Raw genomic sequence first — 71,909 nt, 5'->3', positions numbered from 1 at the left:
AGAGAAATAAAATGCCAAAGATTTCAAGTGTAAAGAGAGTTTAGTGGGAAATCATCCACTATTTATAGTCGTTTTGGATTAATTTGATAGGTCGGAATGGCGGTTTCACCTTGAGTTGATCAATCGACCGTGCGCATGTGTTTTCTATTTATTACGCTTACGTCATCCTATGTGGCTACTTAAATGCGCGTGCTAGCTTTAATTATGCAATTGGATTCACTCAGTATCTAGAATACTAAACGTTTTGAAGTTCTGAGTGCTCAATTTTACGTAAAAGGGATTTTATCATGCTTAGTAACTTAGCTCATAGTAATCACTCAGTATGTGTGTCTACTCAGCATAGCGTGATTTTATCTTATTCATATTAGCTCAGTATATCATGCACTAATCACTCAGTATGCAGTAATCACTCAACATTCATTTAAGCACAGAAATTTATTGAAGAGGATTAGACATACCGATAGCTTCCCTTAGTATGTTAAATTGCTCACGAGCCAAGGGCTTCGTAAAGATATCCGCAAGCTGTTCATCTGTTGGGACATAGGTCAGCTTGATCTCACCCTTGAGTACATGGTCTCTGATGAAGTGATGCCTAATGCTGACATGCTTCATCCTGCTGTGTTGGATTGGATTTTTGGATAAGTCAATGGCACTCTTGTTGTCGCATTTGACTTCGATTGTTCCTGTTTGTACTCCATAATCCTCCAGCTGTTGCTTAATCCATAGGACTTGGGCCATACAGCTTCCAGCAGCAATGTACTCAGCTTCAGTTGTTGACAGGGCCACTGACGATTGCTTCTTGCTGAACCAAGACACTAGAAAGCTTCCAAGGAAGTGACATCCTTCTGAAGTACTCTTACGCTCTAGTTTATCTCGTCCATAGTCAGCGTCAGTGTATCCAATGAGTGTGAAGTCATTTGTATTTGGATACCATAAACCTGTATTAACTGAGCTCTGCAAATATCTAAAAATTCTTTTCACAGCTATATAGTGAGATTCTCTGGGGTCAGCTTGATATCTTGCGCAATAACATACTGAGTACTGAATATCAGGCCTACTAGCAGTTAGATAAAGTAGAGAGTCAATCATACCTTGATATAACTTGCTGTCTACTGACTTACCTTTCTCGTCAGCGCAAAACACAGTGTTAGTACCCATTGGGGTAGATATGCGCTTACATTCTTCCATATCGAATTTCTTCAATATTTCTTTGGCATACTTAGACTGACTAATGAAGATGTCGTTCTTCCCTTGCTTAATTTAAAGTCCAAGGAAGAAGTTGAGTTCGCCCATCATTGACATCTCGAACTCAATTTGCATCTGTTTACTAAATTCCTTGCACATATTTTCATTAGTAGCACCAAAGATAATATCATCTACGTAAATTTGTGCCAGCATGGTATCTTTACCCTTTTTCTTAATGAATAAGGTTGTGTCAGCTTTACCTCTGACATAGTTCCTGGTCAGCAGGAAACTGGTCAACCTTTCGTACCAAACACGTGGTGCTTGCTTCAGGCCGTACAGGGCCTTCTTGAGTTTATAAACGTGGTTTGGAAATTTTGGATCTTCAAACCCTGGAGGCTGACTAACATATACCTCTTCGTTTATAACTCCATTAAGAAATGCACTTTTAACATCCATTTGGAACAGTTTGAAGTTCATGAAGCTAGCATATGCACACAATATTCTTATAGCCTCTAACCTAGCTACGGGTGCAAAGGTCTCACCATAGTCAATGCCTTCTTGCTGACTGTAGCCCTGAGCTACGAGTCTGGCTTTGTTTCTGACTACGTTGCCTTGTTCATCTAGCTTATTTCTAAAGACCCACTTAGTTCCTATGGTCTTTTGATTCCTAGGTTTTGGCACTAAATCCCATACCTCATTTCTCTTGAATTGATCAAGCTCTTCTTGCATCGCATTGATCCAAAATTCATCGTGCTCAGCTTCGGTGAAGTTTTTTGGTTCATGAACTGAGACGAACGCAACATTGTTGAGATATCTCCTAAGCTGATTTCTTGTCATCAAGTTGTTCTCAGCAGCATCAAGAATGGACTTCTCCGAGTGTCCTCTTGGGATTTTGATCTCTTTGGGTAGTGTTGAGTTATCAGGAGCAGGTGTTTCAACATACTCTGTAGTTTTAGATTGGTCATCAAAGGTAATTTCAGGTTCGTTTTTACCTTTGGTCAGCCCGTGTTGTAATACTCAGCGGCTCCATTTTGGTCAGCGGAAGCTGAGCATGGGTCATCTTCGGCAGACTGACTTGACTTTCCTGCAGGGTCAGTTTCATCAAACTCAACATGTACAGACTTTTCTACAACCTGAGTTCGTTTATTGAACACCTTATATGCTTTACTGTTAGTTAAGTACCCTAGAAAGATCGCTTCGTCAGCTTTAGAGTCAAACTTGGCAAGGTTTTCTTTCGTATTGAGTATAAAACATTTACAACCAAAGGCACGAAAATATCCAATGTTGGGTTTTCGTCCTTTCCAAAGTCTGTAGGGGTTTTTCTTAAGTATAGGTCTAACTAAAGCCCTATTGAGTATATAGCATGCTGTGTTGACAGCTTCACCCCAGAACTACTTTGGAAGCCTATTCTCACTCAGCATTGTCCTAGCTATTTCAACTAATGTTCTGTTCTTCCTCTCAACTACGCCATTTTGTTGAGGAGTTCTAGGAGCAGAAAAATTATGGTCAATGCCGCTGACTTCACAGAATTCATCAAACTGTTTGTTTTTTAATTCTCCGCCATTATCACTATGGATGTGAGCTAATTTTAAGTCCTTGTCTGTTTCAAGCTTTCTTATCAATGTTGAAAACATCTCAAAGGCTTCATCCTTGCTACTCAGTAAGATGACCCAAGTATACCGAGAGAAATCTGTTGGTCCTTGGTAATTAGTTCCAAGGGGGGGGGGGTTAGGAACTATTATAACTTTTTCGTGTTTTAATTAAGCTGACTGGAAGTTATTTTGAGAGTTTATTAACTCAGCTTATGGTCAGCTTGGTGAGATATGTTTGAAGACAGCTTTAGTCAGATGTTGACTAAAGTTGTTTTCTTGTGAGTTGAGAATTGACACTCTTGGAGGTCAGCTTCTAACTCAACACCACTTACTTACTCAAGATCAGCTTAGACAATTTATATGCTGAGTAAATAAAGTAAACAACACATGCAATTATAAGAGAGAGTTTAGAGATTACTCAGTATCACTTATCCTGGTTCGGCCTCTCTGCCTACGTCCAGTCCCCAGAGTCCTCCGGGATTTTTGAATCCAATACTGAACTCTTTAAAGGTAGAGCACAAACCGATTACAAGGCAGTTGAATATGCAAGAGTACCTTCCTCTATTCGTCTACTCAACTCCTACTAAGTGCTACAACCCAACACCTAGATTTCTCTACCACTGAAATGCTTACAACCAAGCACTCAGCTTTACACTCTCAATATTTCTATTGATCACAGACTTGTTCTTTTTGAACTAAAGAACACTTTAGATGATTACAAATCAATCTAGCATTTACACATAGAATAGAAAAGTCGGTGTAAGATTCTTTTTGTATTTGAGTGCTTTTGAAACTTTCTCTCTTGTATTTTTCTTTCGATACTTCAGTATTTATCCAAGTTTTTCGATTGTCCTTTTATAGAAGGAAATCTGTAGATTTGATCGTTTTGAAATGTCCTAACCGTTAACATCAAAACGGCTCTTTTGGGGAACAATTTCTGGAAAGCTTCAGACTGCACCTCCATTCCCTTTCTCTGTTTTCTTCAGGCGTCAGGTTTGTCTTCTAGCGTCTGGTTTGTCTGTTTGTACCAGTTGTCTGTTTCCAATAATCCAACATCCCATGACTCTTGGAATTAGTCTTTTAGGTGTATTCGAGGTTCCAATTATTGGTGCAGAAGATTGGCAGACTTTGTCTTTTAGTGAACGGATCCTTCATGCTGTCCTGACTGTTACTCAGCTTCGTTTGTTCTTTTCAAATGTTCAACGTTCATACTGAGTTCCTTCAAGGTCAGCTCCGTTCTGTTTAACCGCTCCTGAAGAAGTCTTCAACTTTAGTCAGCTTCGTTTTGTTTCTGAATTTTAACTCCACTCAGCTTCTATTCTGTCATGCTGAGTTCCGTTCTACTCAGCTTCGTTTATGTTGACTTTTGTCCTGTCTTTACTTTATATATTTTTGCACTCAATATTTAACAAACATAATAGTACAATTAAATCAAAACATCTAAATTTAATTGCCTCTTAATCATGGATGATTTTGTCAAATCAAAATCTTATGGAAAGGTGTTTCAACAAACTCCCCCATTTTGATGTTGGCAAAATACATAATTACGGAACTCAGTTATAAGTTGCCCCATAATTGATATTTTTGATATGACTCCCCCGTAAGGGTTGCATACATTTTGTCTTAGTTTTATTCTAAACCTTCCAAGATCTAATTTGATTAGACTTAAGACATTTGTGTGTACTGACTCAGTTTTGGAAGGATGTTGTCTCTCAGTTTTTAGTGTTAATGTGTTTAACCTTTTTGATTCGTTTGTTCAAACTTGATTAGTCAGATCAGGAAGAAAACTGATACTTGTGATATTAGATTAAACCATAACAACAACAAAAACATATTAACCTAAACAGTAGACAACAAAAACAGGAAACAGGATATGATGTTAAGTCTCTAGACACAGACTAGCTAGTTTTACTTTTTCTTTGTTTGAGCTGAGGGATCAACATAAGCAATGCCTTTTCCTTTGCTTCCAGACGCAGTACCTGCAGGCTGAGGCTGAGTTCCTCCTTTACTTGTCTCCCTCATTTTGCCATCATCGGGTTTGTAGAGGAAAGTTTCATTCCGTGCTGCGGAGGAGAGATACTGAGAGTAGCGCTGGAGCCTTTTGGTGCTTTCACCCAAGCCATCAATGACTGGCACGCTGTCATCCTGGATATGCCGAGGAACCCTTAGAGAGCTGCTGATCATACTGAGGAGGCATTCATGAGATTTGCTCAGGCAAGTGAGGGAGCTTGTGATCTGACCAAAAGCTTGATGGAATAGTTTGAGCAGAGCAGAATCATAAAACATGCGCTGGCCATTGTTGATACGCATTGCCTTCATGATAGCTTGTGAAAAGCTCATGAGTTTAGTGTTGGAAATGGGATCAATATCCATTTGGGCTCGGTCAATGTTGAGTAGTCTGACAGCCTCACTCAATTGGTCAATAGTACACTGAGAAGAGGAGGATACTAAATCACGTGTACTAGTCAGCTCAGTATGAAGTTGGGTGAAACATTTTTGAAGTTCGGCAGAGGTAGCAAACTCAGCATTGCCGGGAGGACTTAATTTGGTCAGCTCAGCATTTAACTTTGTAAAACAGTCTTGCAATTCAGCAGATGTAACAGACTCAGGATTGGCAGGTGCTCTAGAGGTGGTCAGTTCCGCTGCTAGCTTTGAAGCTCAGTGGAAGTGACATACCCTGGATTGACTTCTGACAGTTGGTGAATTTTTCCTTCAAGCGAATTCATATGGGTGGCCATTGTAAGCACTAGTTCAGTCAGTTTTGCGATTTGCTCTTGATTAGGTTGCTGAGTTTGAACCGCAGTGATAACACTAACCAGATCCTTAGTCCTCGAAGTTCATTCAGGAGCTGAGTAATACCTGTCAGGTGAGAGGACTCAGCTTGAGTAGATTGGTGACCATCAGCTTGAGTAGTATGGAAATCTTAAAGTAAGGACTGAGCAGAAGCAATGACCCATCGGCCAGACTCAGTAGCATTCAAATATGCAAACTTAGCAGTATTGGACTCAGAGGCTGGTACAGAGTTTGATGGTGGTGGAGGAGTTGGTTCTCTGCCAGATTGAGTACCTTGATTGGTACCTGGACTTTGATGGGTTTCTTGAACTGAATCATCAACATGTTGTGTTGGGGGTGGAACTTGATTAGATAAGTCAATCTGCTCAGCTTGAAGTGGGGAAGTGGAGACAGGAAGTGTGCTACCTTGAGCATCTTGGATTGGATCTGCAGGGTTTTTGGCTTGTTCCTCATCCTGAGTAACAGAGGCTTGTTTTTCCACTGGATCTTCTAGTGGTGACTCAGTTTCATTTGAGAAGTACTGGAACTAGATTGTAGAGAGGTCAGTTTCAGGCTCATCAATGGGAAAGTCGTCCATGAGATCAATCTGCTTTTGTGCTTTCTTTTTGAGTCTTCGCCGTGTCTCAGCTCTTGGCGGTGAATGGTCAGTTCGAATACCTTCACTGGACTCAGTAGCAACTGTCTCCTCTTCTTCAGGTTGCTCAAAAGGACCCTCAACGGCATTACTTACTTTCTTTCTCTGCTCAGTATCATCCTGAGGTTCTTCAACATTGGGACATTCTTCCTGCTCAGTATTAACTTCTTGGTGTTCAGCATGTTGCTCAGTCTCTTCCATAGCTTCCTTTTCTTGGTCAGTTCCATGACCTTCAGGTTGAGTGGAGGCTAGTGGGACAGCTTCTACTATCTTTAAGGAGTTACCCGTTTTCTTTTTCTTTAAAGGGGTTTCTGGAGTTTCTTCGTTCTCATCCTCAGGTTCTTCTTGCCTCTTTCTTTTCTCAGCATGCTCCTTAGCCTTATCAGCTTTAGCTTTCTCTCTTGATGAAAGCCTTACTTTCTTTGGGACAATATGAATGTCCTTGGAGCAGGTTTCTACAGCTTTCCTCTTCTTCCTTCTCTCAGGCAGAGCTGTCTCAGGTGACTCAGCATGAGCCTCAACATCTTCTGCAGGCTCAGCTTCAGGCTCAATTTCTTGTTGCTCATCTTCTTCCTCTTCCTCAGCATCTTCAGCTCCTTCATAACCCTTCAAGGGTTGATTATACAATAGTCCATCCAGCAGGACTGCAGTAATTTCACTTCCCAATGTGCTTGTCTCATTCACCGTCTCTATTTGCTTGTCCTGTATAATTTTTGTAATGATTGAGCCCAAGCGGAGTTTCTTACCACTTCGTTGAAACGCTCCAACTAGAAAGATGGGAAGATTGAACGGAGTGCAGGTCAACATGTGCCAGATGAAGCACTATTCGAAGTTTGATGCGGATGAAGCTGAGCTGAGTTTGGGGAAGATAAAGTTGGTCAACATGAAGTGGACCATCTTTTGTGCTTTACCCATACAGGTGCTGGGTATTTCCCCCTTATGATCTTTGGGTTTACAGAACCCCTTTAGCTTATCAGATGTGGCTTTTGGTATTTTCTCCTTTGTCGTTCTAAACTGAATTCCTTCGTCTGGTAAGTCTAGCAATGTGGCTAGATAGGCAGGGGTTAAGATGATTTTCTGACCTTTAACAGTGGTCTCTAGATAGTCACAGTCATCTGCATCAACATGTAGATTCGAGTAGAATTCCCGTACTAACCTAGGATAGGTTGTTCCTGAAAGAGAGAAGAGACCTTTCCATTTGTTCTTCTCGATCCATTCGCAGAATGGTTTCTCAGACGAGACGAAACTTGGAGAAAACCATCGGCACTTTAAAACCTCCAGATTGTTGACCTTGGAGTGTACCTTGATCATTTTCCTTTCTATTTCCGTGGAAGGACCCGCGAGGTCAGTGGGTTTATCTGTGGTTTGAGTTTTAGGGTTTTTGTTTTTGCCGGGAGCCATTTTTGAAGATTTTGAAGTTCTTAGAGAGAAAGAAATTCGATTTTAGGAGATTACAGTCGTAGTGAATGAAGAGTGGGGATTCTTCCACTTTTTATATAAATCTACGACGGCCCTTAATCATTAACTAGCCGTTTTTACCTAGGGACGTTCAACTGACAAAAATTCTGTCAATTATGACATCTTCGGCGCATGGGATTTGCCATTAATATGCGTCTTCCCAAGGTGCCAGAGGTTACACGTGTAGGTTCTCTTTACGCGAGTGGGTTTTTACTAAGTTTCACTAGAATTCGAAGCATCCACGATATTTATTGCCTAACTTTTGAGAAGATAATTCCTCTATCACTAAGTAACTCAACATATATTACTTACTTAGCATGTGTATTTACTCAGCATAAAGTGATTACTCAATGTGTTTATCTACTCAGCATAGGATGTTTACTCAGCTTTTATGCCTACTCAGTATCATCACTTAATATATATGTCAATTCAGCATAGGGTGGCTTTTTCATTTTCAAGCTTAGTAAGGAGTAGATATTTTACTCAACATGGCATTTGCACAATTATTCAAAGTTCAACTCATGTGACAATTTATTCAATACAGATTTAGTTAGAGTGGATTTGACATACCAATTGCTTCCCTTAGTGTGTTGAATTGTTCTCGTGCCAAGGGCTTTGTGAAGATATCTGCAAGCTGATCGTTTGTAGGCACGTAGGTCAGCTTGATCTCATCTTTTAGTACATGGTCTTTGATGAAGTGATGCCTTATGCTAACATGCTTCATCCTGCTGTGTTGGACTGGATTTTTAGATAGATCAATGGCACTTTTGTTGTCGCATTTGATCTCTATTATCTTTGTTTTGACTCTGTAATCCTCAAGCTGTTGCTTTATCCATAGGACTTGTGCAACACAGCTTCCAGCAGCCACGTACTCAGCTTCAGTTGTAGACAGAGCTACGGATGATTGCTTCTTGCTGAACCAAGATACTAGACAGCTTCCGAGGAAATGACATCCTCCCGAAGTACTTTTTCGTTCTAGCTTATCTCGTCCGTAGTCAGCATCAGTATATCCAATGAGTGTGAAATCATTTGAGGTTGGATACCATAGACCTGCATCAACTGAGCTTTGCAAGTATCTAAAAATTCTTTTTACAGCAGTTAGATGAGATTCCCTGGGGTCAGCTTGATATCTAGCACAATAGCATACTGAGTATTGAATATCTGGTCTACTAGCAGTGAGATAGAGTAATGAACCTATCATACCACGATAGAGTTTACTATCAACTGACTTACTCTTCTCATCCTTGCATAGGACAGCATCAGTACCCATGGGGGTTGATATTGGTTTGCAATCTACCATGCTGAATTTCTTTAACATTTCCTTGGTGTACTTAGACTGACTTATAAAGATGCCATTCTTGCCTTGCTTGATTTGAAGTCCAAAGAAGAAGTTGAGTTCACCCATCATGGACATTTCGAACTCAGTTTGCATCTGTTGGCTAAATTCTTTGCACAAAGATTCGTCAGTAGCACCAAAAATTATATCATCAACATATATCTGTGCAAGTAGGGTATGTTTACCCTTTTTCTTGATAAACAAGGTTGTGTCAGCTTTTCCCCTGACATAGTTCCTGGTCAGCAGGAAGTTGGTTAACCTCTCATACCAAGCTCTTGGAGCTTGCTTTAGGCCATACAGAGCCTTTTTAAGTTTATAAACGTGGTTTGGAAATTTTGGATCTTCAAACCCAGGAGGTTGACTAACATATACCTCTTCGTTTATAAAGCCATTAAGAAATGCACTTTTCACATCCATTTGATATAGTTTAAAATTCATGTAACTAGCATAGGCATACAATATACGTATAGCTTCTAGTCTAGAAACAGGAGCAAATGTTTCTCCATAGTCTATACCCTCTTGCTGACTATAGCCTTGGGCTACAAGTCGAGCTTTGTTTCTAATCACATTTCCATGCTCATCTAGCTTATTTCTAAAGACCCATTTGGTTCCTATGGGCTTTTGATTCCTAGGTTTAGGTACTAAATCCCATACCTCATTTCTGGTGAATTGATCAAGCTCTTCTTGCATAGCATTGATCCAATATTCATCTTGCTCAGCATCAGCAAAGTTCTTTAGCTCATGTATTGAGACGAATGCAACATTGCTGAGGTATTTTCTAAGCTGATCTCTGGTCATTAATTTGTTGTTGGCGGAATCAAGAATGGCTTGTTCTGTATGTCCTCTTGGGATCTTTATTTCCTTGGGCAATGTTGAGTTGTTTGGAAGAGGTGTTTCTACAATCTCTACAGGAATAGATTGGTCAACAGATGATATTTCAATTTCTTGCTTACCTTGGGTCGGCTCCTGTATAGTTGACACAGAGGCTTCTGGTTGATCAGCGGAAGCTGAGCCTGGTTCATCTTCATCAGGTTGAGCTGACTTACCTGTAGGGTCAGTTTCATCGAACTCAACATGTACAGACTCTTCTACAACCTGAGTTCTTTTGTTAAATACTCTATATGCTTTACTGTTTGTTGAGTACCCTAAAAAGATCGCCTCGTCAGCTTTAGCATCAAATTTAGCAAGGTTGTCTTTTGTATTGAGTATAAAGCATTTACACCCAAAGGCACGAAAGTATCCAATGTTGGACTTTCGACCTTTCCAAAGTTCATATGGGGTTTTCTTAAGTATAGGTCTAACTAGAGCCCTGTTCAGTACGTAACATGCCGTGTGAACAGCTTCACCCCAGAAGTACTTTGGAAGCCTATTTTCACTCAGCATTGTCCTAGCTATTTCGACAATGGTTCTATTTTTCCTTTCAACGACCCCATTTTGTTGAGGTTTTCTAGGAGCAGAGAAGTTGTGGTCAATACCACTGGTTTCACAGAATTCATCAAACTGTTGATTTTTGAATTCTCCACCATTGTCGCTTCTAATGTGAGCTACTCTTAGGTCTTTGTCATTTTCAAGCTTTTTGATCAATGTGGTAAACATCTCAAAGGTTTCATCCTTGCTACTCAGCAAGATGATCTAAGTGTACCGAGAGAAATCATCTATAATAACCAAGGAAAATTTCTTACCTCCCAAGCTGAGTGGCTGGATAGGTCCGAAAAGATCCAAGTGTAGTAATTCCAATGGTCTTTTGGTTGAGACAATATTTTTGCTATGAAATGACTTTTTAGTTTGTTTGCCTTGCTGGCACGCTTTACACATTTGATCTTTTTCAAACTTTAATTTGGGTAATCCCTCAACTAATTGCTTTCTAGCTAATTTGGCAAGAAGGTCCATGCTGACATGCCCAAGTCTTCTATGCCATAGCCAGGAGTTGTCCTCTTTAGTCACTAAGCATATGTTTTTAGAAAACAGTTTTTCTAAGTTTAACATGTATACATTTTCTACATGAGGGGCAGTTAAAATTAACTCATTTGTATTTCCCTCGAGTATTTGACACTTAGTATCATCAAATACAACCTTTCTGCCACTCTTGCAAAGCTGAGCTACACTCAACAGATTGTATTTGAGACCTTTAACTAAGGAGACAGACTCAATAGTTGGGTTACCTCCGATAGTACCTGAGCCGACTATCTTACCCTTCTTGTTGTCTCCAAAGCTTACACTTCCACCTCATTTAAGCTCTAGTGTGATGAAATGAGTTTCATCACTTGTCATATGCCTTGAGCATGCGCTGTCTATATACCATAGTTTTGACTTCTCCACGCATGTCAAGCTGACCTGCAGTTTAAACTATTCATTTTTAGGTACCCAATTTCTTTTGGGTCCTTTCTTGTTAGTATAAACAGGAGCAAAATCATATTTTAACTTGTGACGACATACTTTTATGGTATGACCTGGCTTACCACAGAAATCACAAAAAGGTACCCTTTGTGGGTTGAACTGAGTATGGTCAGCATTATTGTGTTGGGCATGCCAACATACTTTTGTGGTGTGCCCTTTTCTTCCGCAGAAGTCACATTGGACAGACCGCTTGTTATGCCAACACATACCCTTCGTGTGTCCCCTTTTTCCACAACACTCACATTGAGTGAATTGCTTATGCTGACTAGTATTTGCGTACTCAGCATGGGGTTTATTTCTAGTTGAGCCCTTCCCTTGACTCTGTAACATTGTGATATCCTTTCTAAGTTTCTTTGACTCAGATTGAACCTCCGTGACAAACTTATGTAAGATTTGCATGTTGGTATGCAAGTCAGAGTTGTCCTGGAGAAGATATCGGAGGTCACTCAGCTTGACCTCTTCAATTTCATCACAGCGCCTGCTGAGTGCCTTAATCTTTTTGTTACACTTTTTGGTTAGTGTATATAAGTCACTCAGGGCATTTACCATTTCTTTTCTAACTAAGAGTAAGGATGTTACCTCATTGCTGTGATCTTCCTGGTCAGTTTCATCAGAAAGGTCAGCTTGCTCAGATTGGGATTGGTCAGCTCCATCATCCGCCATAAAGCATATGTTGGCTATTTCATTTTGCTCAGCTTCAGATGATGTTGATTCGTCACTGTCACTCCATGTGGCTACCATAGCCTTTTTGCTTCCCTTCTTCTCTTTCTTGAGATTGGGACAGCTTGACTTGATGTGCCCAATTTGATGACACTCAAAACATGTGACAGACTTTGAGCTGTCCTTCTTGTACTTGTCACTTGACTCAGCTTTATACTTATCATTTCTTCTAAATGACCTTTTGCTGTTTCTATCATTTCTCCTGAACAGCTTTTTCATCTTTCTGGTGAACATGGCCAATTCCTCATCATCAGTTGACTCTGCTTCAGTTGAGTCAGCTTTCATGACAAGTGACTTTTGTTTCTTGTCTTCTGATTTTTCTTTCTCTTTGGCTTCAAAGTTTTTCATAGAGATTTCATGGGTCAGCAGGGATCCGATCAACTCATCATATTTGTAGGTAGTCAAGTCTTGGGCTTCTTCTACAACTGTTTTCTTTGCTTGCCAGCTCTTGGGCAGACTTCTCAGAATTTTCTTCACCTGTTCTTCTTCAGTGAAGTTCTTTCCAAGCCTTTTTAGCTCATTTATAATGTTTGTGAACCTTGCGTTCATTTCTGATATGTCTTCATTCTCCTTCATTTCAAACAGCTCGTAGAGTCTCATATGTTGATTGACTTTAGACTCATTAACTTTGCTTGTGCCTTCATAGGTTACTTCAAGCTTTTTCCAAATCTCCTGTGCTGACTCGCAACCTGAAATCTTATTGTATTCTGCAGCATCTAACGCACAGTGAAGCATATTTATAGCCGAAGCATTATTTTGTAATTTTCTGAGGTCATCCTCTGTCCATTCAGCTTCACTTTTAACAATTTTCTCATCGTTAACAGTTTTGTATGGCACATGTGGACCTTGAACAATTGCAAGCCATGCACTCATGTTTGTGGCTTGAATAAAGTTTTTCATCCTATTCTTCCAGAATGTATAATTTGACCCAAAGAATAGGGGAGGTCTAGTGATTGATAGTCCCTCAGGGAGTATCTGTGTTGTTTGGTTTTCTGGAAGGAACCGAGTGCTATTCTCACCCATTTTTCGGGATCAGCTCAAGATTGTTAAATCTTTGAGTAGTGAGCTTAAGCTCTGATACCACTTGTTGGTCCCTGGTAATTAGTTCCAAGGGGGGGGGGGGTTAGGAACTATTATAACTTTTTCGTGTTTTAATTAAGCTGACTGGAAGTTATTTTGAGAGTTTATTAACTCAGCTTATGGTCAGCTTGGTGAGATATGTTTGAAGACAGCTTTAGTCAGATGTTGACTAAAGTTGTTTTCTTGTGAGTTGAGAATTGACACTCTTGGAGGTCAGCTTCTAACTCAGCACCACTTACTTACTCAAGATCAGCTTAGACAATTTATATGCTGAGTAAATAAAGTAAACAACACATGCAATTATAAGAGAGAGTTTAGAGATTACTCAGTATCACTTATCCTGGTTCGGCCTCTCTGCCTACGTCCAGTCCCCAGAGTCCTCCGGGATTTTTGAATCCAATACTGAGCTCTTTAAAGGTAGAGCACAAACCGATTACAAGGCAGTTGAATATGCAAGAGTACCTTCCTCTATTTGTCTACTCAACTCCTACTAAGTGCTACAACCCAACACCTAGATTTCTCTACCACTGAAATGCTTACAACCAAGCACCCAGCTTTACACTCTCAATATTTCTATTGATCACAGACTTCTTCTTTTTGAACTAATGAACACTTTAGATGATTACAAATCAATCTAGCATTTACACATAGAATAGAAAATTCGGTGTAAGATTCTTTTTGTATTTGAGTGCTTTTGAAACTTTCTCTCTTGTATTTTTCTTTCGATACTTCAGTATTTATCCAAGTTTTTTGATTGTCCTTTTATAGAAGGAAATCTGTAGATTTGATCGTTTTGAAATGTCCTAACCGTTAACATCAAAACGGCTCTTTTGGGGAACAATTTCTAGAAAGCTTCAGACTGCACCTCCATTCCCTTTCTCTGTTTTCTTCAGGCGTTAGGTTTGTCTTCTAGCGTCTGGTTTGTCTGTTTGTGCCAGTTGTCTATTTCCAATAATCCAACGTCCCATGACTATTGTAATTAGTCTTTTAGGTGTCTTCGAGGTTCCAATTATTGGTGCAGAAGATTGGCAGACTTTATCTTTTAGTGAACGGATCCTTCATGCTGTCCTGACTGTTACTCAGCTTCGTTTGTTCTTTTCGAATGTTCAACGTTCATACTGAGTTCCTTCAAGGTCAGCTCCGTTCTGTTTAACCGCTCTTGAAGAAGTCTTCAACTTTAGTCAGCTTCGTTTTGCTTCTGAATTTTAACTCCACTCAGCTTCTATTCTGTCATGCTGAGTTCCGTTCTACTCATCTTCGTTTATGCTCACTTTTGTCTTGTCTTTACTTTATATATTTTTTCACTCAATATTTAACAAACATATTAGTACAATTAAATCAAAGCATCTAAATTTAATTGCCTCTTAATCATGGATGATTTTGTCAAATCAAAATCTTGTGGAAAGGTGTTTCAACAAAATCATCTATAATGACCAAGGAAAATCTCTTACCGCCCAAGTTGATTGGCTGGACAGGTCCGAAAAGATCCAAGTGTAGTAATTCCAATGGACAATTGGTTGAGACAATATTTTTACTTTGAAAAGACTTTTTGGCTTGTTTACCTTGGTGACAAGCATTGCATAATTGATCTTTCTCAAATATAAGTTTGGGCAAACCCTCAACTAATTGCTTTCTTGCTAATTTGGCAAGGAGGTCCATGCTTACATGACCAAGTCTCCTATGCCATAGTCAGGAATTGTCTTCCTTTGACACTAAGCATATGTTTTTCGAAAACTTCTTTTCTAAACTCAACATGAACACATTGTCAACACGAGGGGCAGTTAAAATCAAATCATTTATTTTTCCCTTGAGTATCTGACACTCAGTGGCATGAAATACAACCTTTCTACCACTGTCACACACCTGAGCCATGCTCAATAGGTTATATTTGAGACCCCTGACTAAGGAGACTGACTCAATAGTAGGGTTTCCTCCGATAGTACCTGATCCTACTATCTTACCCTTTTTCTTGTCTCCGAAGCTTACACTTCCACATCGTTTACGCACAAGTGTGATGAACTGAGTTTCATCACCAGTCATATGTCTCGAGCATGCGCTGTCAATATACCAAAGCTTTGACTTCTCCGTGCACCTCAGGCTCACCTGCAATTTAAACTATTCATCTTTAGGTACCCAATTCTTTTTGGTTCCTCGTTGGTTAGCATGAACAGGTGACGCATCATATTTTATTTTGTGACGACATACATTTATGGTGTGGCCATCTTTACCACAATAGTCACAAAAAACTACCCTTTGAGGGTATTTCCTCTTTTGGCCAGCACAATGGTGCTGAGCATACCAACACATGTTTACAGTGTGTCCTCTCTTTCCATAACAGTCACACTGACTGTTCTGCTGAGTGTACTGTCTAGGCTGACCAGTACCATGATACTCAGCATGTGGGTAGAACCTTTTCTTAGCCGATTTACTCAGCTGGTTCTGTATAGATGTAATGTCCTTTCTCAGTTTCTTGGAATCTGATTGGACTTCCGAGACGAACCGATGCATGATTTTTAGATTTTCATCTTGCCTGGTGTTGTCCTGGAGCAGATGTTGGAGGTCACTCGATTTGACATCTTCAATCTCATCACATTGCCTGCTGAGTGCCTTTATTTTCTTGTTACACTTTTTGGTCAGTGTATATAGATCACTCAGGGCGTTAACCATTTCATTTCTAAGCAAGAGAAGAGATGTTAGCTCATTGGAATGTTCCTCTTGGTCAGATTCATCTGAGAGGTCATCTTGCTCAGATCGGCATTGGTCAGCAGATTCGTCAGCCATGAAACATATGTTTGCTGACTCAGTGACATCAGCTTCTGATGAGGTTGACTTATCACTATTGCTCCATGTTGCCACCATTGCTTTTCTGCTACCTTTCTTTTCTTTCTTCAGAGTGGGACAACTTGATTTAATGTGCCCAGTTTGATGGCATTCAAAGCAAGTGACAGGCTTTGAGCTGTCCTTCTTGTGTCTGCTGTCGCTGGACTCAGCTTTGTATTTATCGCTTCGTCTGAATGACCTTTTGTTGTTCTTGTCATTCTTTCTGAACAGCTTCTTCATTTTTCTTGTAAACATGGCCATCTCCTCATCATCTAATGAGTCAGCTTCTGTTGAGTCAGCTTTCATGACAAGAGATTTTTGCTTCTTGTCCTCTGACTTTTCCTTAGCTTCAAAGTTCTTCATTGAGATCTCGTGGGTCAGGAGAGATCCTATGAGCTCATCATATTTATATGTGGTCAGGGCCTAAGCTTCTTCTACAGTTGTCTTCTTAGCTTGCCAGCTCTTGGGGAGACTCCTCAAGATTTTCTTCACCTGTTCTTCTTCTGTGAAGTTCTTGCCGAGTCTCTTAAGCTCATTTATGATTGTTAAGCCCAAAATATACCTAAAATATCATCATTAATTACATCAATATTGCTACGAATTTATGCTATTTATAACTGTTTAGAAAGCTTTTACTCTCGAATATGTTTCTTTCTTGTAAGGTACATAAATATTTGATAAAATCCAAATAGGAACGAAAAGAGCTCAAAAACAGAAGAAAAACCCTACAAAAGGAGTCGAAGACGACAGAAATTAATAACGCCAAATCAAGGACGCGAACGAAAGCAGAAGAAATGAAAAACGTTCCGTGCTGCGACCGCGGCCCCCACATTCTCGGTCGCGATATGCGTTCCTCAGTTTTCCCTTCCCTTCGTTTGAAGACCAATTGATGCTCCCCCATTCTCGGTAGAGAATTTAATATTCTCGGTACGAGCAGGAGTTTGTAGAAGCCTAGTTACACACTTTCGTTTTCGATGAAACACGATCGTTCGGGTGGATAAAGACGTCCTTTCGCAACAGATACGATCCTTCACAACGGACACGACACTTCAATCAAGACTCTTCAACATCTATAAATAAAGAGTTGATGGAGAGTTGAAGATATGTAGAAAAAGAGATTAGTATAGAATTTATGCAGAAATTCCGAGTCAAGTGATTCAGAAGTTAGATTTCGATTCTGTAAAAAGCAATATGCTGTACACACATTGTTTATTCAATAATAACAAGTTTAGTAGCGTTTAGACATTGTTCCAGTTTAGTTTTCATTTTGATAGTAGACCGACCCAGTCTCTATTACGAAGATTCAACGAGAAGATTGAGTAGAGGATCCGCCCCGGAGCCTGACAAACTCTAACGAAACCCAAGGAAAGGATTGACAACCCGTTCACTTGCAAGCCGTCGAATGTTTCCATGCTCCATGTTCTCTGTAAACTTGTATCAATTTATATTTCATCTAATAAAGTCCGTTCTATTCGATAGATTTTTATGCAGTACTTATGGTATCCAATCCACTAAAGTGACTGCTGGTGTTTTCATTAAAACGTATTTAATTCAAAATCTTTACAAGGAAACTTTGTTGAACACTTAGGCAAATTATTATCTCGAAAGAGTTTTAATTTGATTAAGGGCAATTATCCCGGATAGGGTTTTGTCATGTTCAAAGCCAATTAATTAGAGGTTCCGTCATTTATTTCATCTTTATAATTCGTACAAAGTTTAAAATTGTTTTCTTTACTTAATGCAAACAAATACATCTGTTTACTTTTCTAAAAAGTACTAAACGTTCCTATCTTACAAATTCATTCTTAAATCAGAATATTTTCTAACGTTTTCATACTCTATCTAATTCTCATTCTAGCAATTTCAAAACCAAAACCGATTAAACGATTTTTCCATATTATAAACCTAAAAGTAAATTTAACCGATTATAAATAAGTTTTGTTCGAAAAACGTTCCCTGTGGGATCGATATCTTTTATTACTACAAGCGTATACCGTGCACTTGCGGAAATCGCTCAACAAGTTTTTGGCGCCGTTGCCGAGGAACGCCAAAATTTTTGACAAAATTTTAAATTTTTCGTGTTTTATTACGAATCTAGGTTTATTCATACTTATTCAAACTTTTATATTTTTATTTATTTTCAATTACTAACATATTTATTTTTCAAATTCTGTTTTGTAGGTAGTTTCGGTTCGTGCGAAATTTCAAGTTCATGCGCAGTTCTCGAAGTTCAGGCACGTCACCAGATCCTATTGACCCAGAAATTGAAAGAACTCTTAAAAAGAACAAGAAAGAAAAGAAAAAGAAAAACAAAACCCCAATAAAAACTAGAAATACCGAGCCAGAAGTTATGGCCACACTTATGGATTACGTTAGGCCAGGAGTGGCCGGTGTAACAAACAGTATAGTTAGACCCCAAATTAATGCAAACCAATTTGAAATTAAGCCTGCGTTGCTTAATATGTTGCAAAATAACGTAACATTTTACGGGTTACCTAACGAAAATCCTAATACCCATTTGACAAATTTCTTAGAAATTTGTGACACTTTTAAAATTACTGATGTAACTGCAGAAGCAATCAAACTTCACCTTTTTCCTTTTACTTTGAAGGATCGAGCCAAAGAATGGTTAACTTCTATGCCAGCCGCATCATTTGCCACTTGGGAACAATTAGCCCAAGCGTTTTTATCAAAAATTTTTCCTTTAGCAAAAACCACAAGAGTCATTAAAGAGTTAACATCTTTTTCTCAAAATGAAAATGAAACTCTTTATGAGGCTTGGGAACGTTTTAAATAACTTCAACGTTTATGCCCACACCACCAATTGCCCGCTGAACTTTTAATGCAAACATTTTATAATGGACTAAATCCTACAACTAGAGGTTCATTGGATGCTATGTCTGGAGGGTTATTTATGAAGAAAACATCTGCCCAAGCAAGGGAACTTTTGGAGGAAATGGCAATCAACAGCAGTATGTGGCCCACGGAACGTGGACACGTACCATTAGCGAAACCATCATCCTCAACAACATCATCAGTTAAAGGTATAGTGAATCTTGATCCAGTAGCGATGTTGCAAGCCCAATTTTTTGCCTTATCACACAAAATTGATAGGTTTATGGCACCGTATGATCCTAATGGTAAGCCAATCCAAACAGATGTGGATTACGAAGGTATGAGTGAAATTGAACAGGTAAATTTTGTCCAAGGGCAAAACCAAAATAATAACCCTTACTCCAATACATATAATCCTGGGTGGAGAAATCATCCTAACTTTAACTGGAGAGATAATAATAATGAAAATGCTAATCAAAATCGTACTACTAATTATCAAAATCAATCAAGAGATACGATTAGCACTTTATCTTCTAAAATCGACAAATTTATTGATGCTATGAGCGGAAAAATAAGTAATCACGACGATGGTTTTAAACGGATCGAGAATAAATTCGATCAGCTTATTAAAAACCAATCATCTAGCATCCATAATTTGGAGATTCAAATTGGACAACTCGCTAAATCAATTCCATCCCGCAAAGAGGGAAGTCTTCCAAGCCATACGGAAGAAAATCCGAAAGAGCATGTTAAGGCTATCACTCTTCGTTCAGGGAAAAATTACTTAGGCCCGGAAATGCCCGAAAATTTGACCTTACCTGGAACTGATTTACCAAAGCCCAAAGAAGATACATTAAAATAAAAAGATGCACCAATTGACTCTAGTACAAAAACTTTTGTACCCAAACCACCTTTTCCACACAAAGTCCGCAATAAGGACTATGATAAACAACTTTTAACATTTTTAGACAAACTTAAAAATTTGCATATTAATCTGACGTTTATGGATGCGATTACGCAAATTCCCAATTATGGTAAATTCCTCAAAGATTTAATTTCAAAGAAAATCAGTTGGGAAGGAATTTCATCAATTTCACTAACTGAAGATTGTAGTTCGATTGTGTCAAGTAATTTGCCCACAAAACTCAAGGATCCCGGATGTTTTACCATTCCGTGTAAATTGGGGGATATTGAATTTCCCAGTTGTCTCTGTGATTTAGGAGCAAGCATTAACTTGATGCCATTATCTATTTTTAATAAGTTAGGCTTAGAAGAAGACATCAAACGTACCAATATGGTTTTGCAATTAGCGGATCAAACCACTAAAAGACCATACAGTATAATTGAGGATGTTTTAGTTAAAGTTGACAAATTTATTTTTCCTACCGATTTCGTTATTTTAGATTTTGCTTATGACGTAAATTGTCCGCTAATCTTTGGTAGACCGTTCATGAACACGGGACGTGCTCTAGTTGATGTGTCGGAAGGGAAAGTAGTTTTAAGAATAGGCGATGATAAGATTGAGTTTGATATGAATCAAGCGATGAAATATCCTATGGAGGATTTCGCTTGTATGAAACTTGATTTAATTGAAGAATGTGTAAATGACATTGTTCAAAAAGAAGAAATAATAGAACCTATAATGAGTGAGGAACTAGAAGATAAGGACCCAAAACCTTTGATTCGAGAAGATGGACCAGTTCCGCCTTCAATTATAGTTCCACCTAAATTAGAACTTAAAGAATTACCAAGTCATTTGAGGTACACTTTCTTAGGCGAAGGCGATTCTCTACCTATAATTATCTCTAACAAATTAACACGAGTCCAAGAAGAGAAATTGAAAGAAGTTGTTAGAAATAGGATAGGAAGTATGGGTTGGCAAATTTCAGACTTAAAAGGTATTAATCCGAGCATTGTAATGCACAGAATTCACTTAGAAGAAGATAAGCCACCTAAAGCGGATAGGCAAAGACGCCTAAATCCGAATATGAAGGAAGTAGTAAAAAATGAGATTACTAAACTTCTGGACAATGGAATCATCTACCCTATCTCGGATAGTGAATGGGTTAGTCCAATCCATTGTGTACCTAAAACGGGAGGCATAATAGTTGTAAGGAATGAAGAAGGTGAATTAATACCTACGCGAACCACCACTGGTTGGAGGGTTTGTATAGATTATAGAAATCTAAATAAAGCAACTAGGAAAGATCATTTTCCTCTTCCTTTCATTGATCAAATGATCGAAAGGATAACTGGTCACGCTTTCTACTGTTTTCTAGATGGTTACTCCGGATTCTTTCAAATATACATTTACCCGGATGACCAAGATAAAACAACCTTCACATTTCCTTACGGAACATTTGCATATAGGAGAATGCCCTTTGGTCTATGTAACGCACCTGCAACATTTCAACGTTGTATGACTGCGATTTTTAATGATTTCATTGAAGATATCATGGAAGTTTTTATGGACGATTTTTCAGTTTATGGAGATTCTTTTGATTCATGCCTAGAAAACTTGGATAAAGTTTTGTCTAGGTGTGAAGAAACAAATTTGGTATTAAACTGGGAAAAATGTCATTTCATGGTTGACGAATGAATTGTTTTAGGTCACAAATTATCTGAAAAAGGGTTAGAAGTGGACAGAGCAAAAACTTCAGTAATAGAAAAATTACCACCTCCAACTACTGTTAAGGGAGTAAGATCATTTTTAGGACATGCCGGTTTTTACAGAAGATTTATTAAGAATTTTTCTGTAATTGCCAAACCACTCACTAATCTACTCATGAAAGATTCCACCTTTGATTTCAATGAAGATTGCGTTAAAGCTTTCGAAACATAAAAAATAGCTTTAGTCAGTGCACCTATTATTGCTAAACCCGATTGGGATTTACCATTTGAAATTATGTGTGATGCAAGTGATTTAGCTGTCGGATGTGTTTTAGGTCAAAGGAAGGATAAGAAACTTCATGTCATTTATTATGCAAGTCACACACTTTCCGGTGCACAATTAAACTACACCACAACTGAGAAAGAAATGTTAGCTGTAGTTTTTGCATGTGATAAGTTTAAGTCATACTTGCTAGGTTCGAAAGTTATTATTTACACTGATCATGCAACATTAAGATATTTATTTGCTAAAAAGGATGCAAAACCGCGTCTAATTAGATGGGTTTTATCGTTACAAGAATTTGATATAGAAATAAAAGACAAAAAGGGAGTAGAAAACCTTATCGCCGATCACCTATCAAGACTTGAAGATGAGAACGGTCCTATAGGTGAAACTAACGGTATATGAGATGATTTCCCTGATGAACATCTCTATCAAATGAAAACCGTAATGTCACCATGGTATGCAGATATTGCTAATTATCTTGCAGCCAATATTGTTCTGGAAGGATTAAATTTCCACCAAAAGAAGAAATTTTTCTTCGACAGTAAACAGTACTTTTAGGAAGATCCTTTTTTGTTCAAAACCTGTGGTGACGGGATAATTAGGAGATGCGTTGGTGAAAATGAATTTGAATCCATAATGTCAGAATGCCATTCTAGCTCTTATGGAGGACATAATGGAGCTACCAAAACAGCAGCTAGAATATTTGAATGTGGTTTCTTTTGGCCTACGATGTTTAAAGACGTCCGTTCATTTATTACTCATTGTGATAAGTGCCAAAGAACATGAAATCTAGGAAGGAAAGATGAGATGCCCCTCACAACCATATTAGAAGTTGAAGTCTTCGATATGTGGGGAATAGATTTCATGGGACCTTTTCCTCCTTCTAATGGTAAAACTTACATATTAGTTGCCGTTGATTATGTTTCAAAGTGGGTTGAAGCAATTGCAACCCCGACGAACGATTCTAAAGTTGTCGTTAATTTTCTTGACAATATATTTTGTAGATTTGGTTGTCCAAGAGTCATCGTTAGTGATGGCGGTACTCATTTTATAAACAGAAGTTTTGAAACGCTTATGAAAAAATATGGAGTACGCCACCGCGTGTCTACGCCATACCATCCTCAGTCAAATGGTCAGGCGGAGATATCAAATAGAGAACTCAAATGGATTCTAGAGAAAACAGTTTCATCATCAAGAAAAGATTGGTCTTGTAAACTAAATAATGCATTATGGGCATACCGTACTGCATTTAAAACACCAATAGAAATGACTCCATACCGATTAGTGTATGGGAAGGCATGTCATTTGCCAGTCGAATTAGAACATAAAGCCTTTTGGGCTATTAGAGAACTTAACTTTGATTTACGACAAGCAGGTAAGAAACATTTGCTCGACTTAAATGAGTTAGATGAGTTACGCCATCTATCTTACGAAAATGCAAAGATTTATAAGGAAAAAGTGAAAAAATGGCACGATGCCAAAATTAAAGTCAAACACTTTAATGTTGGGGATAAAGTGCTGTTATTTAATTCACGACTTCGTTTATTTCCAGGAAAACTTAAGTCCAGATGGATAGGACCATATTTAGTCGTCAAAACATTCGATTATGGTTCTTTAGAACTGGAAGGTCCAAACGGAATTCGTTTCAAAGTTAATGGTAATCGATGTAAAATCTATTACGAAAATATTTCACAAATAGAAATTCCGTTCGTAACAAGATTATCTGACGTATAAATCACTCAGTTTTCAATCAAAGTCTATTTTGTTTTATTTCTTTTTTATATTTTTGTTCATTTTATTTTTTTTTATTTTTATTTTTCCACATGCCATTTTTGTGATTAGATGACTTTATGTTATGATTTAAGTACATAAAATATGTTTATTTCATGATATTAGAATTAATTTTAGGAAATTAGAATGAAATTGAAGTTTCAGGCAATTCTCTGCCGAGAATTCTATTTTTCAGATTTGTCCAAATAGGTTAGATTTTCTCTGAACTTACCGAGAATAATAAATTCTCTACCGTGAATCAGGACATAGCTTACGACGCCTGATTTCTGCAAGGAAATCAGCGTGTCGCGACCGCGAATTCGGAATTCTTGGTCGCGACACGCGTAATTCCTGCACATTTAAGTTTGAATCATCCTAAACCTTTTGACGAACCTTTTGACAAACGAAACCTTAAGTTTCTTCGTTCCCGAAAGGTGTAATTTTATACCTTTTCATGATTAAAACAACACCTCTTTTCATCTAAAACTCTTATTAATTAGTCCTAGAGGATTCAAGTTCTGTTACAATTCTTTTCATCTTTGTCAGATTTCTGATTTCTTCAAAACATCATTTTTCATTTAGTAACAGAAACTTTGTTTCCCTTAAACCAACACCATGCCTACCAAATACAAACCTTCAAGGCACAATGCTGCCTCAAGCAACAAACGCCCATACTTATCCAAGCGATATGGGGCGCCCTTTCCTATCTTCAATCACGATGAAGGGAGGCGTTATTGGAATCTCCGTTACAAATTCTTCACCGGAATGTTGTATATGGATGAATTTCTTAACAACCAACTTGGCATTAGTGATGACATGAGCCGCTATATGGAACGCCTAGGGTGGACAAAATTCGCCCAAATGCGGTTCCCAATAATTGGCGACTGGATACTCGAATTCTTTTGTACCGTTTGTTTCACTAACAAACGACGAGTACGTCTCAGTTTTCATCGAGATGGCGAAATCTTCACTTTCGGCTATCCCGACCGACCACACGGTGAGGCGTGATAGTCACACGCCCGCGTGTCGGGAGAGCAAAAAAAATAGCTTTTTCCTCCCCAAAACCCATGAAAGGGTATTTTCGTCCTTTCACGGGGCTAGGGGTGGGAATTTGGGGCTGGGTTTAACAACACCCAAAAATAAACATAATAATAAATTATATATAAATAATAATAATTATAACAAATAATAATAAATTACTGAATATTAAACTGAATGCTGAACTGATTGTTATTGAAATTAAGTAATAAAGAACGAAATCTAAGTAAATCAAATGGATCCATACAATTAAGTCTTTTTTGAAATAACTCTGAGGACCCGCATCAATATTTACTAGTTTTGACCCGTGCGATGCACAAATTCATCTTAATATATAAATATTGACAAAAATATAATTTAATAATTACAATTAATGATATAAAGATGCTATATAAATTAAATATTATTATTTTATTTTCACATTTAATTTAAATAATCTTTTTATAAATAAATATAATAATATAATTAAAATTAATATATTATATTTTTTATCAGTAAAAAAAACAATGAAGTGACACATCAGCTCCATCGTTACTGTTTTATATTGGCCCTGTTTGGTAAAAAGCATTTTGGGATAAAAATAGCAGTTTTGACCAACTTTAGAGGTTTGACCACTGAAACCGCTAATTGGAGTGTTTGGTGGAGAGAGGTTTGGGAGAGAGTTTTGGGATGAAAACGCTAATTTAGAAAAAGCTCTTAAAAGGAGTTTTTTCAATTAGCGTTTTGCAATTTTAAAATTAATGGATTTTTTTAACCCTAATAGATAGACTCTCTCTTCTCCTACGCTAAAATTAATGCCCTTATTCGTCTTTTTGCACAAACCGCTATTATCAATCAGCTAATTTTTACCAAACATGTCTACACAAACAGCTAATCAAATCAGCTAACAGCTAATGTAATCAAATCAGCTAACAGCTAATGTAATCAGCTAACAGCTATCATGATTTATCATAAAAAAAAAAAAAGATTTATTTATCAAATAATCAAATTTATTTTTTATTCTATCAAATAATCCATAAAATATTCGAGACCTATAAGTGAATTATTTATCACGTTACGTGGATAGGAAGACGGTAATCCGACTATTATTTTCCAATCCCTGATTGCATATTAACTTATCGAGTTGTCCAAACAACTTTCCTCTTCTCCAGCTGCAGCTTCTTTAGGGCATTTCGTTCCCTGTACTCATTTTTGCTTGCCGCGAAAAAGTAGACATTCTCCTCCTGTCTTTGGGAGGAAAATCTGTTTATGAAATAACTATCAAGAATCGTTTCGAAATAACCCAATTCTTTCGAGAAATTTTTGTTCTAACTAATGGCAAGTAGGAAGTTGGTTAGGGATGTGTTGCTTTCTAGGCAGAGCTTCTTTCTTCACCCAACGTTTCCTCAGGTTATCTCCCTAAGACTCTGATATAAGCGGAAATTTGTTGTTTTGTGTTGTATGATTTATATTTATTTGGTTGAGGTTTTTGCAAGTAGGGTGCGAGCAGGAGATTACGATTGCCGTCAACAACTGGGTACTCTGCTTGTCGTGGATATGGTGTATTTAGTGAGTTCTCCAAGAAAGTAAAAGGAGAGGTCACCAGGTATTTAATTAAATTCCTTTCTTTTAGTCTCTGTTGCTGGTTAATTTGTGTCCATTCTTCCTCTGCAATTCTGCTATTTTTTTTTTGTTTCAAAATAGCATTTACCTACTATAGTTTGCCATGTTAAATGTAGCAATCAAGAATTTCAACAGTCGTTCAAGGAGCTGAAGGAGAAAGCTGAGGGACTGAAGGAGAAAGCTGAGGGACTGAAGGAGAAAGCTGAGGGACTGAAGGGTGTAAAAGATGATCTGAAAGAAAGGTAATTTTTTTTTACCATTTTGTTATTAATGTGCAATGTAACTCTTAGCCTTCGTAGTAGATAGGCTGAGACATACTGTTGTATGTCAAGGGAGGGCCTGAGATGGTGAAATGGCGAATGCAGAACGAAGCAGACAACTGAGCAGCTGTACAAACATGTGGATGGTGTTTGGACAGAGGCCGAAGCTACTGCAAAAAAGGTGCGCTATTGAGATTGGTCCCAAGCTGTTATATATGTTGCATTCTTTGCGGATCTTATGCTTCTGTTCTGTTTAGATTGCTGTAGTTTACAACTGAATATTATGTACTTCATGTTGATGCCAAGAATCGTGATTTTATTATGTATTTTGGAGGATGATATACTGCTGGAATGACTGTTCTATGTTGTTACTATCAATTTTTTTAGGACTGACTTAGTGATTTGGCGCATAAGTAACAGGGTGTAATATCTAATAATTCTTCTCTGTTTTGGCAGTGTTTTCTACTTTCTATATCTAGGGTGCCTTCATATCCTTCCAACTTCTAAACAGAGTAAATGATCATATTGAATTTGGTGAATTCCTATACATTCTAACTTCAGAATGAGAAGGTTGAATGCTCATTAAGGCTTTCGTAAGATCCAATAGATTTCTACATCGTCCAGTTCACGATTTGTATTGTCTTAGAAGTATATTTATGACCAATTGGGTATAGCGGCTCAATTGGTACGTGTCCACAAAAAGAGGTGGGAGGTCACAGGTTCATTACTCAACCTCTTCAGTATTTATCAAACAACAACAACAACAAAGCCTTAGTCCCGAAATGATTCAGGGTCGGCTAACATGAACCATCATATAAAACCGTGAAATCAAGTCGTGTCAGCGACACAAATTCTCTCCCTCCATTCTGTCCTATCCACTGCCATATTTTCCCAATCCCTAATAAACTCATGTCACTCTCGATCACCCTCCTCCAAGTTTGCTTAGGTCTTCCCCTAACCCTCACCACTACATCCCTTGGCCACTCTTCAGTCCTCCTAACCGGCGCATCAAACGCTCTTCGTCTTACATGTCCAAACCACCTTAGTCGGTTTTCCCTCATTTTATTCTCAATAGATGTAACCCCTACTTTTGTCCTAATTATTTCATTACTCACCCGATCCTTTCTCGTATGACCACACAACCATCTCAACGTACGTATCTCCGCCACCGACATCTTATGAATGTGACAGTGTTTCACTGCCCAACATTCCGTACCATATAACAATGCTGGTCTGGTTGCCGTATTTATCAAAAGATAAAAATATATTTATGGTAATGGGTAACTCTCAAACAGTTAAAGGCCTTGAAAATATAAGGGTCCTTTGTTATGGAAGACCCTCTAGCCATTTAGTTGATAATAAGCTGAACCCTGTACCCTATAGGACTGTGGGATTTTTTTAGAAAATCAAAACCATAAGTGAAAGAATGAATTCACTTTTATATGTCTATGTGTAGTGATATGATGACGGCAGTTGTCTTATAAAATTTGTATGGAGGGTGAATGAAGCTTGATGGAAAATGCTGGCAGCCTTTTTCAAGTTATTTTTATACTGAGGGCAGGACTTGCATTTGGGCTGCATATTATTGGAATCTAGATTGACCAAGTGAATTTTGCACCGATTCAAGATTAGTATGATGAAGCAATTTTCATGAGATGCATGACTGTTAACTGTGAGCTTGGTTGTGTTGAGTTTAATGGCTTCTCTCTTGTTGAATTCTAGTTTCTGTTTTTTTTTTCCAAGTATTTTTCCTAAATACTGTGTTATATATTCTGGTGAAAATGCCTTCTAATTTAGTTAACTATCAGGCTCCACTCAGATTTCAAATAATTCAACGTGGTACACTGGCACTTGAATAGAAAATGATGTGATAAAGTATCATTATGATAGATTAGATATGATGAATGTAATTTTTTTGTGAATATGTTCATCAAACCAGGGTTGCTCTATAATGTATGCTGTGGAGTAGAGCTATTAGAATTTAGAATAATGGTACTGTTGTTTCAATAAGTAACATGATGCTGTAAAACAAGCATGTTACAGATAAAATATTTCAGTTCCAGGATATTCAACAATTTCACATCCTGACACTTGTAATAATACCTTTCTAGGAACACCCTTTGCTGCATCATTTTCTTGTGCTTTAGTTCCAAGTGAGTCTTCTAGTTTTTCGATGATTGAGTGAGATTTTTTTCCCCTTGTTCTTTTATTTAACTTCATCTCTTAAACCAATTCATGCAATTTATTTGACTTCATCTCTTAAACCAATTCATGCAATAGAGATGGGGTTGAGCTGTAATTTGGTATGATAGATTCTTTGTTTTTGTTTGAGATTGTTGATATTGAATCATTTCCAGTCTGTTGAAAGTCTGTTGAAGATGATTGGCATAGTGATGTATAAATAACTAAGCACATGTCAAGAAAAAATATATTTTGCTTAAAGATTGATGTCATGGTTACCTATTATTTATCAGATTTGCTAAAGTTTTCTTGTGCTCTTCATATGTTTTTACGTGTTTATTATACTGTGCTTGTCGTCATGCAGGCTTATCTTGGTATAGCTGCTACAAATGGCAAACAACTTAATAATATGTTAGTAAGGTGCATTCTGCTCTGACTTCTAGAGGGGATTTAGTGTTCTCACAGTTAAATCTTCTTTCAAGTCTAGTGATAAAGAATCTGAAAATTGGCATAGTAATGTTATACTTTAGACCAAGAACGATGGGCTGAAGCAAAGACCTAGAATGTCTACACTAGGAGAACGAAATCTGATCTGTGATAGTTTGCTGGGTTGTCACGATATGAGCTGGTATGCGTGGTAGTTAATGAGGTTGGGCAAGAAAAGATATTTGGCAAATTTGTTCTGCTTTGGCAGAGCCTCTGCTCTTCATTGGGTAGAGACGAAATGCATAATTCCTTAGGGGACTGGCATGTATACTCTATCCATTTACCTTTCTTGTTTGCTTGCTAAGATAATCATTCCATCATCAATAAAGCTCATATTTCTCCTCATATTGTGTGCCATAATTGTTTCGTTGATATGTTCTTGCCTATTATCTTCCTTTGCTGTTTTGTCATTGTGTTATTGCCTATTATTTGGTCCGACTTGCCGAATCTGAGTGGGGAAGATGGATGAACAGAAGCTCCAAGCGTGGGCAGACAGTCAAGGTGAGATATTGGAAAGGATGGGGACTTAACTGGAAAAGCTTGGCCACTCATTGGCTGAGATCCAACAGAATATGGCTGCTGAAAGTAAGCTGAAGGAACAACAGGATGTTATAATGGAAGAAATTAGAACTATGTTGGCCAGATTAAGCAAACAACAGGGCAAACATCCCATTGAAAGTTGAGGAGATTGAGGGAGCAGAGAAACCCTCAACTTAAGATGCCATTCGGGAAACTCCAGAGTCCTTGGTCACTCCACTGCAATAACTCCTCACTCAGGTTCTTCCGACTCCGCTTTTGGTGCCATAGCCTACCATTTTCGGAACAAGCTTTCACTTCCCAAAAGGTGAAGCTGCCATATTTTTTATGCCAATGACCCGAGAGGATGGTTGACAAAAGCTGAGTTATTTTTCTTTGTCAACAAAACAACCCTAAACATGCGATTAGCCTACGGAGATATGAGTATGGATGGAACAGCTCAATTGGTTCTTGATTCTCCTCAGTTCGAATTAGATTAATTGGGAAGAGTTGAAAGAAACCTTACTGAAACAGGTTTGTCGAAGCATCGTTATATAGTATCTTTGATGATCTCATCTCCTTACAGTTGACGGAGTACATCGATGTCTTTGAAATGATATCTGCTATTCATCCATGGCTTGAGAAAAGAGATTAGGACCTAGGTCAGTATCATGAGGCCAGTGACCAGGCGATGAGATTGGCAAGAGACATTGAGGCAGACTTATACTTGGGCGGTACAGTAGGTAGCTGTACATACAATACCAGAGTATGGAGGAATATAATTCACACGTGGCTCCTCTATTCACAGTGACCAGTTCTGGTCTAGGGACATTATTTTAGATGTTGACGTTATCATCCTGGGTCCTTGTGAATATCTTCTTGTACATGCATGTAATGTGGCATTTGCCTGAAATATTTTAGTTTGTTATGCTGGGTTGTTGAAATGTCCATCTAATTTCAGATGTATGGGTTCGTTTTTGTGTTAAGCACCTCCCTTGTGCACCTTTTTATCCTTAGCATTTGTATTGATTGGATATAATTTGTTCATTTCTTGTTGTTTGTAGGTTTCTTCCAACGTCAAAGAGAAGATTGCTGCTGCCAAAGTAGAGGTCTGTTTTGGATTGTGCTTTTTCTGTTTGCTTCTTCATCTTTACATGCTACCTTTTAGTTATTCTATAGTGCATATTGTAAAATCCAGGTCAAAGAAACTTTTTCGGCAGGGAAGCAAGAGGCCTCCGAGTCCTCTGGAACTTCAGATAAAGATGGTGCTGATGTAAAGGGTGACGACAGGAAAGCTTCGTCTTCTTCGACAGACACGGAGAATAGGACTAGTGATAACTCAGAAACGTTCTTTGGAAAATTTAGATCAAGCATACCTTCCTCAAAAGTGTCTTCGGCGTTCCAGAAATTGAAGGAAGCAAAAGTCACTGACTTAGTAAAGAAGGGTTATGACGTTGTGAAGGATGAATTATCTGGTAAACCTAGTCAGAGAAAGCGCCTGGAATATACCCCTCCCCCCTCCTTTAAAGGTGAAACAAGCACAAGAAGAGACGTTGCTGTTCTTCCCTCAAAGCAGTCTAGGTGGAACAAAAAATGGGACGCATTCAAAGAAAAGGTTAGTTATCCTTTGTTATCAGTATGGGCTTAGTGACATTAGAATAAACATAGAAAAATTGAAAGGCTAAAATTCCTTATTGTAATAATCAATTTCTTTGATCGAGTAAATTTCTTCTTTTGAAACCAGATGCAAGGTCATCCTTTAATGAGGCGTTTCATTGGCTTTAGTGAGCCTGTGGTAACAAAGAGTCAAGAGGTATGATGCTGTTTTCTTTTTGTTTTTCTGAGTTTCAGTTTGTTATGTGCCGTGTCATTATCTCCCTCTTGGTTGGCACATTTACTTCTGTCTTGATGTTGTTCACAGATTGCAGAGGATGTGCGGGAAAGATGGGAGACCAGTGATAGTCCAGTTAAAGACAGAATTCTGGAGTACGCTTCTCTCTTTCTTCTTCATTCTCTTACTACATGAATTTATTTGAAGTGTTAATGGAGCAACAATTTTCTTTCCCAACAGTTTCAGTGATACTATCTTTCAAGAAACTGATTCTGCGGCAACAATCAAGGAGATAACCCGTCGAGATCCGTATGGTCACAAGCACTTATCTTTCTGAAATTTTCTTCAAAATTTCTAAAATCTGTTACTGCTTTTAATCTGCATGTTCCTTTGTATCAGATCGTTCTCTTTGATGGATTTTGTGGCTGAAGTTCAAGAAGCTGTTAGACCTGTACTTAATGCTTACATCAAGGTCAGTTCTAAGTTAGTTTGGAGTGCTGTGATCTTTATCACTTTTTCTTGTGCTTCTTTTATATATGTGTGTCTTTGTCTAATGGTTCCATTTGAAAGTTGATCAATTTTTGCCTACCGGTTTAGTGTCTTAAATGTCTCCTGCGTACAGGGAGATGTAGAAACCTTGAAGAAGTATTGTACATCTGAAGTTATTACTCGGTGTGAGGCAGAGCATAAGGCTTTTCAGAGTCATGGTATATTTTTTGATAATAAGGTTAGAACTTTCACCTTTGAGGTGCACATTGTTACGTTCATTCCATTGTGTTTCGAGGAAATTTCACCCTATCTATTACCTAAGCATATCACCATTTGCTCTATGTGCATGACAGAAATGTCGTCTTCTACTCCTTGTGATGGATTTCGCAAGATATGCTCTTTCATTAACTTTTCTACTTTTCAGCCAGAAAATTCTGTTACAGGTGCTGATAGGGTTGTGTATTTTCTAACAGTATGAACTCAAATTTGTTGTTGGTCCAAGTAGTATTTTATAATAATCAATGGAGTTCAGATATTGCTTTCATAATGAATATTTACGAAAGCAAAGGCCAAGAAAAAGAAAAATGTTCAGAAGTGGTGATATGCTAACATTTAATTAGACATTTTGAGATGCTGAACTCCCATTTTATGATCTATTTCTGTAATTTGAACCTAGAAAATTCAAGCTTTTAACAGTATAAATTCAATTGTAATATTGGAAGGTGTCGAACTACATGGTCGTCTCCATCAATTACTGGTGCAGATTTTAGGATTAAGTCACAAATTTATCCCTGGTTTTAGATGAGTAAGTTATCAGTGTGGTATGATGTGTTGATGTAAGGTATATGGCTTGTCTTGGTGCAGATTCTGCATATTTCTGAGGTCGAATTAAGAGACACCAAAATGATGGGAACATCTCCAATAATCATTTTAGCTGTATGGATCCTCATTTCTTTTTCTGATGCTTTGATTGAAGACTTCTTCTTAACACTTGCAATCAGTTAATGCCTTTTTTCTTCTTATTAATCAAAATGATTGCAGTTTCAAACACAGCAAATACATTGTGTACGTGACCGAAATGGTGCAATAACAGAAGGAGGCAAGGTATGTAGAAACTATTTTATATTATGTGCTATACATCCCTTGCGAATTGCCGCTTCTAGGATAGGGACCTATGCTGCAATGTCCTATACTATACTCTTTAACATGGTTTGGTTTAATTACTTTTGTTAAGATATCTGAGAAATTTTTGGGGCATTTAGGATACAATCCACACTATATACTATGGGTGGGCGATGCAACAAATAGACCCAGAAGAAGTTGGAGAAGGTGCGATGTACCCTATATGGAAGCTAAGGGAGATTCAACAACTAGGTATCCAAGCTCTGATATAGGCTTCCTGTTCTAGAAAATGTAAACCAAATAGATTACTCTACACTTGCTGCTCTCCTGGGTTTTGTCACTCCAGGGAAAGCTTTAGCTTTGGCTGATTGATATTCCTTGTTGATTTTATATTAATAAAGAAATTGAGTAACTTTGGAATGACATTACTTTTTAAATGATAGCATAGCATAGCATAGGGTTCATATTCAAATCACTTGAAGGCTTGAGGATTTATTTGCTACATCTAAGTTTAGAAGATTGGTGCCGTTATCATTTCTTTCTGCGTATTTCGTGTCATTTCCTATTTAAAGCTCTTTTTTATTATTGAAGAAGTAAAGACCGGGAATTTTTAATTTTGTTGATTTGTTTGTCTAGAAAACAATCCCTAATCTCTTTTAACTGGTGTAAAAATGGCTCGTAGCAATTCAAATAAATCTGAATAATCTTCAGTTACTAGTTTCAGTTATATTTTTCTCCTAGTTTTCTAATGTTTGTTATTCGGACAATCTTTTCTTAGTCAAGAATCAAAAGAAGATACCAATTCAATATTAATTTATTTTAATCTACCATAATTATATAATTTTCTTTGTATATATGTAGTGTGTGTTGGTTCTGTTTTTTTTTTTTTTTTTTTTTATTTTTTTTATTTTTTATGGTTATCCTTGTTATAGCTCCTTTTTGCGGGTTTTGCTTTTGTAGCTCATTTTGATGAAAAAAAAGAATAGAATGAAAGTCTATGGTTAAGATGCTGATAGTTAGAGGATGAAATCAACACAAGATTTTTAATGTTTGGGAACACGTGTAAATTTTTGGGTTATATTTTGAATTGGGTTAGGGTTAGAATTATTAACCAAAAAAAAAAAATAACACAAATATTTAAAATTATTATTAAATTTTTTAATGTTAGGTAATCATGCAAATTACAATTGTTAATATTGTAAATGATTCCCATATTTTTGTCATGGTAATTTGTAAACATAATATGAATCTGATATAATATTAGTGAATTTTGGATAATCACTGTTAATGTATTTTTTTGAAAAATGACTTCAATTATTACCGTATACCGCATATGGTAACACCATTATAATTAGTCCCTCTTAATAATTCTATTAAATCATATTTTGAACATAATTAAGTATTTTTTTTTATCAGTTTATATATTAAAATATGATAAATTAGCTTTATTTACATAATTTTTTCTTAATAAATCATTTCCAAAGGCAAAAACAAAAAGCCAACAAAAAGGCATCTCAAGCCTAACTGAAAGAATCAAGAACGTTAATAGAAGAACACGATAATACAATAACATGATAATTGATTCAATCAACACTAATCCCATTAGATAGATTGACCCTAATCCCATTAGCTAGCTTCTTTCAATGGGCACTAATCCCATTAGATAGAGTGACATGATTATAAAGCGAAATTTTTTATATTCTCATTTGAAACTACATCTATAATTGGCACAATGCAGAATTACACGATAATTGATTCAAACATTGGTGAAAGCTGGCCCAAAAAATAAAATAGGTTGTATTCCATCATGTATGAAAAGACAAGGCCACATTTATTATTTGACTTCATAAAAAGGTATAAACATGTCATAGTTTACAAGGACGATTTCGTAGTAGTTTAGCTAAGACATGATGATACTGTTATCATCATTTTATTAGGAGAAAACAAAGTAGTAGTAGTAGTAGTTGAATAGAACAAGAGATTCTATTCAAGACCTTGACATTCTAGTAGTAGGAGTAAAAACTACAGCCTCTCGATCTCTATTCATTTTGAGTTTCATAGCTTGGCTTGGAGACACCTGATAAGAATTAACAATAACATCAACTGGCATTGCTCTCATCATTGAAGTAGAGCCAGCCATAGGCATCTGCATAGACATGCTACTTGTTTTGAATGTTATGTAATCAAATCCATCACTTCCTGCTTTTGCAACAACTACGTAGAACTGTGGGATTATAAACATGTCTCCTTCTTTTACTCTTTCTTCCATCACTGTGTTTCCATTGTCATCCACCATTTGGAGTTGTATGTCTCCTCGGAGTGCATAGACCATTCTCATGTCTGTCATTGACCAGTGTGGTGTGTACATTGCATCCTGATCATAAAACACTGTCAATCAGGCCAACTATATAACAATAATGACCAAAATATGATCAGGATATCAATATCAAATAAAATCTTGAAGTAGAGCTCCAGGGGCGTGCGGAGAAAACAACACGTTCTGTGAGCAATCGAAAGTTTTCGAAAACAGGGGAAGAAAGGTCACGCGACATGTCTCTATTTCAGCACGTCGTGTGACATGATCTTGGCCAATTCCAACTTGGAACAACCAAGTTTCAATCCACACGATGTGTCCCTAATATCACAGGCCAAGTTCTGTCATTCTGCCACAACCCTGCACAAGTGATATTAATATCACAGGCCGTTGTTAATATCATCACAGGCCGTTGTTCAGCAAGTTCTATCATTCTGCCACAACCCTACAAGTAATATTATTGTTTTGCCATTATGTATTTACTGTTATGCAATTCTGTATTTCAATCCTTTCAATCCACACAGCGTGTCCATATGATATTACTTATTCAGCAAGTTCTGTCATTCTGTCATTCTGCCACAATATTGCAAATGTGATATTATATAATATCACCTCTGCACTTCCGTATTTCAATCCACACAACATGTCCGTATGATATTACTTATTCAGCAAGTTCTGTCAATTTGGTGATATTATTGTTTTGCCACTCTCTATTTTCTGTTTTGCAATTCTGTATTTCAACCCACACCACGTGTCTGTGTAATATTATTGTCATTTTGGTGATATTATTGTTTTGTCACTCTATTTTCTGTTTTGCAATTCTGTATTTCAACCCACACCACGTGTCTGTGTAATATTACTTCTTCAACAAGTTCTGTCATTCTGCCACAATCCTGCAGATGTGATGTTATTGTTACTGTTTTGTCACTTGGCCCTATTTTTTAATTTACACTTCCATTTATTTTATCCCTATTATTAAGATGATGTTAGTATTAGAGTTAAAGATTATTTCCTTCTAATTAAACTAAAAAAAAATATTATCTTTATTGTTTACTATCAAAACCTTCACTATTCCTTCAAATTAAACTAGAAAAAATATTATCTTTATTGTTTACTGTCAAAACCTTCACTAATCTGTCACCGAAATGAAAAAGGGATAGGTTAATTACCGGCATGAGCGTGCCTCTCTCAGCACCCATATCGAGAGAAGAAAGAATAGGGAGCTTTTGTTCATTTAGAACATTGATTTTTCCAGCATGTCTAGTGTAATAATCAGCTTCTCTCATCGTCTCCATGTTGTATCTGATTTTCGAGGAACAAATTGTTTCTTCAATTCCATTATGATCATCATTTCTTCTCATTTGTTCTGCTTCTTCTTCATCTGGTTTAATCATGCTCATATCTTCATTGCACTTCACAATTAATCCCATATCATCATTTTGCTTCATCTTCCTTATAACTTCTGTTGGAACACTGAATGATTCCGCCAATATTTCATCATCCAAACCACTCATTACGTTCTGGAAAGTGTCCTGCAACATCCTCTCCAATCCTTGCCTGCTTCTCTCGGAAGGATCCTGCCTGGAGGATTGGCCTCCTGCCAGCATAAATGCCTGAAAATTCAAGTGAAGTTCAAGTAAAGCCCTAAAAGTTCAATTACTTAAAAGAGTAATGGAAGAATGGATCTATAGTTACTCTGAAGCTTTGATCGAGTTGGTTATTTTTGTTGTCGAGATCAAGAACAGAGACAGCAACAAGATCTTCGTTGCCATCATTGTAGCACCAGTGAGCATGACCATGTGGAATTGCAATTATGTCTCCTCGTCGAATCCTGTGGATTCTCTGGTGTCTCTCTTCTGATTCTGATCCTCCCATCTGGTATGTCTCAGGGCATCCTGGACAGCTTATTCCTACCATTCCCCGCCCTGCAAAGAGAAGATCAGTTTACCTTATGTCAATTTTGATTTAGAGAGTGTCTGGTTACCTACTTTTCGCATTCTGTTTTGCCTTTTCATTTACGTTTTACAACTGAAAGGTTGCTGTTTACAAAAGCAGGAGAGCTTTTCCAAACAGGCAAACAAACAGAAACAATAAACGGACCCTTAAACATAAAGGGTAAACAAACAGCAAGTAGCCAAACCTACCCTTAAATATAAACAACAATCAAACAAAAACAGCAAACAACAAGTAGTCATACCGATCCTTAAACAGACTCAATTTGGTACAATTAGTAATGATAGCGAACCTGCCTTTTCCAAATAGAAAAGGCAAACAAACAGAAACAGCAAACAAACAGCAAGTAGCCAAACAGACCCTTAAACACAAGGGGCAAACAAATAGCAAGTAGTCAAACGGACCCTTAAACACAAGGGGCAAACAAACAGCAAGTAGCCAAACCGATCCTTAAACATAAACAGCAAACAATAAATAGCCAAACCGATCCTTAAACAGGCTCAATTTGGTACAATTAGTAATGATAGCGAACCTTGGATAACATAGATGAGGCGAGGAGAGGGGAAAAACTTGGGCAAGGAGAGTGATTTAGGTCGGATGGTGATTCTCATAGCAGCAGCACCAGCACACTGGAAATGATCCTCCATGGGATCCCACATCTCAATCATTCCTCCGTCGGACTCGATCTTATGTGAAGGTTGAGCAGTTGTGAACCTCTGAATCTGGCATTGCTTTGCCATCATTCGGCTACTTCTGCCTTCAAATTGCATCACCGGCCTTCTTGCATCGGCTGAGGCAGCAATAAGAGATAGAAGAAGAAGACATACTGAAACTAGCTTAGTGGTGGTGCGAGTATGAGTATCCATGCCTGGCTGATGTTGAGGGAGTTTGCCGGAGTTCAGTTCCATTTTATAGTGGCTATAATTTGGAATATCTGCATGAAGGAATGTCTTCTTGTGAAGTTGGAGACGCCACCTTTTAGGTTGAGCTGGTATGCCGGAGATACTAGGTGGTGGTCGGAGGAAGTCTTCTGCATGCACTCACCCACTTGTCTTCTCTTTTTTTCTTTTATTTGCATGTAATATGAACCGACACCTTGATTAATAAAAATATAATCACCTGTAAGTTGCCACTTAATAAAAAAAATTTAAGAACACAATATAGAATATAAATGTAATACAAATTTAATCCACCGAATCATTTTATATAAATTGAAATATTTCATGTAAAATGTATAAAATCTTTACAAATTTTCATAACGTTTATAGACTTTTATGTAACGTAGTTATTTTTCATAATAAAAAATAATCTTATTTGTTAATTAATTTATATTTTATTTATAAATTTAGTACTAAATGATTTTTGTAAAAGTCTAAGTATTTTACGTGAAACTCGATTTTTGGAGAAGTTAATAATTTTTTTTATAAAATAACTTTACTTAAATTCAGTCTTACTTTATGTAAAGTATATCTATGAATAGTGGATTTTCGCAAAGTTGAATTTTTTTACGTAAACCTCATACTTTTTACGAAGTTAGACATTTTGTTTTGGTAAAATAACAACTTTACGAAAATTAAGTCCAAATTACGTAAATTGCCACTACTTTATGTAAAATGTCTGGAACCTTTATAAATTTCCGTAATATTCGTTTACTTTTATATAAAGTAATTATTTTTTTATTAAAATATTAATAAAAAACATTTTATTTGTAATTAAATTATAATTTATTTATAAATTTAGGAACTAACACTAAATGATTTTTATAAAAGTCAAATATTTTACGTGAAACTAGATTTTTAGGGAATTTAGTAATTTTTTTTATAAAATAACAACTTTTCGTAAATTCAGTCTTACTTATATAAATTATTTCTATCAGAAGAGGATTTACATAAAGTTGAATTTTTTTTTTACGTAAACCTCATATGAAGTTAGAGATTTTTTTCTATCAAATAACAATATTATCTAAATTAAGTACCAATTTAAGTAAATTGACACTACTTTACGTAAAATCCATTACAAATTTTCGTAACATTTTTATATTTTTATGTAAAGTAGTTATTTTTCGTTAAAATATTAATAAAAAATAGTTTTATTCATAATTAATTTATAAATATGGTAAGTAACACTAAATGATTTTACATGAAACTCGATTTTTGGGGAAGTTAGTAATTTTTTTTATAAAATAACAACTTTATGTAAATCCAGCCTTACTTTACGTAAACTATGTCTATCAGTGGAGGGTTTACGTAAAGTTGAAAGATTTTACATAAACCTCATACTATTCGCGAAGTTAGAGATTTCTTTCTTCGTAAAATAACAATTTTACATAAATTAAGTCACACTTTATGTAAATTGACAATACTTTATGTAAAATATATATAACCTTTATAAATTTCCGTAACATTTTTACACTTTTAGTAAAATAGTTATTTTTTTATTAAAATATTAATAAAAAATAATTTTATTTATAATTTTAGTAAATAACACTAAATGATTTTCAGAACCATTAAATATTTTACGTGAAACTCAATTTTGGGAGAAGTTAGTAATTTTTTTTTTATATAAAATAACAATTTTACGTAAATTCAATCTTACTTTACGTAATATATGTCTATCAGTGGAGGATTTAGAAAAAGTTGAAAGATTTTACATGAACCTCATAGTTTTCGCGAAGTTAGAGATTTTTTTCTTTCGTAAAATGTATATAACCTTTACAAATTTTCATAACGTTTGTACACTTTTACATAAATTATAGGCTTAATAGGCATTCAACCCCTTAAACTTGTAACTTTTTTTCACCTGGCCCCCTCAACTTAGGGGACAACCTCTCAACCCCCTTAACTCTTCAAAAAATCACATACAACCCCTTAAACTTGCAAAAAATTTTCACCTGACCCCCTCAACTTAGGGGACAACCTCTCAACCCATTCAACTCTCTAAAAACATCACATATAGCCCCTTAACGCCTACATGGCTCTGACATGGAATAAGTTGGGATTGCACTCATTAGAAAACGCGTGAAGGTTGGCTTTAGAAACTTAAACGGTAAAAATATCCCATTTCTTCTTAAATCCCTGTCGTTTTTCTCCTCAGAAATCCTTCATCTTTTCTGATTCCTTCGATTCACCTCTTTTCTGTCTCCGATCGGTCTCCGATTCAGGTTCAACAGTAAGTATTCATCTCCTTCATTCGTCATCTACCTTCTTCTTCTTCTTCTTCTTCTTCTTCTTCTTCTGGTTTGCCTCTTTCTTCTTCTGAGATAATTTTTTTTTGTCAATTAGGTTAGGGCTTGTGTTGTTCTTGAAACCGATTCCATGGTGGGTACTCATGAATCATGTTTTTGTGGTGAATATGTTGTACTTCAGGTTTCGTGGGAACCTGCAAATCAAGGAAGAAGACTCTACGAATGTCCAAATTATGGGGTAATTTACTGGATTTACATGGAAAAATTTAAGAAAAAAATGACACGGTGGCATTGGTGTGGTCAACAGTCCAGCGCGTTTTCTACACGGATCAATATTTTGACCGGATATAGGGGTGTAAGGGGCTGTATGTGATGTTTTTGGAGAGTTAAGGGGGTTGAGAGGTTGTCCCTTGAGTTGAGGGGGCCAGGTGAAAAAAAGTTACAAGTTTAAGGGGTTGTATGTGATATTTTGGAGAGTTAAGGGGGTTGAAAGGTTGTCCCCTAAGTTGAGGGGGCCATGTGAAAAAAAGTTACAAGTTTAGGGGGATGGATACCTATTAAGCCTAAATTATATTTTAGGACTAATTACAAATCTAGCCCAACTAAGAAGGATCATTTACATATCTAACCCACTTTGCTTCCATCTTACCAAATTAGACCATTTCATCCACTTTGGACAAAATTACCTTAGTTCTATTGATCGATGGAAATTACCCTTAGTTCTATTGATCGATGGATCTGCTCCTCCTCCTTCTTCTTCTTCTTCTTCAGTTCATCTTCTTCGATTTTTGATATCAATCGTCAGCGATTTTTGAGATTTTTGAAGTATTATGTTCAATTTCTCGTAGAAATGGTATATTTTTAGCTTATACGCATACTTTTCTCGCTGGTCTTGCCTCTTTGTTCATCTGTAATGGTATCATTTTAATTTTCTCAATTTTCCACCATTTTCTTCCATTTTCCTCCATTGTTATCGCATTTGTGACGAAATTTATCGCAATTCGTCACAAATGCGACAACTCTTGTCACAGATGCGACAACTCTTATCGCATTTGTGACAAATTCGTCACATCTGCGACAAGAGTTGTCGCATTTGCGACGAAATACGACAATTATTGTCGCATTTGTGATGAAATGCGATAAATTTCGTCACAAATGCGACAACAATGGAGGAATATGATGGAAAATTGAGAAAATTGAAACGATACCATTACAGATGAAGAAAGAGGCAAGACTAGTGAGAAAAGCAGGCGTATAAGCTAAAAACATACCATTTCTACGGAAAATTTAACATAATACTTCAAAAATCTAAAAAATCACTAACGATTGATATCAGAAATCGAAGAAGATAAACCGAAGAAGAAGAAGAAGAAGAAGAACCAGAATCAGAAGAAGAAGAAGAAGATGAAGAAGAAACAGGAGCAGCAGAAGAAGAAAAAGATGAAGCGGAAGAAGAAGAAGTAGGAGCAGATCCATCGATCAATAGAGCTAAGAGTAATTTTGTCCAAAGTGGATGAAATGGTCTAATTTGGTAAAATAGAAGCAAAGTGGTTTAGATATGTAAATGAACCCAAGAAGAAAAAGACGAAGCGGAAGAAGAAGAAGTAGGAGCAGATCCATCGATCAATAGAACTAAGAGTAATTTTGTCCAAAGTGGATGAAATGGTCTAATTTGGTAAAATAGAAGCAAAGTGGTTTAGATATGTAAATGACCCCTCTTAGTTGGGCTAGATTTGTGATTAGCCCTATATTTTATTTATAAATTTGATAAATAACACTAAATGATTTTTGTAAAAATCAAATATTTATGTGAAACTCAATTTTTAAGGAAGTTAGTAAATTTTTTTTTTATAAAACAACAACTTTATGTAAATTCAGTGTTACTTTACATAAACTATGTCTATCATTGGAAGGATTTACGAAAAGTTGAAAGATTTCACGTAAACCTCATACTTTTCACGAAGTTAGAGATTTTTTTTTTGAAAAATAATAATTTTACGTAAATTAAGTTCCAATTTATTTAAATTGACACTACTATACATAAAATGTCTAAAACCTTTACAAATTTTCGTAACATTAGTATTTTTTTTACATAAAGTAGTTATTTTTCGTTAAAATATTAATAAAAAAATTATTTGTCAATTAATTTATATTTTGTTTATAAACTTAGTAAATAACATTAAATGATTTTATGATATCGGCTAAATGATATCATGTGCATGACGTCATCACTATCCTCATTGCGGCCCAAACCAAATAAAAATCAAAGGTAATTAATGGATGATATATCAGGATTCCGATTCAAACCCACTAACAGATTTAAAGACAAAAAAAACTAAACGAGATAAAAATCAAACATTTCTCACAAACTTCTTCCTCTTAAAAAAAAACTCTGACGAGAATCTCTTCCTCACCATGCTGTCAAAGATTGCGATGTTTACAGCTTCGAGCCATGGAAATTGTTCGACAAAAATGTTCAACAGGTTTTTTTTATGTGTTTATTAAATTGAATAAGCTCAACAAAAACAAAAATATGACAAATAGAACAACCGGCTCCGGTACCTAGGACGACTAGAATAGAGTTCAGGTATTTGAGAGAGACAGCAGATTTATCGGAATAAATGAGAGAGAAACGTTGAAGAAAGAGAGTAGGAGAAGGGTCAAGTAAGAGAGTTGTGTTGTGTCGATCATTGATAGAATAGAAAGAATAAAAGTTAATTGATAAATACTAAAATAAATTAAAAAGACAGATTTATCTTTTTTGACTAAAAATGTCATATCATCAATTTTTAACGGTGTTAGATTTTTGGACTATCATTGCTAACAGTTTGAAACACAAAATATCTCTTTGCAAATTTTAAAACCATATGGTTTATAATTGTAAACCGGTGCAACCACCAACTTTTGTACTTTTTCCTTAAAAATGGCCGTTGAACTATCTAAAATGTTAATCTTTTATCTCCGATTTATTATTTGTAATATTTATCCATTGATCTATTGAAAATGCATATTTTTACTCATCGACCTATTATTTCGTAACATTTATTTTCTTTTATGACCTATCCAAAATTGGTTGAGATTCTAAAACTATCGTAACATAGATTATGAGACAAATATTACCGCATTTTGAATAGGTATGTTAATCGAAACTTAGGATGCTTTTACCTTAAAAAACCTAAACCCCATACACAAGTTCAGTGAAATTTTCCAATAACATACTTAAGCTCCTTATGGACCCCTAGATTCATCCATGGATAAGAATATATTATAAAATTTGGGAGCATGTTTGAAGCGGTCAAAATGATCTTTGATAAGAAGGCTATGTGTCTAGGTTGCCAAAATTTAGTTAAAGAAATCAGAAGATTGTGTGCTTCCTTCGATAGCATCAGCTTTGGCCATGTCTACAGGGAGCGGAACCGGGTAGCAGACCGCCTTGCTGCTAAGGGCCATGTGAGGTTATTGGGAGTCTTAATGAAATGAATACAAACAGGGGATTCTAGGCAACGGTCAAATTTCAATCCCTAAAATACCAAATCCCCAATTAATCCCCAATTCCAATTACCACTCATTCAGAAAAAACGCATCGTTTCATTTTTACTTCTTCACTACTCTTGCCCTTCATCATCAAGATACGTGGACGCTGATAGTTATCTTTTACTGCTTTCTCTTTCCTTGCTATTTTATTGTAACCATTTTTTGTCTTCTTTCTACTGCTTTATAAACACTGCTATAGCTGTAATCTTTTTAATGAGAATCAGTGATTTGCTTTTGCAATCCTTTTCATTCTTATGATGGTATCAGAGCAAAATCTTCTTTGAGTTTTTCTTTTTCATTTTCTTCTTAAATGGCACAAAACGCCAATACTCCAGGTAGTTTATACTATCTTCCCGGAAATGAGACGCCGTCGCTCACTCTGGTTTCACAAGTTCTAACCGGACCGAATTACCACCAGTGGTCGAGGTCAGTTAAAGTAGCCTTAATGTCTAAGAACAAGTTTTCTCTTGTTGATGGAACGACTCAAGCCCCGAATGCTGATGATCCACCCTTTGCAACTTGGCAGCGTTGCAACACCATGGTGATATCGTGGATATTACACGCAGTCTCCCAACCAATAGCCCAGAGCATAATCTGGCTGGATAAAGTGTATGAGATCTGGACAGATCTTCATGATCGCTTTTCACAAGGTGATTCCATCACGATTGCTGAAATCAAGAGGGAAATCCACAACTAGAAGCAGGGAGAGCTGGGTATTATTGAATATCACACTGGACTTAAAATACTATACGATGAGCTTTCAAATCTCAGGCCATTGCCGATGTGTAGCTGTGATCCTGCTTGTCATTGTGGCGCATTCAACACATTGAGAGACCATCGAGATGCAGATCAGGTGATAACTTTCCTTCAAGGACTTAATGATAGTTTCTCTACTAATTGCACTCAAATACTTTTGATGGATCCTTTGCCTCATTTGAGTAAGGTTTTTCAACTATCCACACAGCATGAAAGGCAAATTAATCAGAACACAAAACACAATTTCGATTCAAACCCATTTGTTGGATATGCAAATACTCAGAATAGAGTGCCAAACAATAGCAAATCTACACCCAGACTCAGTAACCCATCCAAAAAAACCATATAATCCCACTAGAAATTTGCCTATCTGCACTTACTGTGATACTCCTGGTCATAATGAGGACACATGTTATAAAAAACATGGGTATCCCCCAAACTATGGTAGCAATAAACCTAAAAACCAGGGGAAACAGGTTTATTCTAAAGCTAACTATGCAGCACAGCAACAGGGGATGGTTATGGATCCACAGGAGTTCGATTCAGGAGAAGAAGAAGAGTGTGCAAATCATTCAGCGGATCAATTTGTCTTGACCAAAGGCCAGTATCAACAATTAATGAACCTGCTACCACAGTCCAGTTCGAAGGGGGGGGGGGGCATCTAACAGCAGTGTCAATACATATATCAAGAATGATACATCTGGTATAATCCTAAGCTCACACTCTCATCATGCATCCAAGGAAGCTTGGATAATAGATACTGGTGCCACAGATCACATAGTCTGTGACAAGAAATTTTTTAACTCCTATGAACCTATCTTGAACTGCAGTGTTAGTCTTCCTAATGGTGATTCTGTGTTGGTCCCCTATATGGGCACAGTTGTTTTAAGTCCAAATTTCATATTGCGAAAAGTGTTATGTGACCCACAGTTTGAGTACAATTTAATTTCTAATAGCAAGCTGACAGAGACTAACAAGTTGTGTGTGATTGTGACTGGAAAAACATGTACAATACATGATCTTACAAGGTGGGAGATGATTGGCTTAGCTAGAGAGAAAGGGGGACTATACCATCTAGTGCAACCATTACCAAGTTTTTCAAATTCTCCTTCACCTGCAACCATGTCAGTCTGCACAAATAACAACATTTGGCATTTGAGATTTGGCCACCCTTCCTTTAGTAGATTATCCAAGCTAAAGGATTCTTTATCTTTAAGCAGTTTATCACCTAGTACTCCATGTGATGTCTGTCAAAGGGCAAAACAGAAAAAGTTACCTTTCAAATTAAGTTCTAGTATAGCAGTAAATGTATTTGATATTGTTCATGTTGACATTTGGGGTCCAATGAAAGAATCATTTACTGATCAACACTATTTTCTTACAATAGTAGATGACAACAGTCGATATACATGGGTCACTTTATTGAAAACTAAGGGTGAAGCAAGGGAAGCACTATAGAAATTCCATGCATATGTTTCAACTCAATTTCATAAGAACATTAAAGTTATCAGATCTGATAATGGACCAGAGTTCTTAATTCCTGAATTTTATGCTAAGCATGGCATCATTCACCAGACTTCTTGCCCTGAGACTACAACAAAATGGTAGGGTGGAACGAAAACATCAAGATATCATGGCAACAACCAGAGCATTATTGCTACAAAGTTCCATGCCTACTGCTTTCTGGCCTGAAGCAGTTAGTCATTCAGTCTATCTTCTTAATAGACTCCCTTCTTCAGCCATTGACAACAAAACACCTTATCAAGTTTTGTATAAAACTGAGCCAGACTTGACACATTTAAGAGTTTTTGGATGCCTGGGGTATGCATCAACCTTAGATAAAATTCACAGACAGGTCCTTTAAATGTGTATTTATGGGATACAAAAATGGTGTTAAGGGATTCAAGATGTACAATGTTATTACTAACACAATTTTTTTGTCCAGGAATGTCAAATTTTTCGAAGCTCATTTTCCTTTCAGCTCACATGGTTCACCAGATCATCTTCCCTTCTGCAGTGATGATGAACTGGATAACCTTCATGCATCACTACCTTCAGAAGACCCTTTTGATCCCCTTGATGATGCGACGCCCATTACCACACCACACCCTGATATTATTCCCATTCCATCAGAAGAACAAGATGATATCCCACTTGAATCACCAGCACCACAGTTACCAAATGCCCGCAAATCCAGTAGGCAAACTCACCCTCCTACATACCTAAATGATTACCACATAGCTCTTTCACAAGGATCATGCCTCCCCCTCCACACCAAATCCTCCCACCCTCTCTCACAAACCCTGTCTTATGATAATCTTTCACCAACCAAGAGCATCACACGCCATACAGAACCTAACACCTTTGTAGAGGCACAAAAAGATGCTAATTGGAGACAGGCCATGAATGAGGAGTTGCTGGCATTAGAAAACAATCATACTTGGGAAATAGTGGATTTACCAAAGGAGAAAGTTCCAATTGGGTGCCATTGGGAGTTCAAACTCAAGCATAAATCAGATGGTAGCATCGAACGCTTCAAGGCTAGATTGGTAGCCAAAGGCTTCACACAGCAAGAAGGTATTGATTTCATCTCAACTTTTGCTCCTGTCACCAAGTTCACCACCATACGAACTCTCTTAACAATAGCAATTGCAAAGCATTGGCATGTTGAACAACTTGATATCAACAACGCGTACCTTCATGGCGATCTAAATGAGGAAGTTTACATGTCACTGCCGCCTGGGTTCCAAATAGCTAAACCCAACCAAGCTTGTCTCTTAAAGAAATCTCTCTATGGGCTTCGGCAGGCAGGCCGCCAATGGAACATCAAGTTCACAACCGCCATTAAACGAGTCGGTTTTCTTCAAGCACCATCCGATCCTTCGTTATTTATGAAAGGCACAGGCGATGACTTCACTACCCTGTTGGTTTATGTTGATGACGTCATTCTAGCAGGTAACAATATTGCTTCCATCAATCACACTAAGCAATTTTTGCACCACACTTTCAGCATCAAGGATCTCGGGCCACTGCACTACTTCCTCGGCTTTGAATTTGCTCGAAGTAGCAAAGGCTTGCATATGTGTCAAAGAAAGTATATCTTGGAATTGCTCAATGATTATGGTTTTCTAGAGAGCAAAGCAGTTGCCACACCAGCTGTCCCTAATTATAAAGCTACACCTCAAGCAGCTGCACTCAATGATATAACAGCTTATCGCCGCATGATTGGTAGATTACTATACACAACGCACACTCGTCCTGAGCTCTCCTACATCGTTAATACTCTGTCTCAGCATTTGTGTGCTCCCACAACTGATGATCTTCACCAGGCATATCGAGTGCTTCGTTACCTCAAAGGGACACCGGGCCTTGGACTTTATTTTTCTTCCAGCAACAAGCTGCAGTTACAGGCCTTTTCAGACTCAGATTGGGCTTCTTGTCCTGATTCTCGCCGCTCCATCACGGGTTATGCCGTCTTCCTTGGGACTTCTCTAATCTCACGGCGTTCGAAAAAGCAAAGCACTGTGTCCCGTTCTTCTTCAGAGGCTGAGTATCGAGCCATGGCATCTACATCATGCGAACTTCATTGGTTGCTTAACCTTCTTCATGATCTTCAGTTGCCTCAATCTGATTCTGCCCTGCTGTTCTGTGATAATGCTTCCGCTCTTCACATTGCTCAAAATCCAGTCTTCCACGAAAGAACTAAAGACATCGATATTGACTGCTATGTTGTTCGTGAACGGGTACAATCTGGTTTGATCCGACTAATGCCAATCCCTTCTGCTTTACAGCTTGCTGACCTATTTACTAAAGCTCAACATTCTCCTCAGCTCAAATTTCTGGTCTCCAAACTTGGCATGTTCAACCCTTACCTTGCCAAGCTTGAGGGAGGGTAATAAAATGAATACAAACAGGGGATTCTAGGCAACGGTCAAATTTCAATCCCTAAAATACCAAATCCCCAATTAATCCCCAATTCCAATTACCACTCATTCAGCAAAAACGCATCGTTTCATTTTTCCTTCTTCACTACTCTTGCCCTTCATCATCAAGATACGTGGACGCTGATAGTTATCCTTTACTGCTTTCTCTTTCCTTGCTGTTTTTCTGTAACCGTTTTTTGTCTTCTTTCTACTGCTTTATAAACACTGCTATAGCTGTAATCTTTTTAATGAGAATCAGTGATTTGCTTTTGCAATCCTTTTCATTCTTATGAAGTCTCAACTTTCTCTTCGCCTTCAGACTTCCTTTTTTCGTTACTTTCTGATGATCAGGTGGGGGTTAGCTTTCCTAGGCTAATCCCGGGTTAATTAGTGGGGCTTTTGTTTGTTTGTTTTTTCTTTCCTTTTCCTACCAAAAAAAAAAATAAAAATAAAATTTATAGTATGCAGTAGAATTAATCTTGAAATTACTAAGAAATTCCCTTGTCAAACTAATAGCTTAAAAACTAAGCCTCCAAGCTTTCCTCTGGAGCCTAGAGAGTTACTTTTTTTCACCAACTACAACATTCCCACCATCTAGCGTAAATAATAAGCTACACAACTCCACAAATTGCCTAAAGAATCCAACTCCTACCATGCCTTCTCTTCTATTATAAACACCCATTTTATAACTCCACACCCACACAAAAAAAGCTTCCATCTTTCTAGCTATGTCTTGCTTAAACCTCAGACTTCCCCCAGCCAAGAAAGCATGGAAGAGCTTCACTTCCAAGCTCCAAACCAAGCTGCACAAGCTCAACAAATCCAAGAACATCAAGAAAACTAGACACCAATCATCCATTCCTGTTAGGCCTTCTAACAAGAAAAGGAGTTTTTTCAATCCTTTTAAACCACGTAGGACTAGAAAATGCTTCCTCTTGCAGAAGAAGACTGCTCCTGCTGTGTATATTGACAACTTGTTTGTAGGGCCTGTGGTTGCTGATGAGGAGGTGGTGGTGGTGAAGTATCCGGCAAGAGGCAGGAATGTTAAGGTAGCAGGATTTGCAGAGAAAGAAGATGGAAAAGGAAGTGAGAGAGATGGTCATGGTGATGCTATGTGGGAATCTTTGGGGATTGGTTCTCCACAAATGCGAGGAATTAATGAAAGAGCTGAGCTGTTTATTGCTAGTTTTAGAGCTGAGTTGGAGGTTCAGGAACTTATGGATACTCATTTCTGCAAAGACAATGCTACTTCATAGTAATAAGTTTTTTCCTTTTCCTAGCTACTTTGTAAATTTTTATGAATAATTTTGAACACGAAGATTTTTCTATTGTATAGTCTCGATGTTAGGATGTGAATTAAGATATAAAGCACTTCGATGATATGTCTAATTATCTTTTGTTACCATAAGTCTCCATTTCGTTCAGTCTAATTCTGCATTATTGGTTCTGCGTGGAAGCTTTGCTTCTGCACTAATTTATGGAAATCTCCATCAATGATTTATGGATTTCTCCATCAGCGGTGTCTAGGATTAGAGTTTTTCTATAGGTTTTGGAAACGAACCGGGGAGGAAGCTAGTGGGACTGTAACGACCCTGTCAGGAATGGGTGGTGTCGGACAGGGGCGGAGCCAGGACTCAATAGTCGGAGGGGCTAAATTGTGTGCAAGAAAAAAAAAATACATTAAAAAAAATCGAAATAACAAATTCTTCATAAATTGCTAATAAATAGTTCTCGTTACCTATAGTAAAAAAATTTAACGTTTCTTGACCTTCAATTGACTCGAAGAAGATAAGTAACGCTGAAAAGATGGCAATTTATTCCTTCGAAATTTCATAGCTTGAAAATTGCGCACAATCGCTTCATTCTCAATACCAACAAAAATCCTTTTTTCAACATAACACATCATACAATCTTCGAGAAAGTCATCACCCATTTTGTTGCGCAAATCCGTCTTAATAAGTTTCATTGCAGAGAAAGATCTTTCAACAGAAGCTGTTGCAACTGGTAAGTGATAGCTCCCATTTATATAGGGTTTTTAGACCCTTTTCAGTTCATTTTCGCTTCGTTTTCTTTAACTTTTGCGCTTGTTTCATTCGCTTTTAGCAAAAATAAGTCTTTTCGAGTATTTATGGTAGATTCTGTGTTTTCAGGTATTTGAAGGCGTAGTCGAGTATTCCCGAACCAGACTCGGACCTTTTGGAGCACTTTTGGGACTCATCAGGGACCATTAGAGCATATTTCGGAAGCCCAAGGACCAAAACGGAAGAAAAACCCGGAGTGTGGCCCATATGAAGCTTGTCTCTTCGGGACACAGGCCTGTCTCGCCGAGACAGGCAGTGTCTCGCCGAGACACTAGGGTGTCTCGACGAGACACCTACTCGTCTTGACGAGACAGTCCTTGTCTCGGCGAGACGAGGCGGGAGAGGCGCAAAAAGGCCTCTCCTCAGCTGGAAACTCGACCACTAAGCCATTTTTCAACCTATTTCACTCAGGAAATGCCGTTTTTACCCCCGAAAAGCCTAGGTTTGCTGCCTATCACTATAAATAGGCAGTTTAACATAGGAGGAGACACGTTCTTTTTTCTTTTACTTTTCAGAAAACACTAGAATAGAAGTTTTAATTTCTGCAATTGTAGTTTAGTTGCTTTTGGGATTCGAAGAACTGCTCAAAGGGGTGGAGGCTCTACCTTGTTTATATTGTAATCAGACGAACGGGTTTTGGATTTTCTAACTCCTTCCCTTAATCTTTATTGCATTTATTCAAGTATGATTTCGTCTTTCATCAATTACATTTATGCTTTGATTGGTTTTTCTATGAACTAATCTCCATCCAATCTAGGATGGGGATGAGATTGTTGAGATTGCTATGAATGTTAGGGTTTAGGGTTTAAGAACTTGCTGTTGATTCGATTAGGTTGTGTGTGCTTTATGCCTAAATGATATTAGAAACAGGATTAATTGCTAGAATGGGCATTGATAATGCCCAACTAGCGCGTTTTGTGTATATAATGTGCCTAATGCCTATAACCCTAATATTGGTTAGATGTTAGGAAAATTGATTCTTGACCAAAGGAATCATCTTTACCGAATTCGCACAAACCTGACTTCGCTAGAGACCACTAGGAATGAGGCTCTGTGGGTAGGCTATGGCTTAAGCCTTAATTGCCAACGAACATAACCTTTGCATGACCTAGGGTGTATGCCTAATCAAGCCGTCACCCGATTGCATGTGAATAGGAAAAACAGTACTGATCACATTAGTCTTTCACCTAGGGCGATTACCTTCAATCTTGAGTAAAGCTTAAATCTGAACCCCTTTTACCTCATTTGTAGTAATTAATCAATGGATTCCCCTACCTGGATTGTCACTATCATTAATCACAATCCACCCTGCGGCATGTTCTGTTTACTGCTTTCTTAGTTTAGGTATTTATTTCTTTAGCTTCTAAACCAATTTGCTTTCGACCCCGCTAAATAGACAAATTCCCAACTGAATTTGACTGATTAGGATAGTAGTCCTAGTGGTTCGATCTCGTGCTTAAGCACTGTATTACTTGATGCGATAGGATACACTTGTCCTGTTAATTGCTATATACTTTACGAGCATCAAGTTTTTTGCGCCGTTGCCAGGGATTACTGTAATTTTGATTGGTGCAGTTTGTTTGTTTGGCTTACCATGAACCGACGTTCTCGGAGTCATTCTCCATTACGGTTTGATCCTGATATAGACCGTATTTCTCGCAGGATAAGGAAAGAACGCCAGGCAGCCTTGCGTAGACAAAGAGCCAATGAGAGCTTCAACAAAACAATCCAAGAGGAAGTTTGTGAAGAGGAACCAATGGCAGACAGGTCTATTATGGAACTGCTAAAGGCACAGAGGCCGGCTGCGACCTCAAGCATCCTTGATCCAGAGATTACGACAGCCTCCTTTGAGATCAAACCGATAATGATACAGATGATCCAGAACTCGGGTCAATTCGGTGGGGATTACCATGAAGATCCCAACGCACACCTCAACAAGTTTATGGAATACTGCGGCACATTCAAGTATAGGGATGTTACGCCTGAGCAAGTTTTTATGAAGATGTTTAGGTTCTCTCTGAAGGAGGATGCTGCAGACTGGCTGAGCTCACTAGCACCAGGATCTCTGACTGATTACGTCACAATGGCTGCATTCTTGGCTAAGTTCTTCCCACCGTCGAATACTGCACAGTTCAAGAGCGACATCATTTCGTTCCGACAATTTGAAAGTGAGAACCTGCATCTGGCCTGGGAGAGATTTCAGAAATTGTTGAGGAAGTGTCCCCACCACGGTTTTGAGGTGCACCATCTTGTTGACTTGTTCTACTCCGGTATCACTTCTGCTAGCAGAGCTTCACTGGATGCAGCGGCAGGAGGTAATCTGTTCAACAAGACGGCAGCTCAAGCTTATAGTTTGGTAAAGGAGCTTGCCGAGAGGAGTGCACATTGGCAAATCGAGAAGCCAAGTCAGAGAAGGGGAGTATTTGCAGTAGCTGCCCCTAGTACACCTGCAGAACCTGATCCATAAATCGCAGCACTGGCTAAGAAGATGGACCTCTTGGTAGCTCAGTTTCAGAAACCTGAAGTAGTGGCGAAGTGTGAACTTTGTAGTGGCGGTCACAAGAATGCTGAGTGCCCAATGGTCATCGAGTCTGTGAACTACATCAAACAATTTGGGCCTTACAACGCACCTTGGAGACAAAACCATCCAGGGTTCAGTTGGTCCAATAACCAGGCAGCTTTGGGACCACCAGGATTTGCAGCTCCTCCACCCAACCAGAACCAGAATCAGGGGCAAAGGCCAAAGAGTGGAATGGAGGAGAATATTGATGCTATGGTAAAGATCCTCGAAACAATGGAAGGCAGACTAGCCAATAATGAGGCCTTCTGCAAGGGCCTGGAGACTCAGATTAGCCAACTGGCTAAGATCAATTCTGAGCGAGCCACAGGACAGCTGCCAATCACGAACGAGCCGAATCCGAAGGACAGGCAACAACAAGCACCCTGAGGGGGAAGGACAGTCTAAAGCTCTAAAGACTTAAAAATTGAGCGTTGTTGGGAGGCACCCCAAACATGAGTACAATCTTCGGACAATTCTGTTAATTACTTTATGTCAATGCCTTTTCAAACCTACTAATTTATGTTAATTACTTTTTTTATGTTAATTAGGACCACATTAGGATTTGCTTGGTTTTTAAATTTTAACTAAAATTTTGTTTGTACAGGTTCTTTACATAATTTAGAATAGGATTTCGTCTGTTAAAAAATAAAAAAATATGCATTGGGCGCCTCGTCTAGGCGAGACGATACAAGTCTCGTCTAGACGAGGTAGCGTCTCGTCGGGACACAATGTGTCTAGACGAGACGCCTGGGGAGGACCGCGACGACATTTCTGCCAACCGCGGTGTCTCGTCGGGACACATATGTGTCCCGACGAGACGAGCCGCCCAAGGGTCATTTGGGCGGCTCAATTAGGGGAAAAGGCCGAATTTTTCCCCAAATTCCCCCCACATTTCCTATTCTACCCCTCCTAACCCTTTTAAACCCACCCATTCATCTACTATTACCACCATAACCACTACTCCTTCTCTCTCTTCCAATTTCTTTACTCTCTCTCTAAACCCTAACTCTCCTCTCCAATCTCCTCCATTCCAACCTTTCCCACACCAACACCTTGCTTCTCCTTCAACTTCTTTGAAGATTTGGGCCATTAAAGACCTTCTCCTCCTCTCCACCTTTCATTTTGTTCATCCCATTTCAATTTTATACATAGTTTTCAAGGGGTAAGTTCTCTTTTGATCTTATTATGAATTTTTGGTGCATTTGCTTGTTGGTTACATGATTAGAGATTGGAGATTTGAGGTTTCCCACTATTTAAGGTTGCCATTGATTCATTAATGGTTTCCTAGTGAGATTAGAGAAGGTTTTATTGTGTAGAGATCGATTTTTGTAGAAATTATTTTGGTTATGGATTAGGATGTTTAGGTTTGGCGTTTTGATTTGAACTTTTTCGGTTTAGGATTTTATTTAGAATTTGTTATAATTATTTTTTGTAGAAATTCGGGATTTGCATGTGTTGGGCTAACTTTCCTAATTCCTTTTTCCATGTTTTTCTTCTTATTCATTTTTAATTTGAGTGTTGGTTCCTATTTATGTTAACTTTCGTTGTTATTGTATTTTGTTTTGCTCTTGTTCTTTATTTTGTAGTTACAATGGAAGATCAACCACGACGCCGCCGACTTCATCGACGCACCGATTCACTCCCCGAGGAAATGGTGCCGGTTCCAGGCACCGTTCGAGCACGCATCATCGACCCCCCTCCTGCTCCTGCGCCACGCGCCAACAGGTACCACCCCTGTCCATTGTCACAGAGGTATCATTGTCCTTTCCTTATTCAGTCTGTTGACGATGGTAGGCTTTTCAGAAAAATCAAATATTATGAATATACAACACCTAGATTTTTTGATTGGGAGTGGTTGACACAATGCGGATTAGATGAGCAAGTTCAATCCCTTCTAGCTAATATGGGGTGGTTGATAATTGAACGGCGCCGTCGTCCTCTATCTCCCTCCTTTATTTTAGAGTTCTACACAACTCTAAAATTGGAGACAGACGACGATGGAGTGAAAACTCTTCACTTTCGCCTGAATAATATTGAGCGTGTGTGGACTGAGGAAGACATGAATGAGGCCTTCGAATTTAAGGAGGCCGATATAGTCGAGTGGGAACGGGATTTAACCCATAGCCAATACTTCACTGAAGTATCTAGAGAGTCTCGTTATAGCAAGAAAACGGCCACCAATGCAAGCTTGACGGACCCAATGGACCGTCTCATGCATAAGTGGATTTCGTTTAACCTAAATGGTCAGAGGGAGGCTGACAAGGTTACAGAGATGGACCTCTTAATGTTTTGGTGCATGAAAAAGGGCCGTCCATCTCGGATGGCCCACGTCCTATGGACCCAGATGGCTAACTTCCGCTTCTCTAAGCGCACGGCCTTCCCGTTTGGGGCTATCATTACCCGATTAGCCTTTTTAGAGGAACTCGAAACGGAATTGAATGCCAGGCCTTCCAAACCATTCTTGTTGCTGGATAAAACTTACCTGAATAGGGCACATATTATTCACACCTCTGGTGTGTGGACTAGAGATTTTGCTGCAGGTACAGCCGGAGCTAGTTCTTCTCGGACAGGTGCGAGAGATATGCTGACATCCAGTTCTGAGGAAGAGGAGGCGGAGGACGCAGATTACCAACCAGGCCACATTGGTGCCCTCGAGGAAAGGTTGGAACTCGCCATTGCTGTCGGTGAACAGAATAGGGAGAACATCCGGGCACTCAATTACGAGTTCCAGGATTTTCGCCTCGACTTCAACAGCTTGGCCAGAGATATTCGGGGTTGGATGGACCGCCACCCCTAGGGAGTTTTCTACCCCTATTTCTTTTTCACACTTTACTTTATGCTTTGCCTATGCATTTCTCGAATAATTGCATATCGTAAGTGTGGGGAGGTTGCAATAGGATAGAAAACTTTGGAGTTCTTCCATTGAGTATGCATGTTTTTATTTATTGTGTAGGTGTGTGTTTGTGTGTGTTTTCGTTTAGCCGTTTGCATGTTCTTGAGTTTTTACATTGCTTGTAGTTTTTAGGATTTCTGAATTTGTGTGTTTTTCCCTGTTTTTGCAATTAGCTAGTAGAAATAAAAAGAATCCTAGGCAGTTGAATTTGATACATTTAGCTATCCCACAATACAGTTGACAATGCGCTTAAAAATTTGCACATTCTAAATGAAATTGATGCATGCGAAAAATTTTGAACAACGTTTGAGTCTCCAAAGAGTGTTATTTGCCTAAAATTGACATGGAACGGAACGTTAGTTGAGGCTAGGATTGATACAAATAACCCTTCAATTGTGAGTTAGAGCCATAAAGATCAATATTTTAGACTCATAATTAGGAACAATTGATCTCTTAGGTGTGAGATTACATTTATTGTCTTTGTGCTCATATGAATTGCATCCAATACTGGTTGAATTTTGTGTTTTTATTAAACTTGAAATGATTAGGCAACCTAGGTATAGCCCTTTGTGAAATTTAGCCGATTTCCTTGTTTAGCCAAAATCCCTTAATAATTCCACTAGATAAGTCCCTTTGAGCCTTTTACCCCTTTCTTTGATCAACCATGTTACAAACCTTAGCCTTCTTAAATACCCTTTCTAACCCAAGTTAATTGACTCAATTTAGTTTCGATAAATCCTTAGACACACATCTCCTTCAAATTCTCGCTAGCAATCATTAAAAGGTTGTAATTTTAATAGAAGAAGCAACCCTTTACCCATTTGATTTTCACTCTTTATCCCCTCTATTCGAAAAAAAAATAGAGGAAAGGATAAAAGATGTGTTTATATTTTAGTTGCTTCCCGAATTCACATACACAACCTTGAGCTTAAACCTTCTTATACATAGCGGATAACGTGTCCCTTTTGGATTCTGACTTGCTTGAGGACAAGCAAGATTTTAAGTGTGGGGAGGTGGTTTATAGCTCCCTAATGCGAAAAATTTGTCCTTTTTGCAAAATTTTTAACTATTTGAGTCATTTAACTTTTTGCCTATAAATTCCATTTTTCCTACCCCAACCTTTAGCCAATGTTACAACCCTTAAAGACCTATGATTTTGTTTAATTTTAATGCATTAATTTTGACCGGATGGATGATGCAATCCCAACGTGACCACTTTGTGCAATAACATGTAGAGCGTTTAAAAAAAAAAAAAAAAAATTTACACCCAAACACTTGAGCGTTAGAGTGACCACTTGTGAGCTATCAATTTTAGTTCTCTTCTTTCGTTTTCATGAAGTGTTGATTGATAAAACCAATTAATCAGTTTTGAAGACTCATCTGAGGTTCATTATGTTTTTAATTGCAAAGTGAGTAGTCTGAACTGTTGTGAATAATAAAGCGTAGTAGATTCTTGTTTTTGTAAGGGAGCTATTTGTTGATTTTTCTCTTGTTTGGATTCTGTCTTGCTTGGGGACAAGCAAGATCCAAGTGTGGGGAGGTTGATAGCTCCCATTTATATAGGGTTTTTAGACCCTTTTCAGTTCATTTTCGCTTCGTTTTCTTTAACTTTTGCGCTCGTTTCATTCGCTTTTAGCAAAAATAAGTCTTTTCGAGTATTTATGGTAGATTCTGTGTTTTCAGGTATTTGAAGGCGTAGTCGAGTATTCCCGAACCAGACTCGAACCTTTTGGAGCACTTTTGGGACTCATCAGGGACCATTAGAGCATATTTCGGAAGCCCAAGGACCAAAACGGAAGAAAAACCCGAAGTGTGCCCCATATGAAGCTTGTCTCGTCGGGACACAGGCCTGTCTCGCCGAGACAGGCAGTGTCTCGCCGAGACACCTACTCGTCTCGACGAGACAGTCCTTGTCTCGGCGAGACGAGGCGGGAGAGGCGCAAAAACGCCTCTCCCCAGCTGGAAACTCGACCACTAAGCCATTTTTCAACCTATTTCACTCAGGAAATGCCGTTTTTACCCCCGAAAAGCCTAGGTTTGCTGCCTATCACTATAAATAGGCAGTTTAACATAGGAGGAGACACGTTCTTTTTCCTTTTACTTTTCAGAAAACACTAGAATAGAAGTTTTAATTTCTGCAATTGTAGTTTAGTTGCTTTTGGGATTCGAAGAACTGCTCAAAGGGGTGGAGGCTCTACCTTGTTTATATTGTAATCAGACGAACGGGTTTTGGATTTTCTAACTCCTTCCCTTAATCTTTATTGCATTTATTCAAGCATGATTTCGTCTTTCATCAATTACATTTATGCTTTGATTGGTTTTTCTATGAACTAATCTCCATCCAATCTAGGATGGGGATGAGATTGTTGAGATTGCTATGAATGTTAGGGTTTAGGGTTTAAGAACTTGATGTTGATTCGATTAGGTTGTGTGTGCTTTATGCCTAAATGATATTAGAAACAGTATTAATTGCTAGAATGGGCATTGATAATGCTCAACTATCGCGTTTTGTGTATATAATGTGCCTAATGCCTGTAACCCTAATATTGGTTAGATGTTAGGAAGATTGATTCTTGACCAAAGGAATCATCTTTACCGAATTCGCACAAACCTGACTTCGCTAGAGACCACTAGGAATGAGGCTCTGTGGCTGGGCTATGGCTTAAGCCTTAATTGCCAACGAACATAACCTTTGCATGACCTAGGGTGTATGCCTAATCAAGCCGTCACCCGATTGCATGTGAATAGGAAAGACAATACTGATCACATTAGTCTTTCACCTGTTGGAACTGGAACTCAGAAAACAGGAACAGACCGAACAGAAATAAATGGGTAGAGCCGCGGACAATGTCGCTTTCTTTAAGACGTTCGCGGAACTGCCGGAAAATTGCAAGCAATATGAACTCCGGTCGCCTCCAGGATAAAACAGCCATCTGTAATACGATTTTGTATTGCAACCGTACAAAATCGTTTCTGTCTACACTCTAAATTTGCTCAATTTCGAAATACAGAATGAATGGAAAATAAATGTGTAGAAAAGCAGTCTGTCTCACCCCTATTTATAGTAAGAAAAAGAGATGTTTGAGCTCTGATTCAGTGGAGAAGAATGTGGGAGGAAAATCAGGAAGGTGGGGAAAGACTGGGTTTTGGAGAAGACAATTTCAGAATAAAATAAACGTTATGAATAACGTTCACAAAGACTAAATCAGAGGCAATTAAATTAATAAAAAATAAAATAAAAACGAATTTAATAAAATAATAATAAAAATATTATTATTAATTTTTTTCAATAAAAAATTATATTATTTACACCACACCACACCAACCCAACACGGTTCGGTTCGGTTCGGACGGCGGCGCGCGCGCGTGTGGTGGTCAACCAAGGAGGTAGGTCCTCACCCTTTTACAAAAGTGGGTACCCCTTGGGACACACCCCAAGCATGTTAGAATGTTGAATTCAGATACAAAGCACTTTCGTGATATGTCTAATTATCTTTTGTTACAATAAGTCTCCATTTCGTTCAGTCTAATTCTGCATTATTGGTTCTACGTGGAAGCTTTGCTTATGCACTGATTTATGGATTTCTCCATCAGCGATGTCTAGGATTAGAGTTTTTTTTATAGGTTTCAGAGACGAATCAGGGGAAGCTGGTGGGACTGTAACGACTCGGTCCGGAATGGATGGCGCCGGGGTAGAAAGCCTGAGCAATGAGCAGCCTAAAGGGATGACAGTGGAACAGGAATGAACTGAATCCCACATCATAAATGGAAAGAGAGCGACTAGGGCTTATTAGTAAACTGGAGATCCAATACATGCAGATGCATTTTAAAACTGTGAGACACATGAGGTCCATGATGGTATTGGGTAGGATGTTACGGATAGAGGATAGAGCAATGTCTTTCAGCCCGGATTTCTAATTTTCTTGGATCAAATGGCTGGGTTCCGACTCTTCCATAGCCCTCTTTGGTGTCCACTCTGTCAAGCGGACGAGGAAAGACATGATCACCTCTTGATTCATTGCAAGTTTGCTCGAGCTTTTTGGACGTCTATTGGTAGTATTTTTGGCATTACTTTGGACTGCTCTTCCTCTATTGGGCATCTCTTAAGCATTCAGATTTTCTCCGTATGGAACGGTGCTTCATTGCTATCCGATTTGGCAGACCCGAAATGACTTTCTTGTCAATGGCAGCCCCTCTGTGATTGGCAAGGCGTTACATTTGGTTTGGAATGCAGTTAAAGATGTGAGGTTTTTTCACAAGGATTGCATGACTAATTCGGTGTCTGATAAGACTATTTTGGATAACTAAATTTGATTCTGGGGTTCTCTAGTGGCAACCTAGTTGAGATTATATTCTTATTCTGACTATGGTACCCGCTTGTATTAAAAAATAAATAAAATGAGATAAATGTTGACCTATCTACGTAAACCACGAACTTTGACAAAGATTTATAAAATTACAATTTACCGATCAATAAAGAATAAATTTTAATCAACAAGCAATTGAACTTTAAATCTCACAAACAAGAGTATTAACTCCTTACCACCACTCTAAATTAAGAATTGGAATGAATCAAATCTCCCCAAGCTGTGACTATCCGTTAACAGTTGACCGCTCTACCACTAAGCAACTGATGAGCTACTGGGGAACAAGAGAGATTATAGATCGCATAGAGTTCAATTCCACTTTTTCGTTCTCAATCCATGACCAATATGAGCTCAGACTTTCGTAACTCCCGAAAATTATCAGTAGTGTCTTCGTTGCATGATTTATTTCATAAAGCCTTATTGGCTGATATGAGAATTATTAGCACACAGCCTAGACAATGTCGGTCTTTTTTGTCTCTTTTGGTAATTAAAACTTTATTTTCTTTTGGATAGAAATTAACATGTTCAAAATTTTTTTTTTTGATAGAAATTAACATGTTCAAAACTTATTAAGTACCATTTAGACAGATGGGTAACGTTCAAATTTGCCCCATGTCTTTTAAGAAATGTAAATTTATACCCAACATATGAAATTTTAAAATTTATCCCTAATGTTTCCAAACAAAATTATGAAATGCCTAAACATCAACCAAATCTGCGACATATAAATTAAATAAATAAAAACTCAATGCTAAAATATTGCGTTATTGACACAATTAGATACATAACAAAATAAACGAAACTATTTCAGTTTATGACAAACTAGGATTATAGCAAACAGTTTATTGACCTTTTAGAGGTAAATTGTTACTGTTTTATACGTTTGAATAAATCTACACTTCTACAAAATATAAATCGGCAAATTTGGACTTTATCGCTGAATAGATCCTCTTCTAATTAAAAGTTATTAGATAAACTAGCACTTAGATAGAATCAAATCTTTACATTAAGCAACTGAAGGATATTAACTCTCTTAACTCGTCATCCTTACTGCTTTGTAAGCATCATAGATTGGTTCTGATGACAAGTACTTAAACTACAAGGTGTTCTACAGTTTGAGATGATTAGCAGTCTCTCCTGATTTGAATATAAAACTGCGCATATTTTCAAGGTAGAAAAACAGTTCAAATAGATTCACTACATTGATGTGAACTTTGGTTTAACTTTGATACAAATGGAAATTGATCAGGAACATATATATATATAATCACTTCCATCCATTCCATGAAACAAACTATCACCCAAATATGAACTTTTTACAACGACATGATTCTCTTCCACTTGTGCAGAGAAAACCTCAAACAAGGAGGGGATAACTAAAACTGGCACTGAAAATTGGCCAAACAAGATGCAGCATAAGGATGCAGGCCTGGAAGAACATACAGGTTTCGTGAGAAATACAATTAATGAAGGAAATTTTTCATTGGATCGTCGTGATGTACTTTTGTCATTCTATATGCCTCCATATCCTCCACGGTAACCTGCAATTAGTATTGTAACATTAGAGATATAACCACTAAAACTGCAGCAGAAATCATCTGGTAATAAAAAGCTTAATGCTTAATTAAACAAACAACCAATCTTACCTCATCATTCCATGTGACATTGTACTTGCGCTTCCTTTCATCTTTCTCTACCTTCTTTTTATCATTCTCCTGCACAAAGATACTTATTCAGTCAACAAATGACAGTCCACAAATCAGGGCTGTCAATTTCTAGACGCAACAACACGATTTACAGAGATAACCTGCTTCACACGACCCATTTGACACGATTATAATTTGTGTAATTTAAATCATATATAATCATATGGATTATATAACATGAGTATGACACAGTAATCCATTTTGACACCCTTAAAAAAATGAAATAGGTTCACACTCAGCGAAGGGGCTGCTGATAAAACTAGAAAAGTTGTTCTCTATTTCCTCATCACATCAACCCATTTCGACACTTGCTTACTTAGAGAGTTAATTGTTTTTAAGAAATCAATCTCCATCACAAAATTTAATCCGCAACTCCACCCACTATATCAATTGAAACATTAAGGGTTAATTTCAGGCACTAAAGATCTACACCAACCCCAGCCTCAAGATTACACCAACTCCAACTCCTAGTAAAGGTTAGAAAAGAAGAAAAAACATAACATATGAGCCAGGGGAAAACAAATTTACGTTGAATATCACATGCTCACCTTTTTAAGTGCTTCAGCCAAAAGCTTCTCGTCCAAAACCAAATCATCTGGAACTTCAGTTCCCCAAGTAGCAAGCCGTTTCTCCTCCACTGGAGCTGAAATCTCTGTTGAGGTTCATATAAAATATACAAATTAGTAAGAAAACTTCTTGTTGCATATAATTGAGGAAAAAGTTCCTCGGCCTCAATGAGGCATAAAAATATCATTCTATTTTCAGTCAAATCATTCCTAGCAAAATATAGCTTTCTAAATCCAAATCAGTAGCTACCATAGCTGGCACAACAATTAGTAAACAAGGATGGGAAATATTATGGCACAAACCTTCAGTGGTCTCTTTGCGAGCAATATTAGCCTTCATGAGATCTGTTGCAGCCTCAGCAGCCTTAATTCCAGCAGCACCTGTGCAATAGCTGTTCCTAATAGTTTGCTTGCAGCACTTGTAACCCCATTGATGGTCCTTCCACCATGAGCCCCACACGCATGTGTGGTTGTTGATGTACACATCTTCTTCATACTTGCTTTTAGGAAGTACAGTCTCCTGTAAAATAGCATGAGACAAAACAATTAACAGACATGTCTAGGCATGTGAAATACAGAGCTTTTTATACATGCTTAGGCATTTCGAGTCATCTTTACACACCAAATTGTATGACCAACTACAAGTACAAGCTCCAAAGTAACATGTGTTAACTTACGATCAGAAACCTTAGATAACGTTTTTAATGGTTTTCATGCTCATTTGACAGTATTATGGCTCATTTTTCTTAGAGAGCTGTTATTAAATTAAAACATATCTACCAAAAAATGCCATTGCAAATCTACCTGTCCTTTTATGACCCGTCCAGCACGATCATATTCAACTTGTCTTTCACTTTGTCCAAGCAAAAGCTCTCTTGGAAGTTCTTCTTCAGTGGCAGCGTTGCCATACTTCTCCATAATAGTGTCCTTTGTTCGAGTCTTCAATTTATCCTTTATGACTTGGTAATTCTTATATAGCAACTCAGCTTGGGATGGGGCTGCTTGCATATGAATATCTTGTCCCTTGTCAAAGGCTTCCCAGGCATGAATGTTGAGCTGCTTGAACTCAATAGCTTGACCACTGTTCCGGTATTGATTATCTCCCAAATAAAACTTCTCATTGGGATCAGCATCTGGGAGAGGATCCTCACGCATTGACCGAGTTTTGGGGTCATAATGAGCAGAGTTAACATCAAGATTTAAAAGGTATTTTGCTGTATCCTCTCTTATACGCAAATTCCTAACAGTTCCTGTGCTTCCACCACCAGTTGTTCGTACACGCTTCTCTACCTTCGCAAAATCCATCTGTTTGCTCTCGTCAACTTTGGCTTCATCAACTCTCAAATCATCTTCATCATTATCCTCATCACTAGCCGCATCCTCAGGAACTTGGTTAGTATTTTTCTCCTCCAGTTTCTTAAGCTGCTGCTCCTTGAGAAATTTCCTTCTTGCTGCATCTCGTGCTTCATATCTCTCAACAACATGGGCATAGCTTGATGTATCATACCCATTCCAACGATCACGCTTTCCATCATAATCAAGCTCGAATGCCTCTATTTTTTCATCAGGAGCAATGTACTTATTGGTCCACTTCGCCCCCACTTTCCTAGGTCTTTCCATGCATGCCTTGGCATCATGTGTCATAGCACCACAGCTGTAGCAAACACACAACCAAAAATCACAATCTCAATACCATACATTGACAAATGACATGTATGTAGAAAAAGTTACAAATTCCAAAAAAACGGAAATCAACAAGGTGCAGCAGCATAAGATCAATCCTAATTTAATCCTCAAGGAAATAAAGCACAAATGCACACTTCCGAAGATAAATAGACAGATAGGTATAGAAAGAGAGAGCTAACTTACTTCAAACATGCGCCCTTCCTGTATTTTTCAGCTTGAAAAACCTTTGCACCTCTATCATACCATGATTTTGTATATTCTGGGTCAGATTTCCACTTCCTTTGATGTTTCAAGCTCTGTTCACAAAATTAAAAGCGGAGATTCAGCATCAATAAAAGACATAATTAAAACATAACACTTAATAAAAGTGACAGCTCACAAACAAAAACTTACAGGTTTCTCAGCATTAAGGTACCAAGGAGCAGAGGACATATACTGAGGAATATGAGGATTAATCTCCTTTCCATCCTCATCAACCTCAGCAGGAGCAAGTCCAGCTTTTCGTGCTTCTTCCAATTCAATTTGTTTCCTATGGTCCTCCCTAGACTTAAACGCAACTGCAAGACCACAATGACACCAAAACTGGTCAGCATCTTCAGAGCTTGTATGATTCATTCAGATAAACAGCCAAAACAACAGATTGACAGCTAATTAGAATTTGTTTTCTACTTTGTCAGCCTTTGATATTTCTGTTCGTTAAATTCAAAAAACAAGGTAACGAATGGAAAACAGACCATTGGTGTAAAGGGATACCTATTATCAAGTTCAAATATTTAAAAAAGGTATTAACAATATCAAATTAGATTTATTTTTTTTGAACTGGTCGATCTTTTTCTGGGCAAGGAAAATAACAGAATAAAGGAGAACAGCAGATAAACTATAAAATCAATCGACTACTTCATCCATAAGTAAAAAAGAAAAATAATATATTTTTCTGGGTTAGAAGGGTTTAGAATGAAATCGCTGTTTTTTTAATTTGTAAATTACGAAAAAAAAAAGTTGAATTTGTTGCAATCAAGTAATGAGTTGGAAAAGCAGTGGAGTGTTAAATTCAGAAATCGAGAAAAATAACGAACCTGATGCGGTAGCCATGGCTGATGCAGGTTAGAATGAGAAACCCAGAGCGAAGAAAGGAACGATAGAACAAGTAAATCTAAGTAAATGATTTTTATTTTATTTTCGGAGTTTGGATTGGATTCACGCTGTATATGGCATGGAGGCTGAAGGCGGTTTTAGGATATAGATTGGAACTCGGAAACTGGTATGGGCCAGCCATATACCTATTGGGCCCTTTTAATCGGAAGCCCAGGCATTCTTTAATTTCGTGGACCATTACAGGGAAATATGTGTAACCTGATACCGTTGGCTATCCATATATGATTACTAGTCAAACCAAAACAATTTTTTTTTTTTTGGTAGATGTGATTCGTTGAATATAGATCCAATTTTTCACTTTTTTTTATTGCTTAGAATTTGTTTTTACCGTTCCCGGTGACAGGGGCGAATTTAGTATGGGAGCACTGGGGGCAGTTGCCCCCACTGATATTTGGATTTTTTTAAAAACCCAGGTATTAATTTTGAAGTTTTAGAGTTTTGCCCCCATTCATCAATAAAGGTTTAGGGTTTACTGGTTCTATAATTGAGGATGAAGAATAGTTTTAAATTTACTTTTTATTTTTTTTTAATTCTGTTTTAAAACAAAACGACATCATTTTATTTAATTAGAACTACGTCGTTTTGTGTACAAAAAAAATAAAAAAAATATTTAAATATAAAACTAAATAGGTCCTAAAACAAACCATCGATCTCTCTTACTCTTTTTAATCTCTTTAGTTCTTCTTCCTCAATTCCTTTTTCGGGGTGTTTGTTAGAAGGGATATAGGATGTGGGATATGGATAGAAAATACGAGCTAAGTTATCCCGTGTTTGTTTGAGAGATATAAGAGTGAGACGTATGAGGGATAAACTTCTTATCCCTCAAATCCTATACCCAGGAAGGGGATGGTATAAGGAGGTGGGATAAGCTCATGCAATTTTAATATGATGGAAAAGTCCATCTTATCCCTCAAATTAATGTTATGTAGTTTAAATAAGGTTAAGATAGTAAAATGTATTATTTTATCCCCAACCCTATCTCGCATACCAAACATTGAATAATAATTCTCGACTATCATATTTTTATCCTCATCCCAACCATTTATCCTTATCCCTATCCTAACCTTTATCCCTATCCCTATCTCAATAGAATACCAAACGTCTCGTTTCTTCTTAAGCCTAAATTGAAATCTCTAATCCTAACTAAGATTAAATCAAAATCGGCAGTCAATCCCTCCGTAGTTGGATCGTTAGTCCGACACTCCATCTCCGATCTTTGCCTTTCTACTTTGGTATTTTTTTGCTCCTACTTGAATTTTGATTTGATATTTCTGCTACTATTTTACTTGAACTTGAGCTTTGATCTCTGATTTTCTATAATTATTATTTTTTGGATAAAAATTATTTTAGTAATATTGTTTGCCCCCATGGAGGAGAAATCCTGGATTCGCCCCTGCCCGGTGGTATCAAGATACCACTATATCGGGATATCTTATCTGTCTCTCCAGGAAACACATCTTTGATCCATTCTACGAACTGAAAGCGAAATCTCGCAAAACAAGCACGCAACGCTCGGACCCGAAAGAAAGCCAATGAGCTAATGATGACTAGCCTTTGAATTTGAAGGTCGGGCCAAGGCAAGGAATGCAAGAACAAGGAAGATCCCACTTTGACTTTTGAGTAATTTACACAGAAATTCAGATTTAAAAAATTATTTACAATTATATCAAATACTAATTTAAATAATATAAATTAAGCAAATAATTATTTGTCATATATTTTAAGAATTAGGTTTATAAATTAGGGATCTAAGCTATATTTTTTAGAATTTATGAATTATGAATTGAGGTCTAAAATTTATAAATTAGGCTATAAAATCATATATACATATGAAATAGTGGCATATTAAAAATTAAGTTTGGTAATATGATTTAATTTTAATTTTATAAATAGATGTGATTTTCATGTAAAAACCCTAAGCTTTTCTTCTAATTTATAAGACTGCCTTACAAAATTTTTTATTTTATTTCAAAGGGATTAGGTAAAAAAAGAAAAAGAAATTCTATCATTATTAATTATTAATTAAGATCAATTTTATCTTTAACATTGTAAAAATGAAAGTCGAATATTGAAAAGTTGGACTAATTATCATTAATGAAATTATATTTTCAATTATAAATCTCGTTATCTTCATTTTACGTGTACATTATGTAATCACTTATCAGTAACATATTTGATGTAATCCTTATATATATAAATAAACCTCTACCATTTTCCTTACGTTCGTCATCGTCCACCTATTTTATAATCCACATTCATGAACATGCAACACACTTCACTCTAAAGTAATTTCCACCGTTAAAGTTATAAATAATTGTTTATTATTCAAGGGGTTAGAGGGTGAGAGGGAACATATTATTAATATGTTTATTGAATTTAGCATCAGAGTATTTGTGGGAGTAACATTCTTCCCACACTATAATAGGTACATCCACCAAATAAGATCAAAGAACGAGAATCATCATCCTCAATGACGACCAGACGTCACTCTCGAAACTGTCAACCATCTTTTCAAGGTTTTAAACTTATTAAGACCTTCATTCTTGAACTCATCAGGCTTTCAACAATCAATCTTCCCTTAACAAATCTTACCGTTCAGTTCAGATTACAATAAGATTAAAAATATGTGTACACATATGAGCAAATAAAGTTAAAAAAATTAAAATTATCTCATGTTATGCACGTGTTGAACCCCCCCTCCCTCCTTGAAAGGGTCTCAGTTTGTAACGTTAGGCCTCAATTGTACTATTTATAATGTTATTAGTAAACTTACTCTTAACTTGCATGATAGAAGTATCTTTATACCTTAATTAAATGTATTAAAAAATGGATAACTTACCAATCTACTTTGATTTCAGGTGATAGTTCTTATAACCTTCCTCATGAGGAAACGAGCTTTACAAAGAAGAGTAGATAGCTCTTTATTGTGCCTTTCGGCAAGACAAATAGTCATAAACATGTATGAGATTGTCGACTCATGTTAGATAATTTTGAAACTTGCCAATTTTGTTGACCTACTTATATTAAGATTTATATTTCCTTATTGAGGGAACACTTTATGCCCTTATTATGAAGTACCACTTTATAAAGAGAAGTTTGGTGTTCTTGAGGTGTGTCAAGAATGGACTTGGTATTCGGGTCAATAAGAAGAATACTAGAGAGATCCGGGGTCGACCTACACAAAGTCATATTAGAGTTATGGTGAACTTTAGTATAATATGTACCATCTATAGGATATTTATCCGAGATTTGAGTAAGCATAAATGATCTAAGTGAAAAAATGAGCATAAAACTACATGGATGTCTATGAGACATCATATATTCGACACTACTTCAGAATTTTAACAAGTAGGTGAAGGTTGTAGACGGACCAACAAGACTTGAAGTCAGCGATGTAGCTTTTGAGTACACATGCGAAATGAAGTTTTTAAGAACAACTGAGAGCAAAATCCATATTTTTGACTATCCTACATAAGATTTAAAGTCAAAAAAATTTCAAGGAAGGGAGAATGATGAGAAGATAAATTTGTTCAATCCCCTCCAAAAGAACCAAATGAGCATTTGAGGCGTCCCAAGGGACTCAAGAGGTGTGAAAGCGAAACAAGAGACACCAAAAGATAAAAAAAAATGAAAATGACATTTTCGAGCCTCAAGTTGCCAACCCAAGTCCGGGGTTGACGCTCCGTGACTCCCAACATCCGAACAGAATGTTGTGAGGTCGACGATCTCACCTTTGGGACGATGATCCCTACCCGTGGTTACGCGTTTTCATGCTCATCATTAAGCCTACTCATTCCTTGTTGTTTTTGGGTTCTCTTGTTTCTTATATATTAATTACAAATTTACCCTATACACATTTCCATTTTTTTCTCTACCTTTTATTTATGTAATAGTTACTTTAAGTGTAAAATCTTTTATGTAATTTATTATTTTAGGGTTTTAAAGGTATATACACATTCTTTATGATTTTTAAGACAACTTTTTATTAATCTAAAATTTTGAAACCATTATGAAGGCTAGTTTCTTTTTATATAAATTGGGAAATTTTCAAATTTCTATAAATTCTAGCTTGTGATTGCGATTGCTTTGTTTATTTAGGCTAAAAACAAGCACATTGTTTCTCTCACTCCTCTTTGTGATCAAAATATATTCAATTATTTGAATAGTCCAATTTTAGGGGCTACGATCAATATTGTACACATGCATTGTCTTATTAATTCCATCTTGCTTTGACAAATACCATATAATATATATTTCAAGCCGACATGCTGAATTTTTTGTCCAATAAATGGAGAAATTTTCATCAACTAATTGATTAATATTATATTTATGTGTCATCTCTTCTAATAAACTACAAAATGGACAGCAATTAATCCTAATCTTTTCCCATCTCAAAATTTCAAAACCAAAAAAAAAAAAAAGTTAAATTAAATTACATCCAATCATGTATAATTAACTCATCCGAAAATTCCCGGTAATTCCAAAGATTCACCGGCTCCTGTAAAAAGATTATACCAAAAGTCCATGCTATCAAATTGGACCGACTCTAATTGACAAAACGGAACTTGACCGGAAACCTCCACCGGTGAATCACAGGCCGATCTTGATTCATCAGCTGACAATACTTCCGACCAGAAATTCTCATCCATTTCTGGAAAATCATCTGATAATAATTCAATTTTCATGGAATTGTCACTGCTACTATTATTATTAATAGTAGTAGTATCATCTGTAGTCAAAGAGGAATCATCACTTGAACATTGTTGTGGCGAATTCTGCTGCTGCCTATTAAATTCCATGCCCTCAGATTCTTCAACATTGATGAAATCAGTTTCTGTGTTGTTTTTTCTTGATATGTCATCAATGGAGTCTGTTTTAATTTCTGGAATTGTAGAATGGGTTTTCTTCAATGTTCTTTTCTTCAAATGGGTGTGCCATACATTTTTTATTTCGTTGTCTGTTCTTCCTGGTAATCTGGCTGCAATTGCTGACCATCTGAACCAAAAATAAATAAAAAATACTGTCAGAGATTTGCATCAATTTTCAATTGAATTTACAGTCACGGAGTAAGAAAGAATCTTTCTTGTTTTCAGCTTTCACATGCTTAACTTTGTCTCTTTTTGCATTTGAATAAACTAAGGATCATCTTATTAATTTCTGATATGATAATATGATTTATCAAGACATGACGGAATATTTATATCACATAACACGATTACCACGCGACAACTTAACAAAATCATATGAATCAAAATTTATCAGAATTCATGAACATACCTATTTCCAAGCATTTCATGCAATTGAATAATGGAATCCTCTTCTTCTCTAGTGAAATTTCCTCTTTTAATATCTGGTCTTAAGTAATTAATCCATCTCAACCTGCAACTCTTTCCACATCTCAATAAACCTGAAATTAAGAAGAAAATAATAAAGATCAGAAACAAAAACACTCTTGAAAAACTTCATAATTAGTCTAAGATCACAAAAGTTAAGAAAAATAAAAAGAAATTACCAGCAAGTTTAGGAAGAGCTCTCCAGTTGCCATGGCCAAACTGCTGAATATAATTAATAAGAATAAGATCTTCTTCAGGAGTCCAAGGACCTTTCTTTAATCCCATCTTTTCACAGCAAGGAGCTCTCACCATTTTGATTTCTTTGAAATTAAGGATATTAATTAATTTGAGATTTGGATTCTCATTGAGGAGGATATATGGGGAAGGGGGGTATTTATACATACAACAGATGAATATAAATAAATAAATAAAATAATATATGAATAAGACGTACCATGGCGTATATGCAAAAAAAGATTAAAAAAAAATAAAAAGTCCAAAAGCATATATACATGTTGGCCATCTAGATATTAATTATAAATAATTGGATACTGATCAGATATGGATATTAAATTAAAGACAGGTTCAAGGAAATATCATAACTCGTGGGGGTGAAGTGATGTGATTGGGATTATAGTCAAATAAAACGTGGGTATAAGCCGAAATAACTAATAAATGATAAAAGTGTATACTATAATATATATATTGAGTGCAAGTGCATGAACATTTGATTCATTTAGTTGATTATATTATAGTGAAGGAGAGGATGTGTTGTGACTTTGTGAGCCATTTTTGCTTTAGGAGAAAGAGTTACATCATTGAATTGGCAACTTGTCTTAGTGACTTTTATTATATTA

The 71,909-nt window shown here is 37.2% G+C and overlaps 4 protein-coding genes and 1 non-coding gene across 5 annotated transcripts; 1 reads left to right on the top strand and 4 right to left on the bottom strand.

The window, feature by feature from the left end:
• Positions 1-18,734: 18,734 nt before the first annotated feature.
• Positions 18,735-18,841, bottom strand: LOC136231600 (small nucleolar RNA R71). Its single transcript, XR_010689973.1, has one exon. It is a non-coding gene; the product is annotated as a small nucleolar RNA R71 (small nucleolar RNA).
• Positions 18,842-25,647: 6,806 nt separating this feature from the next.
• Positions 25,648-33,464, top strand: LOC136229329 (mitochondrial import inner membrane translocase subunit TIM44-2-like). The gene is made up of 14 exons (XM_066018042.1): positions 25,648-25,943; positions 26,033-26,139; positions 26,273-26,398; positions 26,522-26,597; positions 30,664-30,708; positions 30,798-31,214; positions 31,344-31,412; positions 31,521-31,585; positions 31,671-31,739; positions 31,830-31,902; positions 32,053-32,157; positions 32,784-32,855; positions 32,961-33,023; positions 33,182-33,464. The coding sequence occupies exons 1-14, from the start codon at positions 25,869-25,871 to the stop codon at positions 33,311-33,313; spliced, it is 1,494 nt and encodes a 497-aa protein (XP_065874114.1). The 5' UTR covers positions 25,648-25,868; the 3' UTR covers positions 33,314-33,464.
• Positions 33,465-34,851: 1,387 nt separating this feature from the next.
• On the bottom strand, positions 34,852-38,231 carry LOC136228804 (11S globulin seed storage protein 2-like). Its single transcript, XM_066017285.1, has 4 exons — positions 37,841-38,231; positions 37,051-37,280; positions 36,525-36,968; positions 34,852-35,415 (listed from the first exon to the last, which is right to left on the bottom strand). Exons 1-4 carry the CDS (start codon positions 38,214-38,216, stop codon positions 35,029-35,031), a joined length of 1,437 nt encoding a protein of 478 aa, XP_065873357.1. The 5' UTR covers positions 38,217-38,231; the 3' UTR covers positions 34,852-35,028.
• Positions 38,232-61,784: 23,553 nt separating this feature from the next.
• LOC136230074 (pre-mRNA-splicing factor SLU7-A-like) lies at positions 61,785-65,772 on the bottom strand. Its single transcript, XM_066019009.1, has 8 exons — positions 65,641-65,772; positions 64,958-65,121; positions 64,748-64,860; positions 63,683-64,532; positions 63,182-63,398; positions 62,861-62,964; positions 62,253-62,321; positions 61,785-62,147 (listed from the first exon to the last, which is right to left on the bottom strand). Exons 1-8 carry the CDS (start codon positions 65,654-65,656, stop codon positions 62,070-62,072), a joined length of 1,611 nt encoding a protein of 536 aa, XP_065875081.1. The 5' UTR covers positions 65,657-65,772; the 3' UTR covers positions 61,785-62,069.
• A 4,196-nt stretch (positions 65,773-69,968) lies between these two features.
• Positions 69,969-71,422, bottom strand: LOC136231308 (transcription factor MYB13-like). The gene is made up of 3 exons (XM_066020651.1): positions 71,232-71,422; positions 70,997-71,126; positions 69,969-70,714 (listed from the first exon to the last, which is right to left on the bottom strand). Exons 1-3 carry the CDS (start codon positions 71,362-71,364, stop codon positions 70,177-70,179), a joined length of 801 nt encoding a protein of 266 aa, XP_065876723.1. The 5' UTR covers positions 71,365-71,422; the 3' UTR covers positions 69,969-70,176.
• Positions 71,423-71,909: the final 487 nt, after the last annotated feature.

This window comes from Euphorbia lathyris, chromosome 5 (assembly GCF_963576675.1).
Source record: "Euphorbia lathyris chromosome 5, ddEupLath1.1, whole genome shotgun sequence".
NCBI classification, from domain to species: domain Eukaryota; kingdom Viridiplantae; phylum Streptophyta; class Magnoliopsida; order Malpighiales; family Euphorbiaceae; genus Euphorbia; species Euphorbia lathyris.
This window is presented reverse-complemented; position numbering and strand designations above follow the sequence as displayed.

Excerpts from the sequence above, each read along its gene's own strand:
- LOC136228804 (XM_066017285.1), bottom strand. The coding sequence starts at position 38,216 with ATGGAACTGAACTCCGGCAAACTCCCTCAACATCAGCCAGGCATGGAT. Across the intron at positions 36,969-37,050 it reads AACTCGATCAAAGCTTCAGA|GCATTTATGCTGGCAGGAGG; the intron begins GTAACTATAGAT and ends TTGAATTTTCAG. Across the intron at positions 35,416-36,524 it reads AGAGAGGCACGCTCATGCCG|GATGCAATGTACACACCACA; the intron begins GTAATTAACCTA and ends TTTTATGATCAG.
- LOC136230074 (XM_066019009.1), bottom strand. Across the intron at positions 62,322-62,860 it reads TGGCTGAAGCACTTAAAAAG|GAGAATGATAAAAAGAAGGT; the intron begins GTGAGCATGTGA and ends ATCTTTGTGCAG. Across the intron at positions 62,148-62,252 it reads ATGTCACATGGAATGATGAG|GTTACCGTGGAGGATATGGA; the intron begins GTAAGATTGGTT and ends TACTAATTGCAG.
- LOC136231308 (XM_066020651.1), bottom strand. The coding sequence starts at position 71,364 with ATGGTGAGAGCTCCTTGCTGTGAAAAGATGGGATTAAAGAAAGGTCCT. Across the intron at positions 71,127-71,231 it reads AGCTCTTCCTAAACTTGCTG|GTTTATTGAGATGTGGAAAG; the intron begins GTAATTTCTTTT and ends TCTTAATTTCAG. Across the intron at positions 70,715-70,996 it reads CATGAAATGCTTGGAAATAG|ATGGTCAGCAATTGCAGCCA; the intron begins GTATGTTCATGA and ends TTTTTGGTTCAG.
- LOC136229329 (XM_066018042.1), top strand. The coding sequence starts at position 25,869 with ATGGCAAGTAGGAAGTTGGTTAGGGATGTGTTGCTTTCTAGGCAGAGC. Across the intron at positions 31,215-31,343 it reads GGGACGCATTCAAAGAAAAG|ATGCAAGGTCATCCTTTAAT; the intron begins GTTAGTTATCCT and ends TTTTGAAACCAG. Across the intron at positions 31,413-31,520 it reads TGGTAACAAAGAGTCAAGAG|ATTGCAGAGGATGTGCGGGA; the intron begins GTATGATGCTGT and ends TGTTGTTCACAG.